The sequence below is a fragment of the Magnolia sinica genome, chromosome 11 (genome assembly GCF_029962835.1).
Source record: "Magnolia sinica isolate HGM2019 chromosome 11, MsV1, whole genome shotgun sequence".
NCBI classification, from domain to species: Eukaryota; Viridiplantae; Streptophyta; class Magnoliopsida; order Magnoliales; family Magnoliaceae; genus Magnolia; species Magnolia sinica.
In genome coordinates, this window is record NC_080583.1 from 76,273,934 (window position 1) to 76,335,568 (window position 61,635).

General features: G+C 38.4%; 3 long non-coding RNA genes across 3 annotated transcripts; 1 reads left to right on the forward strand and 2 right to left on the reverse strand.

Annotated features, from left to right (window-relative positions):
* Positions 1 to 21,965: 21,965 nt before the first annotated feature.
* Positions 21,966 to 22,725, forward strand: LOC131218452 (uncharacterized). Its single transcript, XR_009157742.1, has 3 exons — positions 21,966 to 22,144; positions 22,232 to 22,307; positions 22,574 to 22,725. It is a non-coding gene; the product is annotated as an uncharacterized LOC131218452 (long non-coding RNA).
* Positions 22,726 to 25,460: 2,735 nt separating this feature from the next.
* LOC131218453 (uncharacterized) lies at positions 25,461 to 26,336 on the reverse strand. Its single transcript, XR_009157743.1, has 2 exons — positions 26,109 to 26,336; positions 25,461 to 25,993 (listed from the first exon to the last, which is right to left on the reverse strand). It is a non-coding gene; the product is annotated as an uncharacterized LOC131218453 (long non-coding RNA).
* Positions 26,337 to 55,148: 28,812 nt separating this feature from the next.
* Positions 55,149 to 60,695, reverse strand: LOC131219395 (uncharacterized). Its single transcript, XR_009158165.1, has 8 exons — positions 60,582 to 60,695; positions 60,122 to 60,491; positions 59,640 to 59,708; positions 57,866 to 58,612; positions 57,485 to 57,702; positions 57,301 to 57,402; positions 56,611 to 56,711; positions 55,149 to 55,867 (listed from the first exon to the last, which is right to left on the reverse strand). It is a non-coding gene; the product is annotated as an uncharacterized LOC131219395 (long non-coding RNA).
* Positions 60,696 to 61,635: the final 940 nt, after the last annotated feature.

Consider the following 61,635-nt stretch of genomic DNA (forward strand, 5'->3'; position numbering starts at 1 on the left):
GGAAGATAGAGAAATTTGTACTTACATTCAGAATATACCAGCGACTGCCCATAATGACTTATACAAACTAATGTCTCTATATTAACAAATACAAGAATTGCACAATTTACACATGAGAAATAATAAATGCATATAACTTGAGTTGCAAGATCGTGCAGCTTCTCTTTACAGATACAGCCATGTATCCCTAATAATTGTACCCTGCTCTTTATCAATCTGGACATGAATATCTTTTAAGCCACCTGTACTACATGTACAGTATATATTCGATGAATGAGTGGCCAAATCAGTGTGAATTCCTCTTGAGATTACACACCACCTCTTTAGCTAAACATAGTTAAAAACAACCGGGCATTCAAAACAATACATGATGCAGTCTTGTTTAAATGCATGGATGCGTGAATGCACATTGACCTGGGGATCCTCATCCAGTCAGACTTAGGCTCGTCACCCATGTATATGACTGGTCACCAGCATAGCACAACACGTGCGTACATCACGTATGTGAGTCGATAGTCAATGGTCTGGGAGCTAACGAAATAACACCCTACTAAGCATCCAGAATTATCCACTCATCATCACCCAAATGCTATGTATACATGATTAGCCAAACTATTATTATTCCAATCACAACCAGCCAATTTAAGTAAACTCAAAGGTCACTATGAGGGGCTCATCACCCAACATAAGCCAACAGCTTGGGCATAGTATCCCATTCCCACCATGCCCAACTCATGAGATTTTCAGCCTTAGGATGTCTAATGGATGCCCATCGACTAGTGGCCAATCAAATTCAATACATAAGAATTATCATCACATAGTTGTATGAGAATGAACCATCGAAGCCATGGAGGGAAAATATCAAAACTTAGAACAGAAACAAGTCTGAGCGTTAAAAGGTCGTACAAAGTATATACAAAATCGAAATGGTAGGACAACGTTAAATCAGTGCAGTAAAGAATTCATCCCCAAGGCCATATAGGCGAAACAACCCATGGATAGTAAACCCACATTAGCATTTCACCACCAAAGATAACTTCTAAGTCGAGGGTCCATTTCTAACACATTCCGTCTCGTTACACCCTAAGTGTGGGCTCACATACATAAGTCGAGTTTTTCCACTAGTTGATGTAGTGAATTGAATTTTATAAGCGACGTACAAACAATGCATTAGCATGTGAAGGTCTATGGATACAACATGTACGATATATGTCTACATTAAGTTCATAAATAGATCATAAACAAACACACAAGTTATCAATTGGAATTTGGATGGAAACCAATGCACAAGTGACTATTACATATGAGTATGATGTACAAACTATCAATTATAATTTCAAATGTAAACAATCTCTTAGGAATTGATAAGAGATGTAAGTGATCATAAGTTATAAGATAATATTGTATTTCTAATGAAAATTATACCTTAGGCTAACTTGGTAATGGAAAGCTTAAGGGGAAGAAGTCATCACCTTAGGAGTCGGCTATTTCTTATCTTTCCTATGAGTTATTTAACACCTATTTGTTTGCCTTGGTGAGTCAACCCGGTGTAACTAGGTACGATAGTCCAAACCTGACAATAACAAGTTAGAACTACAAGCTGACTATAGGCAATATTAAATCCTTCCCTTATCAGAAAATGACTCTGGTCGATTTAGACTGGGTTGGAAGGATTTACCTGACGGATTAAGTCAGGAGCTTGATGGATGTCGTTGGTCTATTGACTGGCCATGGTCCTGCACTGACAAAGATTTGAGTCAGCCCTGTAACTCAGAGGAAGTCGACTCGGTTTGGGCCAAACAACCCTGTGCTTCTCCTCTCCCTCCTTCACTTTCTCCTTGCAGAAACCCCAACTAGGCCTGGACCAGTCCCAAGCTCAGCTCAACCCAGCTGGACGTGGTGGGGTTTCAGCCACATTGACTCGGCAGCAACCGACAACCCAACGCTCTCTCTTTCTCTCTCTCATTCCTCATCTTCCCTTTTCTCTCAAACTTCTAAAACCCACCATCTGTGATATTCAGACACCCTGGACTCAACAAAACTCACCTAAACTTGAACCAAACTCGGTTCAAGTTTGAACCGAGTTAGCAACTTGGTGGGTGAACAATAACACGGTGCAGTTGCGCCATCTCAACTTCCTCTCTCTTGATTCCCTCTCTCTCTCTCTCTCTCTCTCTCTCTTTTTCTCCTTTCTCCTTCTTCTCCTCACCTCTTCCTATGGACCAGCGGTGCCTGGACTGAACTAGTCCCGCATGTAACTCGATCTGGACTCGGTCCAGACTTGGTTCGGTTCGAGTTGGTGCAGCAACAGCACCTCTCTCCACCATCGTTACTTCTCTTTTCTCTCTTTCTTCCATCTACTTCTTTCCTTCTCTCTTTCCATCTGCTCGACGTCCATCAACACCCCTGGACGACTAGCCTCGAACTCATCAGCGAGTCGAGCGCCCTGGCTCACCCATACACTTCCCTTCCTCTTTATCACTTTCTGTTCATGGAAACCCAGCTGCATTTGACCAACTTACTGAAATATAACCCTCAGGCCTTCCATATGAATGTGTTGGATGTGGAAAAGGCGTCTGAATCGAGACCAATGCCTACATTACTCGCCGAGGAAGAAGGCCGAGCTCCCATGGCAATCTCTCCACCGATGGTTGTTTGTCCATTTCGGTGTTGCTAGTTGATGTGAAGGGGCTCAACAGAGCTTGCTGAAGCAAGCTTTCAAAGTTTAGCCATAGATTTTCCGGTGGGTTCGAGCTTGGAAGCTCTCGGACATTTTTTTTTCTCAGGCGGCTGCAAGGGATGGAGAAAGACATGATCCCATGCGATCCTTTCTCGTTTTAAGCATACCCTAACCTATCCTAAAGCCGTTGGATGAAAATGAACAGCCTGGATTTAATCTTCTTTGCAACAGCTCTTACGTACAATCGTCAGAGCCGAAAACTGGCCGTTGGTTTTTCCTCTGGTATTGAGGAAACCCTAAACTGCGTTGCCTTAAATAGAGGGCTAAGATTCTCCACTAGATGGACGGCTAGGATGGGCGGATTCAGCCTCACGCGAATCGCCAGCGAGGTTATGACAGTTTCCATTTTTGGAAAAATCATCGGCACTTAGCCAATTTGAGCCCTCGATTGTGTACACGTACATGTCTAGTACTTGCAATTTTTTTTTGGTTTTGGTCAAGGCAACGCCCTAAACATGATGGATGGTCCAGATCTGGCCAAAGGTCCCTGATGGTGGGCCTCATCTTAAGCAAACGAACGTCGTTCGTTCGAACCGTGCTCGGCGGGAAACAGAAAGAAGGAGAGGAGTATTCCTCTTCGGTTTTAATTGGGTCAAATCCTGGTTTGACCAACTCATGGGTCTGGTGCATTACGAGAGCGCGCACACACTGTAACTGTGGGGCCCACATCGATGCCCTAAGAAATCCACTCCGTTCATGAGACTCCACTACTCCTACCAAGTCATCATACAAACTTCCAACCGATCCAACGGCCAAATGGGCCATAAACTTGGATTTTCATCCTTACTATAAGTTTTCATCGATCCATTGGCCAGATTGCATTCAATCTGATCATCTACGGTTATAAGGGTCTTAGGGTCTATCTAGATAAGATTCAATGGTTGAGGTGGTGGTCTGATAGCCTAGGTGCGATGATCAGGTGGCAGGACCTTAAATGTTGAGTTACGTCAATAGATGGTTGAGATGAGAGATGAAGGGGTGGGAAAGGTGGGCCACACAAGTAGCTTGGGAGAAATGGGAGAGGGTCTCACGTATGGGTTTTTTTTTTTTTTGCTTGAAAAAAATTATGAAGGAATAAAGGAGAGAGAGGGAGAGATAAGAGAGAGGGAGAGTAGCTTAGGTAGGTAATAATGAGTTGTAAGAGAGGGTGGCTAGCATTAAATGCTTGTAAGAGGGGTAGGGGTAGGTAGGGTGGCTATAGCTAGGGTAGGGTGGCTATAGCTAGGGTAGGGTGGCTATAGCTAGGGTACTAGGGTAGGGTGATGTCATCATTCTCATAATTTCCTAGAGATTAGTGCCACATGGAATAGGTGGGCCCCGCAATACGCGGTTCACGGTCATTATAATGCATAGTCCCCAACTTATGATCTAAGCGTCGGTTTCATGCACAAGACGCGGCGTTGGAACCGCAGCGACGGAGCGGTCGCTATAGTGCAGCTTCTCTTGGCAGATACAACCATGCATCCCTAATAATTGTACCCTGCTCTTTATCAATCTGGACATGAATATCTTTTAGGCCACCTGTACTACATGTAAAGTTATATATTCAATGAATGAATGGCCAAATCAGTGTGAATTCCTCTTAAGATTACACACCACCTCCTTAGCTAAACATAGTTAAAAACAACCGGACATTCAAAACAATACATGATGCAGTCTTATTTAAATGTATGGATGCGTGAATGTACATTGACCTGGAGATGCTCATCCAGTCGGACTTGGGCTCGTCACCCATGCATATGACTGGTCACCAGCATAGCACAACACGTGCGTACATCACGTATAGCATAATGACCAAGCCATCGTACATCACGTACGTGGGTCGATAGTCGATGGTCTAGGAGCTAACGAAATGACACCCTACTAAGCATACAGAATTATCCACTCATCATTGCCCGAATGCTATGTATACATGATTAGCCAAACCATTATTATTCCAATTACAACCAGCTAATTTAAGTAAACTCAAAGGTCACTATGGGGGGCTCATCACCCAACGTAAGCCAACAGCTTGGGCATAGTGTCCCATTCCCACCATGCCCGACTCATGAGATTTTCAGCCTTAGGATGTCTAATGGATGCCCATCGACTAGTGGCCAATCAAATTCAATACGTAAGAATTATCATTACATGGTTGTATGGGAATGAACCATCGAAGCCATGGAGGAAAAATATCAAAACTTAGAACAGAAACAAGTCTGAGCGTTAAAAGGTCGTACAAAGTATATACGAAATCGAAATGATAGGGCAACGTTAAATCAGGGCAGTAAAGAATTCATCCCCAAGGCCATATAGGCGAAACAACCCATGGATAGTAAACCCACATTAGCATTTCACCACCAAGGATAACCTCCAAGTCGAGGGTCCATTTCTAACATATTCTATCTCGTTACACCCTAAGCGTGGGCTCACATACATAAGTCGAGTTTTTCCACTAGTTGATATAGTGAATTGGATTCTATAAGCGACTTACAAACAATTCATTGGCATGTGAAGGTCTATGGATACAACATGTAAGATATATGTCTACATTAAGTTCATAAATAGATCATAAACAAACACACAAGTTATCAATTGAAATTTGGATGGAAACCAATGCACAAGTGACTATTGCATATGAGTATGATGTACAAACTATCAATTATAATTTCAAATGTAAACAATCTCTTAGGAATTGATAAGAGATGTAAGTGATCATAAGTTATAAGATAACATTGTATTTCTATTGAAAACTATTCCTTAGGCTAACTTGATAATGGAAAGCTTAAGGGGAAGAATCGGCTATTTCTTATCTTTCCTATGAGCTATTTAACACCTATTTGTTTGCCTTGGTGAGTCAACCCGGTGTAACTAGGTACGACAGTCCAAACTTGACAATAACAAGTTAGAACTACAAGCTGACTATAGGCAATATTAAATCTTTCCCTTATTAGAAAATGACTCGGTCGATTTGGACTGGGTTGGAAGGATTTACCTGACGGATTAAGTCGGGAACTTGATGGATGTCGTTGGTCTATTGACTGGCCATGGTCCTACACTGACAAAGATTCGAGTCAGCACCGTAACTGAGAGCAAGTCGACTCGGTTTGGGCCAAACAACCCTTCTCCTCTCCCTCCTTCACTTTCTCCTTGCAGGAACCCCAACTAGGCCTGGACCAGTCCCAAGCCCAGCTCAACCCAGCTGGACGTGGTGGGGTTTCAGCCACGTTGACTCGGCAGCAACCGACAACCCAACGCCCTCTCTTTCTCTCTCTCATTCCTCATCTTCCCTTTTCTCTCAAACTTCTAGAACCCACCATCTGTGATGTTCAGACACCCTGGACTCAACAAAACTCACCTAAACTTGAACCAAACTCGGTTCAAGTTTGAACCGAGTTAGCAACTTGGTGGGTGAACAATAACACGGTGCAGTTGCGCCATCTCAACTTCCTCTCTCTCTCTCTCTCTCTCTCTCTCTCTCTCTCTCTCTCTCTCTCTCTTTTTCTCCTTTCTCCTTCTGCTCCTCACCTCTTCCTATGGACCAGCGGTGCCTGAACTGAACTAGTCCCGCATGTAACTCGATCTGGACTCGGTCCAGACTTGGTTCGGTTCGAGTTGGTGCAGCAACAACACCTCTCTCCACCATCGTTACTTCTCTTTTCTCTCTTTCTTCCTTCTACTTCTTTCCTTCTCTCTTTCCATCTGCTCGACGTCCATCAACACCCCTGGACGACTAGCCTCGAACTCATCAGCGAGTCGAGCGCCCTGGCTCACCCATACACTTCCCTTCCTCTTTATCACTTTCTGTTCATGGAAACCCAGCTGAATTTGACCAACTTGCTTCTATGGACTGAAAGATAACCCTCAGGCCTTCCATATGAATGTGTTGGATGTGGAAAAGGCGTCTGAATCGAGACCAATGCCTACATTACTCGCCGAGGAAGAAGGCCGAGCTCCCATGGCAATCTCTCCACCGATGGTTGTTTGTCCATTTCGGTGTTGCTAGTTGATGTGAAGGGGCCCAATAGAGCTTGCTGAAGCAAGCTTTCAAAGCTTAGCCATAGATTTTCCGGTGGGTTCGAGCTTGGAAGCTCTCGACCATTTTTTTTTCTCGGGCGGCTGCAAGGGATGGAGAAAGACATGATGCCATGCGATCCTTTCTCGTTTTAAGCATACCCTAACCTATCCTAAAGCCGTTGGATGAAAATGAACAGCCTGGATTTAATCTTCTTTGCAACAGCTCTTACGTACAATCGTCAGAGCCGAAAACTGGCCGTTGGTTTTTCCTCTGGTATTGAGGAAACCCTAAACTGCGTTGCCTTAAATGGAGGGCTAAGATTCTCCACTAGATGGACGGCTAGGATGGGCGGATTCAGCCTCACGCGAATGGCCAGCGAGGTTATGACAGTTTCCATTGTTGGAAAAATCATCGGCACTTAGCCAATTTGAGCCCTCGATTGTGTATACGTATATGTCTAGCAGTTGCTAATTTTTTTTGGGTTTTGGTCAAGGCCACGTTGTAAACATGATGGATGGTCCAAATCTGGCCAAAAGTCCCTGATGGTGGGCCTCATCTTAAGCAAACGAACGTCGTTCGTTCGAACCGTGCTCGGCGGGAAACAGAAAGAAGGAGAGGAGTATTCCTCTTCGGTTTTAATTGGGTCAAATCCTGGTTTGACCAACTCATGGGTCTGGTGCATTACGAGAGCACACACACTGTAACTGTGGGGCCCACATCGATGCCCTAAGAAATCCACTCCGTTCATGAGACTCCACTACTCCTACCAAGTCATCATACAAACTTCCAACCGATCCAACGACCAAATGGGCCATAAACTTGGATTTTCATCCTTACTATAAGTTTTCATAGATCCGTTGGCCAGATTGCATTCAATCTGATCATCTACGGTTATAAGGGTCTTAGGGTCTATCTAGATAAGATTCAATGGTTGAGGTGGTGGTCAGATAGCCTAGGTGCGATGATCAGGTGGCAGGACCTTAAATGTTGAGTTACGTCAATCTTACGGCTAGATTCTATCAATTTTGACCATCAATGGTTCCAGAAATTTCTGAATTAGGTGGTCACTTAGTGGATATCGTCTAATGATATGCTATGAGCCTAATAGACGGATCAGATCTTCTACTTGATCAATGAAAGTGTATTGTAGGTGTACACACATTGTCCTAGAGTGGGGTCCATAGATTTAATTTGTGGGACCTACACTGATCACCAGCTTCAACTGTCCAAGTTAGGACAGGAATCTATAGATGAGGCAAATCCATAATTTAGATGGGTCATATTAAGTGATTCCATGACCAATTTGTGATTCCCACCAGTCCATCATTCAAATGGATTTCCAAATTTGATCCACCCCGACCAATAGGTTCCCCATCTCAAGTTGGGTCCCTAGCAAAGGGATAAAGTAGATCCATAGTTTAGGTGGCTATGTGTTTTGATTAAGTGTCAAATCATCCCACAGGAAGGTGTGGACTTACGGAACAGTGGATCTCATAATTCAAGCTTTTAATTCTAAGATAGATGGTTGGATTTAACTATCAAGGGGATTGATATCCTAAAGTAAGTTACTATAATTACATGATTATCCATCTCAAGGATCGATTAACTGGAAAGCTCAATTTATGGGTGAATTCCACTCCCAACGGTCAGATGACTTAATATATGAATGAAGATTGTACTAGAGGGTCGAGATGGATAGATTGTGGGCCACTAGATGATGATGTGTAAAGTAATTCACATGTGTTCCCACACACATGTAAACTAATTTAGATATTCATGGTAACACCCGAGTACTGAAAAGTATAGGGTATTACAATATTGGTTCACCTTTTCTGAATCAAAAGGTGAAGAGAGGTTTCTTTTGTGCTCTTTTATATTTTGAATTAGATTTTTTAAACTTTCCTTATGTGAAGATTTGTATGCATTACCCAAGCCTTATAAAATTCACTGAGATGGGCAAAAAACTTAAATTTATTATTCTTCTTCTTTTTGTTGCTCGTGTTCGATTCTTCTTCAGCATCATGTTGTCTTGGAGGACATCATTGATATCTAGAAGCATCTTCCATACTATGTTTTATGGCAAGTTAGAATTGATCTTCTTTTAAAATTTTTAATATAGTTTCCCCATCTATCTCTTTCGTAGAAGTTCTTTGTGTTCCAAAAGGTTTAGATGGAGTGGAAGGTTTCTTATTTAAATGTAGGGGGGCTTGAAAAAGAATTTGCACATCCTTTGGGGCATTAGGGCATAATTTTGCATCACCACCTCGACATGCCAAATGTAACCAAAGCCAATTAGTTTTGTTAACAAACTTTGCCCTACACAAACCACACACAATCCTTGATCTTCCAAACCTTGGCAATTCGATTAGGGAACTGTAGTCCCAAATGTTGGTCGATGGGTTGAATGACGACATATCTACACTCATTTTTTTTAAAAAAATATGTTAACGATTTATAAAATAAATAGAAATTAGAAATGAATAACTTAATATAAGATCTAAATAGAAGAAATATGATAAACAAAAGAAAATAAACAATAATGAGTAAAAGTTACATTGCACCACTTTCAAGTTAAGAAACATTACATCGCATTCAAGTTTCAACAAAATAAAAATAATATATAACCGTCTTTATGTAATTATTGTTGTAGGTACAGTCTCATCTTGACTCTCAATCTCTTCCTCTTTCTCATCATGAATATTACCTCCTCCCCATATCGAACGCAACAAATCTTATGTTTAAATTAATACTTCAACTGTTTTTAGTGAAAGTGAGCTTCGTGCTTTAGTAAAAGTAGATTCTAATGCCACTGTTGAAATTGGTATTGATAATATGTCTCGTGCCATCACAAATAATGAAGGGTATGTTGATTCACTGAGACCATTCCAAAATATCAAAGTCCAAGCGCTTTACGATTGACTCTTTTAAATACAATTCTAGCTTTGATTCTATTGTCTGAACTTTTATTTATTCGTATGCTAAGTAAGACATGTATTCATTGAGCGCATCGTCATCACTTATAAAAATATTTGTATCTCTAATTTCTTTAATACGAATTGCATAAATCTTCGAGTGCTTGACGAACCTTGGAGGTGTCCGTTACTGATCTTTTAACAGAAGAAACCTTCATAAAAATAAACTTCACTAAGCTCATATTACAATGAGGGTTAAGAACAACCGTTAAAGTCATCAACAAATGATATTCGTTCAAGTACTTTTCAAACTTCATTTGCATACCAATTGTCATCTTTGGTATAAAATTCAGACCCACACTAGCATTTTTTGTAAAGCATAATCTTCCAAAAGAGACGGAAGAAACAGATTTGCGATTGGATACTTATTTCTAGAAAAAAAAATCTGTGCAATCAGAAAGAACTTTTTAAAAGTTATGAACTTGTTTTGCTATGCTCCGATCATCTACACTCAACAACCAAGAATATGTTCTACCACCTGCCGCATATTCAGAAAATGCAAGGTCTAATTCCATGATCATATCTAACATTTCATAAGTTGAGTTCCAATGTGTACATACATCAATTCCAAAGTGTACATACATCTAACTTCAACATTTTTTGAGATGGCACATTCAAATGTTGGATGATGTCAGTCCATATACTCAATCTTGAAGGCGGCCCCCTTATATATTTCACACTTTCTCTTATGTTCTTTATAGTGTGGTCAATTATTTTTAGCCCTTCTTGTACAATCAAATTTATAATGTGGGCACAATACTTGAACTAATTTTTTCATTAAAAAATAAATTTTCGATAGCCCTAAACTAGTTACGTAGACATGAAATTATACTGTTATTTGGTAAAGCATTATCTAAAGTTATTGTAGAAATTTTCTTTTCAATGCCCAGTCTTGATTTACAGAAGTTCAAATTTTTTTTAGAAAGTTTCCAATCCTTTCTTTTATTAGACGTCATCTATAAATCAGACGTAAAACTTATTCTGGAGATTGATGTCAAAACTTTTTTCATTTTCATCTTCTCATTTGTATACATCTTCATACACTCTCTCTTCACAGTGACACGGGGGACCTTCTCGGCTCGAGGGTTAAGGAATCGAAAGAAAGACATGAATACTTTGATTTTTATCATTCTGAAAAAATTTTCTTCAATGATCACTAATCTAACATACCACTCTTTCAGCTTCTCTTTCTTAAACTTATGAGTGGAAACTATTTCTTAGGAGTCGTCCCCTTTCAACTTAATAAATGGAAGCAACTATTATCTTGGTGGTGGGAATTTTGGTTTCTTAGAATAATTTTGCTTGTCTATTTAAATGTGTTATTGACCCCCCAGGATTCATACTGTATAATGACTCACAATGAATACATTTGATCTTCAACACACTATTAACCATGACCTTTTCAAAGTTATCCCACATTAGTGATCTTCTCTTTCCTCTTACTGTATTTAAAAACATGTCTCCCTACACATTAAGAGATGTGGCTGACGCACCCACACCAGGGCTATTTAGAGCCTCCTCACTAGTCATCTATTAGACAATTTTGACAAGTTATAATTTTCACCACACAACTCTATAGAATTGCAGGATATAATGCTTACCTAGACGGTTATAGTTGCCTTACTGTCTAAATCAGTCACTCATTCAAGGTTGGATAGATTGTAATATTTTCATTTTCTAATTTAAATGTCACGCCAAAATTCTGGCAATATCTCCCCTTATCTCTCCAGATATATTTATCATGTATTTGATTCACATGTCAAGCATCAACAAAAAGTGTAGATATTTGACGACGAAAATAAATGCAAAAAATATATCCAGAAAGAAAAATGATAGACAAACCGAGACAGGCTTATGCATTCAAATTGAAAAAATGAAAACATTATGATCTATTTAACCATAAACTATCTAAAAATGGGACTATTTGAGAATTTTTATATCTAAGAACACATTGTATCTATGTCTGGCAACATAGAAATCCTTAGACGGCTAACTGATTATCTATCATTATTCCTTACAATCTATTTTTAAAAAAAATAAATCCAACAAAAATAATCTCACAAATCACAATCTAACAATAACAAATAAAAAACAACTTAACAATCTAACAAATTAACAAATTAACAATCTAACAAATTTAAGACAATCTAACAAATAAAAACAGTTTAACAAACTAATAGTTACATCTATCCATCCACCCGACTATCTCATACATCAATCCATCAATATATTTAGTGTAATGTGAAGTTATTTGATGCTCTGGTAGACTATGGTGCTTGATACGCAAGCAGTCAAAAACTTTACAAGGTACATATGGGGTATATTTAATCAAACTAAAGCGACAAAATTGTATAGCCCACTTTTGCTAAATAACATGCCAAAATCATATTTTTTTGTGAAATTCTAACCTTTGATTTGTGGACACTTGTTTGTTGAAATAAGACAGTTGGATATTTTTCATTTTAAATCATTCAATAAACGTCCACCATTCTAATATTTAGATAATTAAATAAGAAATTAAGCATAATTTTTTATTCATGATATATAATAAATTTGTACAGATTTATTATGTATTCTACACACACACACACACACACACACACACATTTACATATATAATGGGCCACAGCCACCAGGCCAATGGTCGGGTGGGGTCGGACGAATATTGCTCGCCACAGCCACATGTGACAATGGTCGGTTGCCCAACCGGGCAAGGGGAGGGATATATATATATATATATATATATATATATATATATATATATATATATATATATATATATATAAAGAGAGAGAGAGAGAGAGAGAGAGAGATGAGGAGGAGAGTACCTATTCGATTGAAAGCTGAAGACTGGAGAGAGGGGAGAGGAGAGAGGGCACTACATAGTGGTCAGGCGGGGCCGGTCGAACATATGAGAATGGAGAGAGGAGAGGAGAGGGCAATGGTCACGTGGGGTTAGACGGTCATTGGAGACTGGAGAGAGTGGAGAGAAGAGAGGGCAATGGTCGCCGTCAGGTGAGGTCAAACGCTAGAGACTTGAAATAGATTTAGGATTTTATTTTTTTAAAACCTTTTTAGACAACCATGTATTTATATACCCAGTCAACCGTGTTTCGATCCAAGTCAGTTTCGAGCCCAAGACCAATTCAATTCAAGCTCAATCCAGCTAGGACTTGAATTTTTTTGAGCATAAAAAAATAGCTCGACTTGTCTCGAACCTAGTTTCGATCCGAGTTGAGTTGAGTCAATCGAGTTAACCGAGCTAACTCGGTTCGTGTACAGCTCTAGGTGCAGAGGGGGATCTCCACCAACACCCTGGTCCTCTGTCACTCTCTGTGTGTCTTCCAATGTTTAATTGGTTACAATATTTGTCATTTGATATGTAGATAGAAGTATCAGTGCAATAGTTGATAATAGAATCTCTCTCTCTCTCTCTCTCTCTCTCTCTCTCTCTCTCTCTGAAGATTCAAGCCAATCATGAGTTAGGTATATTGTAAATAAGGTATGACTTCATAATCAAGGTTTTTGATGTAGGATATACCATATATACGTTCTTTGCAAGGCTGGACCAAAAGAAGCCCGAATGAAAGCGGAAGTACTCCATCAGATATAGGCCCAATCTTATGTAGGGCATGACGTAAATAGGCCCCAAGCATGTCCGGTTCAAAGAAATTCATTCCGAATAGGGAGATATTGTCGTTTGGAGTATGGCCCATAAATCAATCGTAACTTTTGATACAAGCATCATCATGAAACGCATAACCTATCGATCTTTATATAACAATAGTTTTGGGGTCAACCGACCTGCATGGCATAGGGTAGTTCCATTTCGCAAGAAAGCGCACACTTCCAACCTATAATTGAGATTTTAAAGTAATTTTATTATTTTTAGTAATTCTAATTTATTTGGACTTTATATTTTTAACAAATTAGTCTTTAGATAAGTTTTACTATTTTTGGTAACTTTTGAATTAGCGTTAGAATTTTATTATTAATTTTATCATTTCAAATTAGGGTTTTATTTTTCTTTATTAGCAGTATAATCGAGAAATCACACCCTGAAGTCTAGTAGGAATCATGACCATATAAATATAAGTTTACTATTTATAATAAGTCGTGTTTTTAAGGAGATCATTGAGTCGGAGTTTGAGTCAAACTTTTTCCTAGGTTTGAGTTCACTATTTAAAGGATTCTGATTTCATTTTTTATCCTCAATCAATTTATTTTGAATTATTATAAATTATTTCTAATTTTCATCCCTCTTAGATTTGAGGAATCTCTACGAATTGTGAGAAACTCCAAGAATTCGGAGTTGTTACCCTTGAGAAAGCCTGTGATTGAACTCATCACGTACTTCCCTACATCATAATGCTTGCTGGGGGTCTTATTTGTGGTGGGATTTGTGAAAGGAGTAAGCCAGTTGCACCATGCAATGACGCCCTTGCACAGTGCTAGAAAGAGTACGTGGAAATGTGCATGGACTCTGAAATCAGTCCAAGGTCAGGCACAGCTCGGGGAAGAGGTTATACTAATCGGGGATGCAAGAAGCATTATCAGTGCAGGGATATTGGTTGATAATAGAATCTATCTCTCTATTTCTCTCTTAGATCCTTAGTTCAACCAAGCATGTGTGAGATCCGATCCAACCGTTAGGTGGGTCTGGTCAAATAGTAAGGTGGGTCTGCTGTGAACATATGGCTTGACTAAATATCAGCATGTATCTCACCAAGTGATGGACCACACATGTGGGAAGTTTCATTTCTCAGCTGTAGTTCTTGAAATTGTCTCAAAAATCTATGTATTTTTGGTTTGGACATGGGCTTAATCTAATGTTTGGAATTTCTTGTATTGATCACCATCCGGAGTGTTCTGTTTCATAAGTTACGATCTAGTTATGCTTTTTCTATGTACGTGTCACATACATGTAGAATATCCAATGGTGAGCCACACCTGGTAGAAAAATCAGGGTCATTCACTCATTAGGTAGTCAACAACAATACACTACTTCATAACATCTAGATGTCCATTGATATTGTTGTCGTCCCTCTATGGGGACCGGCTAGATTTTCACTTCAAGTGATCATTATGGTGTGGCCCACCATTTGTATGGATAGGATATTCTACAAATGTTATATGTGGATGGGAAAACATGGTTGTATCATTACTTATGAGTTATGATATAAAGCCATTAATCTTATCATTTTTGCATTTGGTGGTGGTCTGGAGGGAGGTGGATTCCCTGGTGATCAGATCATCGGGACTATTCAAGTAACCCAACATGGTAAGATTTGATTGGACAACATGCTAAACATGCTGCTAAAAGAGATGGACCTGGTTGATGAATACATACTTAACTGAACAACTTTCAAACATACTTTGTTTGGATACATCTCTCAAAGTAGCATGTTGATGTAGAGCGGGTCGCGGACAATTTTATGACCAAGATGGATCAAAAAAGGCTCAATCGGAAGCGGAGGTGATCTAGACAATCAGACTTAAAATGGATATATCTCGCAAGTAGGAATGAGCTATCGGATGTACCATATATGATTTTGGGGCAGGATGAGCTACTTTAACCACCCAACCCAGCATACGCATGCTAAATTTACAAAATACCATCAGATCAACGGTGGAATCCCTATTTTAATTTCGTTTTTATTATTTATAGTAAGTTTTAGTTTGAATAACTCTCCATCCATAGAGCCCGAAGAGTTGCACCCAACATGAAAAGTGCTTAGAATAATTAGGAGAACATCATGGTTCGGCCAAATAGGATACTTACTATTTTTGGCCAAAAACCATGCACACTAGGAGTAATCACGACCGTCTTGTAGTAAGTTGCGAAATCTAGGAGTTTTAGTTATAGTTTAATTCTAAAACTTCTTCCATGGCTGATTAGTGTCCTTATTTAAATGGGTGTAAGCTCATTTATTCAATCAGTCAAATTACAAATTTTATAGAATTTATTTTCTATTTTCCTTGCTTTTTACTCTTGAATTCGAGAAGTCTCTATGAAGAGTCCAAAACAGATCTGTCAATTTAGAGTAGTTATCCTTGGAGGAAGATTGTGATGGACCTCATCACAGTCATCCCTATGTCACATGTGGCCCAATCAAATCCCACCACATGGGATGAGGAGACAATTAGCTTAGATTTGGAGGAGGAATGCTAAAGATAGAAAAGAGGACATTGCATTGCATTGCATTGCATGCATTAAGGGGACAGTCTAAAGACTCGCTTACTCAACTTGAAACTCATATCAGTCAACTCGGCTCAGTGAGATTAAGCTGAGTCTTTGGGAAGTCCGTGCTGGTCCTACATCAGCTCGGACTTAAAAGAGAGTCGTCGAGTCGACCCACGGCTCAATCCACTAGGATTCTTCTTATGTCTCTGTCCATTAAAATAAGAAGGCCCACCCAAGCTGTATTATTGTCCTTGAAAAGGCATCCGAACTAGTATTGACGAAAATGCCCTTGCTTTCTGTTAAAAAAAGTCGGCATTTTCTAATATTTATAAGGGTATTTCTGTCATCTAAATAAGTGAGCTCACATGGGATTTCGGAATAGTCAGTGCTTTCATGACATGACAAGGATGGGATTTCGGAATAGTCGGTGCTTTCATGACATGACAAGGATGGATGGACTCCCATGTTAGTTTCTCATCATCTGGAAAAATGGTGGTGACTCATTCTGCTCACACGTGGGACTGATTTACAGCAATCCTGACCATCCAAAATCATCGTGGATGATCCAATTAATGGCTGTCGAATGGATAGAAAAAATTAAAATATCACGTGATCCAAATTTTATGTGAAAAATCAGATGGTTAGTTCGATACTCTAAGTGAAATTTTGTTATCTTTTGCAAGTTTGCATATGAAATGGGAGATGAGAGAGAGAATTTGGACCATATAAGTCCCAGAATCGGAAGCCGATTGCGTGGTGTGTGAGGCACACAACCAACCTCGGAGGTGTGTTGACGTCACTAAGTTGCGTGGGACCCAGTAAGATGTATGTGTTATATCCACACCGTCTATTCATTTTTTAAAGATCATTTTAGGGCATGAACCCAGGAATTAGGCAGATCCAAAGCTCAAGTGTACTCCACCACAAAAGACAGTGGGGACAATGATTCCCACCGTCGAAACCTTACTATGGCCTACCATGATGTTTATTTGTCATCCAACCTGTTAATAAGGTCACACTGATCTAGATGAAGGGACAAAACTAACAACAGCTTGATCCAAAACTACCGTGACTCCATAACTTTTTAACGGTGGACTTTCAATCTCCATTTCTTTCGGTGGTGCGGTGAACTTAGCTTTGTATTTGTCTCATTTTTTTTTTTTGTCAAACCCTAAACCGATCACACCAGGTGGTCGGTGCTCTGTGGGACCCACCATGATGTATGTGTTTCATCCATGCCGTTCATTCATATTTACAGATCATTTTATGTCTTAATGCCAAAAATGAGAGAGATATAAGTCTCAGGTGGACCACACCACAGGAAAACAATGGTGATTGGATATCCATCAGTAAAACCCTCCTAAGGTCCACTGTACTGTTTATTTGACATCCAATATGTTGATTAGGTTATACATACCTAGATGAAAGGGAAAAACAAAAATCAGCTTGATCCAAAACTTTTATGGCCCCCAAAAAGTTTTTTATGGTTGACATCCATTCAACACTATTTCTTGTATTGTGGTCCACTTGAGATTGGCATATATCTAATTTTTGGTCTCATACCCTAAAATGATCTATAAAAATAGATGGACAGCATGGATGAAACACATACATCATGGTGGGGCCCACAGAGAACCGACATCAGCCATTGGCTGGCCGCGCGGAAGTAGCCAATCCGTTTCCTAATAACACATACATCGTGTGGCCATAGAAATTGGTGACGTCAACACACCTTGGAGGGTGTGTGGCACACCACGCAATCTGCTTCCCTAGAATCGTATGTAAAGCCGAGAGAGAGGATTTTGCATTATATAAGGTCTGTAAAGTGGAGAGAGAGAGAGAGAGAGAGAGAGAGAGAGAGAGAGAGAGAGATATACAATGGGAAAAGAGTTGAGAAGAAGAGTTCCTATCGTTGTAGGAATCCTTGTAATACTCTTTGGGAGTTTTATTGGTGCTGGGAGATGTGAATGGAGTGAGAAAGATAAAGTATGCAATGGGTCAATTGTAAAATGCTACGAAGAGGAAGAGTTCTTCATGGACTCTGAAATCAGCAGAAGGGTTTTATCAGTGACGAAAACGCTCACCTATCCCGCGCTCAACCCAAACAAACCTGGCAAGGGTGGTGCGCCACGGGGTAAACCATACAACCGAGGTTGTCAGAAGGGTAAGTACTGCAGGCCCTGACAACCAGCCAAAATATGAGGATACAGACAGTTGATGAAGGGAAACGTCAGTTAAATAAGGCCCTCTCACCCCAAGCGTAATTTCTCTGGTTCCAGCCTAAAACCAGCACCATGTCATACTAATGAAGGGTGCGTGGGTGCGTGCATCTTAGTTTGTATGGAGGTCATGTAAGCGTTATAAGTCTTCTATGTATTTTTGTGTAATGTTTTATTAGCTACAACAGCAATTTGATTCTTACCTTATGTACACGTGACAATGTAGCATGCATGTGTAAGATCCAAGCCATTCATCATATCACGTTGGCCCCCTATGAAGTGTGAACATGACTTCCCTTGATAGCTTGATGACAAACACCATCTTTGAAAAACTCAAGAATATTGCAATTCTGACAAGCCAATAATGCATCTTATGTCACCCGTATACATGTTATATCACCCTCACACACACCGACAACAGCTTTTCAACCGTTGCTTGCTGGCTGAAAAGCTTATTAGTAAAACACACCGGTGCGTGCAGACCTAACTAGTCAAAGGGGAAAAGATATAGAGGTGTAGGGCCCTGGCTTAGGCTGAGCGGTCCATCCATGCTCATATCCATAAAGCATGAGTCAGGGCATAATGCGCTATAGGAGATTCATAAACTGCATTGGAAGAGAGCACTGCAGGCTAATCCGAGATGAGATTGAGGGAGAGATGCGACGGTACCAGAGATCAAATAGATATCCCCCTCCAATGGCCTTCAAAACTCATCAATCCAACTGACGACAAGGAACTCACTCAAACCAACTGGAATGGTGTGTGTGTGTGTGTAGAGAGAGAGAGAGAGAGAGAGAGAGAGAGAGAGCTATGTCCAAGTAGTTGCCTAATTTAGTAGTATGATTGTAGGAATCCTTGTAATACTGAATGAGAGTCTAATTGGTGGTGGGAGTTGAAAAAGGAGCGAGGCAAGTGCACCATGCAATAATGACACCATTGTTACTGGGTACACTCATTAGGAAGTCTTGTGAATGAATGGTCAGATCTGGCATTAAGTTCTATTTTTCAGGGGGGGTATTTTTGAAATTGTTCTAAAAATATATGTACTTTTCTCTTGATTTCATGTTTCTGATCATGTGCACGGGCTTTATTTAATATAATAATATTTATTCATGTAATGATAACCTTAGAAAGTTTGTAGGAATCCTTGCTATACTATTTGAGAGTCTTATTTATAGTGGGAGTTGTGAATGGTGCTGAGAGAGAGAGAGAGACAGATTACAATGGGTAAGGAGTTGAGAAGAGTTTGTATTGTTGCAGGAATCCTTGTAATACTCTTTGGGAGTTTTATTGGTGATGGGAGTTGTGAAAGGAGTGAGAAAGATGCAGTAAGCAATGGATCAATTGCAGAATGCTACGAAGAGGAAGAGTTCTTCATGGACTCTGAAATCAGCAGAAGATCAGTTCTACAAGGAAACCATATTACCTACCCCGTGTTCGACACAAACAAGCCTGTCAACTTTGGTGCGCTACGGGGTCAACAATACAAGCGAAATTGTGAGAAGAGTTTGTACTGCAATCCTGGAAACCCCCCCAAAATATGAGGATACAGACAGTTGATAAAGGGAAACATCAGTTAAATAACGCCCTCTCATTAATCCAAGCCTATTTTCTCTGGTTCAGCCTCAAACTGGAACCATGTTATACTAATGGAGGGTGCGTGAATGGAGGTGTAAGCGTTACAAGTCTTCTCTTCTCTGTATGTTTTGTGTAATGTTTGTTTTATTAGCTATAACAGCAGTTTGATTCCTACCTTATGTATGTACACATGACAAGGTAACATGCATGTGCAAGATCCGAGCCATTCATGATGTTGGTCCCCTATCAATTGTGACTTCCCTTGATATCTTAATGATAAACACCGTCTTTGCAATTCCGGCAAGCCAATATATATATAGAGAGAGAGGCATGCTCACCTGTGCACGTTGCGCACCTTTGCACACGTGTCATGAGCGTCTACTCCGAACGGTCCATGTGATGCGGCATCCCATGCATGAAACCCCATGGGACTAATTTTCTCCCAGATATAAAACTCTAGTGGGCCATAGCAAAGAGAGATGCAAATCAATGGAGGAAACTGTTTTCTTTTATCATTGCCCCACCAAAGTTTTGAATCAAAATAAAAGGTGGGTCCTAGGGGTTTCATGGGGTGCTACATCACGTGGACTGTTTAGATTTTGGACTCAAATTATAACTGCTTACAAGATTGGCTTTGATACAACTTTATATATATATATATATATATATATATATATATATATATATATATATATATATATATATATATATATATATATATATATATATATATATATATATATATTTAAAAGCAGTATCTAGGCCCTGGGACGACCTGGATAATATATATATATATATTTAAAAAAAAATCATGTTTTCATCCACATGTAGTGCACCGCATGTGAAGATATATGATATTGAGTATTACATAAATATGATGAAAGTTATGCCTCATAGATCCAACCTATTCATCAAATATGGCCCAGTAATGAAATTTTATGTACTAAAAATTAGTAAATAATCATCATCACCAGAGCCACACATGTAAGTTGAATCTGGACTGTTGGAATAGATTTCTAACAGCTCACTTTTTTTTACAAATGATATCATATTATTGATGACAAATATATATATATATATGTGTGTGTGTGTGTGTGTGTGTGTGTGTGTGTGTGTGTGTGTGTGAAAAGGTACTGTACGCTTGACTGTATAGAACTAGGGGTGCACATTTAACCGGTAGAACCGTAGAACCGGACCGGAACCGGCCAAACGATCCGGTTTGGTCCGGTTCTAGAGTGCACCGGTTCCGGTTCCGGTTCCGGTTCCAAAAATCAAAGAACCGGTGACATCGGTTCGGTTCTCGGTTTGGATGTATGTAGAACCGAACCGAACCGTGAACCGATCCGTAAAACCAAACCGTGGATCCGATCCGTAGAACCGAACCATGGAACCGAACCTTGAACCGAACCGATTTATTTTTGCATATCTTATAATTATTTTTTCTAGAATAATTATTTTCGTAAATGCATTTTTGAACACCTTATACAACATCTAAACCATTCATCAAATGGACCACAACATGGATGGACATGGGCTTGCAATTGGGCTGGATTATAAAAATATACTCGGCCTTATAAACAGGGGATTTTACCCCCTTCCCCTGTTGAGATCCCGCACATGGCATACCTCTCTCCCTCAATCCCTACGACCACCGTCTCTCTCTCTCTCTCTCTCTCTCTCTCTCTCTCTCTCTCTCTCTCTCTCTCTCTCTCTCTCTCTCTCTCCATGGGCTGAAGGTCGTGTCGGTCCTCCCACAACCAGCCCGAGACCCCACACCGATCTCATTGCTGCCGTTTGGGCGGCTGAGGATTTTGGAGCTCAGAGGGTGCGATCTTTCAACATTGGCCACACAAGGGCTTCTTGAATTGCGGCACAATCTGGAGAAGATCATCTGTCACAATTCTATGGCAATTTCCTTTCTCTTGGAATTGATATTCACACCCTGCTGATTGATTTGAGGACTTTTTTTTTCATTTTGAGTGTACTCTTTCAAGTCCCATAAAGGTATGCAGATTGTTGGATTCATACAGTGGCTCTCTTTTTGATGATTCTTTTGCCATTTTACCTATGAGGAAATATACAATGCTTGATATGGCAATCAGCGTTGGTGGGACCCACCTTAGTTATTTAAATTTCTGCGCTTTGGTTTCTATGAACGATCGACCATAATGCTAATTTGTCAAAGAATTCTGGTCCTCCAGTTTGTGGGCTTTATCCTATTCCTATAGGGATAATTTCTATGAACGATCGACCATAATGCTAAAAGGCTTGAGTTATCAGCCCAAAAGGCCTGTAGTACTACAACAATCTCATCAATGGACATGTCCTCCATGGTAATATCACCGTAAAACAACAACTTGATTCATCATTACAAATGAATTTTGTTTTGCCTCGATTATAGATAGAAGAATCCTTGGAGGAGCTTGCACCAGCTTGTTGTTTATGCAGACTCAGGTATTTATCATGTTTGTATGTGTGAGTCATTTATGTTTCCACATCTTTAACAATGTTTATGTTTTTTGCGTTGTTGACATTCTTTAGAAATACCCTATGCCAGAATACGATATTTGGTTTATCAAGTTTTCATGCAATTTTCATTACAATGTGGCAGCAATAGGTAAAGGCAATTGAGATACAGTTTTTGTACTTGTTACACTCACAACTGCATTGGATCTGTTCTATAATTCAACCTTTTGAACTTGGTCTGATGATCGAGATTGAAGGATTGCAAACATAGGCTGTGTTTGGAAGCACATTCGAATTGAAAGATTGCAAAAATAGGCACATTTCAAATCTTTCAAAAAAAAAAGAGAGAAATTGTTAAAACTTAAGGTTTTCTAATATGCATTTTTTTTTTCTTTCTTTGTCCTGTAATGTGTGAAGTTTCTGTCAAGAGCACAGGATTTATTAGAATGACTTCCTAGATTCTGCAATCTTAAGCATTTGAAGCTGACTAAGCTCTTACATGTCTTGTTGTGAAACTGCAATATTATGGCCTGTTTGTATGGGGGTGAATTCTGTTTTTTTCTTCTTCTTCTTTTTGTTATCCATATGCATTTTTTTGTTATCCATAAGTTGTACCTGTTATACTCATTGTTTCCTATCATGTAATTTTGCAAAATTTTTTATTCCACATTTGGGGAAGAGAGAGTTTGCGGTCCCAAGCTTAGTATTCAGTAGAAGGTATTGAAGACAATGATCTGCTAGTCAAGTCCACCCGCATAGTTTTATAAAAGAGAAAAGGTTATATTATATGATAGGTGAGGCCCATTTCTTTTTTGTGGTGCCCACCCGAATCATTGTACAGTTTTTTGGCAGATTCAACAAAGATAGAAGTGGTGTGATCCCATCTTTCTTTAAAAAAGAAGAAGAAGCAAATCAATCATGATTTCTTTGTTTCCCTTGGTAACGTGGGCGGCACATAATAACTTCTTTTCTTTTCTTTTTATTACATGTTGTACATATAGGTCGAATCTGGAATGGATGTGAATTTTGTGTGTATGGAATGAATGTGGATGGTTTATGATATGGATTAAATGTGGAAGAATGTGGATTGTTTATGATATGGATTAAATGTGGATGTGAAAGAATGTGAATTATTTATGATATAGATTAAATTTGGAAGAATGTGAATTTTTTTCTTCTTTTCCTTTTTTTTTTTCCATATGGGTCGAATTTGGAATGGATGTGAATTTTTTGAATGTAGATTATTTATGTAAATGGGTTGAATGTGTAAGGATTTTGCTGGAATTATTATTTATTGGGCTGTGTCGAAGGCATCTGCAGGCGCTACTATTGATGCTACGGTCTTTTAGCTTGGTAAGGAGCTTCATTAGGTGTAGTTTGATTAGCGATTGCCATTGTTCAAGATTTTAGGCAAGGCCCAATGATGTGGAAATAGATGATAGGCAAGGGTTATTTGTTTTGGTTAGTAAGATAACCAACACCAAATCATAATATAAACCATAAACATTACCCAGCTGGGTGGGTGTATCCAAATAGACAGCATGGATGTAAGATTTGGATGGGGCTAATTTCCTAGCTATAGGTTTTCGTGAAGTGCTACATATGATGAAGGGGTTGTGAATGTGTTCTTAACACATTGAGATTTGCCAATAAATGTAAAATTCAATTCCTTACCTGGAGGGATTGTCATCATTCAATTGGAAAAGTCCAAAGGTTGGATGGTTATAATCTTCCAAAGAGTAGGAGAGCTTTTCCCATTCATAGTCACAACTATTTGGGATGTAATTTTCTTGAAATTGTTGTTTGATCTTCCTTGCATTCTCTAATTTGTAATGAAGATGATTGAGGTACTCTGTGGATTGCAATTTATTCATGCAAATACAGAGAAGCTACTTAAAGAGGCAGATGGTGCTGTCCTTGTTGGTTAACCATTGTTTTCCCCGCCATGATCAAGCTTGCGCGAGCTGCAACTTTAGATGTGTTATTGATGAAGATATTGGTTTTGTTTTGATGGTGGCATATGAAGGAGAGAGGGTGCATGAGTAGTGTGAAAATGAAGAATTCAAATCTTGATAATGTATTTCTAAGTATGATGTATTTCTTCATCAATCATAAGATAGAACTTTAAATAGACAACTATTTTGTTGGTAATGTGCTTTTGTGAATGGATTAAAATAAATGATTGTATTTGAATGAATGATTGATTGATTGTATTTGAATGAATCTTTATTTGTATTAGCTTAGATGAATGGCTATGGTCTGCTACGGACTAAAACGTTATTATTTTATATTAGCTACGGCTTTTATCCGTAGCCCTTGACCCTTTTTTTTTGTGGGCAGTGGTGGGTGTAGTTGTGGTTTCCAATTTTCCTTAGTCATGTATTTCAATTCCTTTCTCATGATGATACCAGGTAACATCAGTATAATTTGGAAATCATGGCTTTTATTAAAGTGAACCTTCAAATTACAATTCAATTCTGCATCCAAATCCTAGCTCGTTCTTTCTTCTTTTTTTTTTTTTCCTTTTTTCTTATTCCTTTTATTTCTTATTTCCTTTCTTTTCAAATAATGCGGTTTTTTTTTTTTTTTGTCTTTTGGCTTTTCCCTTTTCCTTTTTGTTTGGCGGTGGGGGCAAGGTTTGGGGAAGACAAATTGTCCACATGGAAAGAAACTTTCACCCCAGTATGTAGCTACATTAGTCTGTCTCATTTCTTGAAGGGATGACCTTAAAAAGGAGGCTGAAAATCTATCAGAATGGTTAAATATGCTTTTATTAATGTAAATACTATATCGTTTAAATTTATTTTTTGACCATAAAGCTCATGAGATTGGAAAGCATGTGAATCAATCCAAACTGACAGGCTAATAGTGGATGGACTTCAAGCGGCATGATTATTGGGTTAATAGGGATTCAGGAAGCAGTTTCTATCTGTAAACTGACAGGCTAATAGGGATTCAGGAAGCGGTTTCTATCTATAAAATGCTTCGTGATTCCCTGCTCTAAAATATGTTTCTCTCCGAAAATGTGCAATTGATTCGCTAGTCATGGACTTCAAGTGGCATGATTATTGGGTTAATGGCTCATTAATTAGGAGCTGCTCTAATTGCTAGGAGAAATGATAGGATAATGGTGATAAAGTTGAATTAGGTGGCCCCCTAATTGAATGTCCCAGATCCATCACACCATTCTGCACCAAAGCGACGATTTTGCGGGGTGGTACCATTTTCAGAATGTACAAGGCATGAATGAACTTGGGAACTAATAAGTTAAGCAAAATGGAAAGTGAGCCTGATAAGACCATGATTGCACAACACCTATAGTGACCATTGTAGAATAGATGAAAAGATCATACCATTGAATTTATCACACCACCTGAAATTTTATTAATTGAAAAATATACACATTCATTTGGGCGGGGCTTAAATAAATAAAAATCCAGGCCTCACCTATCAAATATGACAATTGAGTTACAACACTGGCACAAGAGACCAACAGCAGCTAACACAACAAAATTAGCAGCCCATTACATTTCATGCATCACAAACACATCCCACATTCAGATCCCAAAGAGGTTGATGCAAATGTAGAGCATTCTAAGTCATTGGGAGACAACCTCCTGCAGTTCTGCGTGAGGAGATGCCTCTTGCAGGTCCATCAAGGCTTGATCCAACAGCATCACCCCGTCTAGAAGACTCACCCCGCAGGTTTCTGGGGTACATGCCAAGAAGCATGCAGCTATGATATTGATGAGCAAACCTTTCATGTAACATATTTGCCTCCGCAACAAGGGCGGGTGTTAGATTGGCCAGAATAGCATCTGAAGATGTTAAGAGCACCTGAAAATTAAACCATTATAGGCATGAGAAACTGAAGAATCATGCATTCTGAAATATGAAGCAAATATTTCAATCAATTGAAAAAAAAAAAAAAAAACACTTGCTAGGAAGCTACCTCCTCCCGCAAATCAGCAGAAATGTCGCAATTGTTGAAACAGTGTCCATTTCAACTGGTTGGCCTTCCAATTCATGTGATTGATGTAGTCTTTGAGCTTGTTGTTGTGCCAGCACTTTTGCTCGAATATCTGGGGGGAGGGCAACAAGGAATTCAGGATCAATGTCTCCCGCAGATTGAGGTGGTTCACTTGATGGCTGGGCCACTTGACTCTGTTGAGCATTAAGAACTTCAACTTGTAACCCCTCTGGAAGAGCATCTAGGAATGCAAGATCAATTGAACCTGAGGCTGTGGCACCATTGATTTGTTGTTCCTCGGCTGGACCACTCTGATCACCTCCTCGGCCAGGATGTGGCAATACTTCATTAACACTTTGAAACCTAGAGCTAATATCCTTCAAAACAGAACACAACCAGCAGTGACTAAGATGTAATTGCAAGCAGCATTAATTGAAGCAAAGAAGATATAGAAGTGTATTGGAATTACACCATTATTTAGGGTTCAACCAACAATGATTTTGTGAATTGTGAATTGCCATTGCATTGTATGTTTAACTGATGATTTATATTTCTTATGGATTTCATTACAATACTCCTGCTAGGCCGTTGTTGGGATTTCATTGCGGTACCCTTGCTGGTGTGATCAATAAGAGAAGAGGACTCAAACCCGATCCATTTATCACATGGTTTGGGTTTGGGTCGGGCTTGAGTCAGGTCTTGGTTGAATATAGAAGTTACAACTGAGTTTTCACATAAGTAATGTTCCAAATGATCTAATTGTTGCTGACTATCAACTAACAATTACTACCCAGATATAGCTAATTCGTTCGCACTTGGATCTTGCAATAACCAAGCCGGCCAAATGGCATCAGCCTACTGCAGGTTCAAATTTGAAGCTTCAAATGATTGCTACAAGACCTTAGATGTGCTCGCCATGTTTCGTTCTCGAGGTTTGATCTGTTACTATTTCTCATCTTTTATACATTAGTGAAAAGTTTCTATAACTCAAAGCTGTGATTGTTGAAGTGGAAGATTGGTCCATTGGATGTGCCCCATATGGTTCGTGATCTGCAATCTGCTGCAACACTTGATTGAAGGCTTGGCGGGCCGCAAACGACAACAGCCACATCGACTTTCCTCTAATGCTCAGCAATGGAACTGAAAATGACTGAAAATAGAGCAAGAAAAGTATTCAGTAGTCCATTCGACACGAGACAAGCCAAAGCAATGGTGAAAGAAGGACAGTTGCAAGGGATCAGGTTGTATTTGGATACACTATCACATTGAATTACAATGAAGGCTAATGAAGCAGGAACAACCTAATTGTAGTTACCTTCCTCAACATTCATTTTGAGGAACCATGCTCCAAATTGCAATTGCATTACTTTCAAGTTGGATTTGAAAAGAATCTATATGTAATTTGAGGGGTACTTTCTCACCGTAGAGAGAGAGGGAGAGAGAGGTAGATGAGGGCGGGCGTGGCTGAAGAGAGAGAGAGAGAGAGAGAGAGAGAGAGAGAGAGATGGCGGTCGTAGGGATTGAGGGAGAGAGGTGTGCCGTGTGCGGGATCTCAATAGGGGAATGGGGTAAAATTCCCTGTTTATAGGGCCGAATATATACTCGATTATTATAATGCTTCATCCCTCACCGTAGAAGATCTCTCTTCCATCCAACGGCGTAGGTGGTGACAACGCTCGAACTTATGGGATGGTTCTATGCGGTCGAGCGTATAGTACCTTTTCCCTATATATATATATATATATATATATATATATATATATATATATATATATATATATATATATATATATATATATATATATATATATATATATATTGTCCTTTACATGCTTATAAAGAACCCTACCTAATTAACGGACTAGATTTTCAAGATACGGCATATCATCCAAATATGTCACATGTGTACAGCTTCTTTATGCATTCCATTTTCTTTATAAACAAGTCCTCCTTAGCTTAGAGAGGGTTATATGGGGCCCACCATGATCTTTGAATTTTATCCAAGCCGATCATTCATTTTGTTATATTATTTATTGCATGAACCCAAACTAGTCAAATCTAAGGCACAAGTGGATCACCATGATATATGGGCCTTATCCTCTTTTTCTTTTTTCTTTATCCTCTAGAATCAAGTCGATGTTTGTGTTTCCTTTCATCTAGGTTTGTGAGACCTAATTAGCAGGTCGGATGGAAAATAAACATTATAGTAAGCCTTATAAAGTTCTCAATGGTGTGAGAGTTCAGTCAATGTTATTTCTTATGGTGTGGTCCACTTGGAGTTTGGATCTGCCTCATTTTTAGGATCATGTCCCACTACGATATGGAAAAATGGATGGTCCACGTGGACAAAACACATGCATTATGATGGCCCGCAAAGCACCTCTAGACTCTAGTGCTGACTCATATTAAAGGATACCACCAAATTCGAGTCCCAAGCTCTTCTTTTTTTTCTTTTCTTTTTTTTTTTTTCCAGTTTCATGTCCAATGGTTTGGACTATTTATCAAGGTCCAACCACTAAGTAACTTCAAACATTTCATGTTTATATGACATCTAAACCCTCTAACAAGTCGAACGTCAAAAGAATTATCTTTTTTAATAACTTTTTAATATCTAGTTGTATGGTCATCATTTACCAATGTATACTTATTGTTTTACATGGTGTGGACCACTTGATAAGTAAATACTAACAATCACTGTAACGAATGATCCTCATGTTGGGGTTAAACTATTGGAAGGGTTGGATTTTATAAACAATTAATACTTTAAAAGTTATCATACGGTAAACACTAGCTTATAGCTAGATCGATTAAACTAAACGGCTATTTCTCTTGGAAAGGTATCACTTTTAGGGGAACTTAGGGAACTTATTGATATACCGGATGTACACTTACACTTGATTTTCTATGGGATATATATTGATATGTATGTGTGATCCACTCCGATCATTACATGTATAATCCCATTGTGGTCCAAGAACTAAGAAATCAAGCTGATCTTTGATTCAAGTGAGCTATATTAATGGAAATATTTTGGAGAGGGACATCCACCCTTAATTTTAATAAGGCCCACCATGATGATTATGTGAAATCCACTCCAGCCATTAAATACCACATAAAAATTTAGTCTTGACATCCAAAAATCAGGCCATATGTTGATTCAACGGTTCTATACCAAGGGAAACTGTTTGGAGGGTGAGCTTTCATTGTAAACTATTTTCAATTGTGTGGTCCACTAAATTACAGATGGAGTTTATTTCCAACCTCTAGATCTAACATGGTGTGACTCACATAATGATTGGAGTGGATTTCTCATTAATGCTATGGTCAGCCCACCCAAGCTCACAACTCTTTTCATCTTCAAAACAACTTTCTCTTGGGTGTTATTTATTAGTATTAATTAGCACTCAAATAGGCAACTAGTGGGACCGTCCAACTAGTTGCCGCATTTACGGAGAAATTAATGTCAGTAAATGTCCTGGGTGAATGTTATTTCAAGGAGGAAAGGAATTGTTGGCTTGGGTGGGCCCCACCATGCATTAATGTGAAATCCACCCAACCATCAGGTGCATCACCCCATGATAAACCCATGGTCTGAAAATCAGCCCCATCCATAGTTTAAGTGAATCACGCTATTGGAAATAATATACATAAAAATAACATTCTCTAAATTGTTTCCCTTGGTGTGGCCAGTTGAATCGTGCATGGGCCTGCTTTTTGGATCTTGGGCCAACGTCTTGGTGTGCCATCTAATGGCTCGAGTGGATTTCATGTATACATCACGGTGGTCCACTTAAAAATGAAGGGCAGCCAAAGCTAACCGAATGTTAGTTCACGTAGAAGAGTCACTTCCCGAGAATAATGGAGTGGATCAGGTTTCACTCGGGTAGCACCGTATTGAAATTTTCTCTGACTGTGAGGCCCACTTTGATGTATTTTCAGAATATCCAATCCGTTCATCAATTTTTACACATACTTTTACTATACGGTCCTAAAAATGAAGTAGATCCAAATTACAAGTAGACCACACCATAACAAACACTGGATATTAAACTCATATCATTAAAAACTTCTTAGGGCCCACAATAATTTTTACTTTCCATCCAACCTGCTGACAAGGTAACACGCACTTGGATAAAGGGAAAACAAAAATATCAGCTTGATCCAAAATTTTTGGCCCTAAGAAGTATTTAATGGTCAATCACCACTTCTTTCTGTGTTGTGGTCAACATGAGAATTGGATCTATGCCCTTTTTCACACCAGAAGCTAAACTGAGTCGGAAAAACCGATGCACGGCGTGGATAAAAAAACACATGCATCAAGGTGGTCCACAGTCAGGGAAAGACTGATTAGAGTGTTACCCAAGTTACACGTAAGCCTGATTCGGATTGCGTGGATTGCGTAGCATATAACCTTATGGGTAGTACGGTGTTAACGTTGTAAAGTTCTGTGATCTATATGTTATATCTACACCGTCCATCCGTTTTTACATATGAGTTCTGGGGAATAATCCAAAAAATGGGCAGCTTAATGCCGTAAAAACACATACTCATTTTTTAGCTCATGCCATAAAATCATCTGGCAAAATGAATAGACGGCGTGGATAAAAACACATCCATCATCGATGGACCTCCATACTGGAGGGGCCACTACCATGACTTAGAAAGCCCGCAGAGTATGAAAGTTTTTATCTCGATCCAAGCGTAAAGGAAACTATATGATCCGCGGAGTCAAAGACATGAATTGTATCCTCCAGCCTTGAAGACCTTAAACCGGTGATCCAGACCATTGAATGGATGGGGCCCAGTGTAAATAGGACAGATCCCAAATATCTCCAAGATAAGAAACTCATAATGGACCATCCTAATGTTTTTTTTTTTTTTTTTTATAACTACTGAATGTCCAGCTGTTATCTATCTTCCTAACCATCTATTTCGAGGATACAATTAAAGGGCTAGGTTTGTCCCAAATTTCTGTAAACGGTCAATTCACCTGATGATGATATTTGCTTCATTTGGATGCATTGAATCTGTAAAGTATGTACAGACAAACAAGTAGGTCTAATCTTACACGTGTGTGATTCATTTCCATGTGTGAGGCTAGTACACTTTTGTCCACACTGTCCATCCATTTTGTCAGCTTATTGTAGGGAAAGATCTCAAAATAGAAGCATATCCAAGTCTCAAGTGGACCACACCACAGGAAACATTATGGATAATGATGTCCACTGTTGAAACCTTCCTTGGGTCCAAAATGACGTTTATTTATCGTCCAGGAAACCTGACCAAGGTAAAACACAAATATCAGTTTCGTCCAAAACTTCAGTGGCTACCAAGACATTTTGAACGGTATGGATTCAATCCCCACTGTTTCCTTAGTGTGGTCTACCTGAGCTTTTGATACGATATTACAGTTTAAACTGAGCGGGCAAAACGGATGGACGACATGGGTAAAACGCATACATAACGACAGAGGCGTATTTCCTGGGAAGGACGCGGATTGCGTCCTACCCCCGCCCGGACAGTAATCCGTCCGGGCAGGGCTCTGTGGGGCCCACCGTAATGTAATTTTTTTATCTACACCATTACTCGTTTTTATATGATCATTTTAACGTATAAGCCAAAATTTGAGGTAGTTCCAGGGCTTAATTGGACCACAAAGTGAGGATTAAACGTACACCATTAAAAACTTCTTGGGAGACGGAGAAGTGCCGGATCAAGCTGAAATTTGTGTTTTCACTTCATCCAAGTCTGCATGACCTTATTAATAGGTTGGGTGGTAAAAAAAACATCACAGTGGCCGTTAGAAAGGTTTCAATGGTGGATGTCATTATCACTGCAGCTTCCTTTGATGTGGTCCACTGGAGCTGAATATCTTCTTCAATTTTTGGCTCACATATTAAAATGATCATATAAAAACGATTAATGGTGTGGATAAAATATTTACATAATAGTGGGCCCCACAGAGCCCTGCCCGGACGAGGGTAGGACGCAATCCGCGTCCTCCCGGGAAAGCCTTCAGCGAGAAGTTTCTGTGCTGAAAACTTACGTGGGTCCACTGTGATGTTTTTTTTAAGGAATCGAATCAAACCATCCATCCGCTTTTTAGCTCGTTTTAGGGTAAGGTGCCAAAAAGAGGGCTCAAAACGTGAGGATCGAAATATTATTGGAGCCACATGAGTTTTGAATCAGTATAACATTTGTGTTTTTCCTTCGTCCCAGTAGGAATGACGTTATGAACGGTATGGATAGAATGTAAACATCACTATCGACCCCACCCAGGGAGGTTTCAATGGTAAGAATTTCCCTACCCAATTTTTCCTTTAGTGTGGTCCACTTAAGTCTTTGGATCCTGCTCACTTTTGATTCCCAAGCCCTAAAATAAGCTCACTAAACAGATGGACGGGATAGATTTCTCACAAACATCACAGTGGGACCCATATAAGTTTCCAACGCAGAAACTTCCTTTTGCAGAAAATTGGCGTCCCATGACCACGGGCCACATAGTCCTGCCACCACAGACGTTAGTGGTGGCAGATTGACCACGCAATCCACGTCCATGGTTCACGGACGTGGATTGCTTGTGCATTGCGTGCCTGTCTTTAGTTGGTAACAGGCAAGAGCTTTGAGTGGTCACCGTTATGTATGGGTCTTATCCACACCGTCCATCCATTTTTTTTCCTATCATTTTAGTAAATAAGACTAAAACTGAGGCAGATCCAAAACAGATGTAGAATCCACAATGGGGATTAAACTCTTACCGTTGAAAATTTCTCGAGGGCCACATAAGTTTTGGATGGAGCTGATATTTGTATTTTCTCTTCATCTTGTGTATGTAACTTTATGAATAGGTTGGATGGAAAATAAACATCATGGTGGGCCCTAGAAAATTTACAACGGTGAGAATTATTATCACCGGCTGCTTCCTGTGGTGTGGTCTGCTTGAGCCTTTGGTCTTCCTAATTTTTGGACTTATATCCTAAAATGATACGGACAACGTAGATGGCCAGTGTGGATAAAACCCATACATTGCAGTCGATACTCGGAGCCCATGCCCAGCATGCAGATAGTGATTATCTGAGCATTCATTCACCTGATCAACGAACCATCCAAATTTACAGGTTGGTACATGTTCGTAATTTGACCAAGTCCCGTGACACAGGCTTGTTTGTTCACTTCTTCAACCCTTGGATTCTTTTTTATTTTTTGTTATTATTGTAAGATTGGGATGACGAATAGCAGTAGAATCTGTTGTGCATTGGATATGAAGGATAGATGAAAAGCTGGCTTACCTTGTTGTGCCGCCATTGTTGTGAAATTGGATTGGCCAGATCTTCCTCTCCTTAAAAGGCTCCACACGAATTGGTAATCTCAATTCTATCAAAACATTATGTGAGTATCACAATACTAGCACACCACCTCTTACACGAATTTTAGATGTATCACAACTTAGTAAGGCCCACTGGTGCACCTAATCATATTATCCAACCCTTAGAACAATTCAGACCGTTGACCAATAAGGCCCACCTTATAGGGCTCTTATATATATATAGTCATGGTATCATCATTCAAGAAGTGTAATCAGAGAGGGAGCAAAAGGAAGTAGCAATGGAAATTGCATTGAAGAGACGTGTTTGTTTGTTTGTAGGAATCTTTGTAATGCTTTTTGGGAGTTTTATTTATGGTGGGAGTTGTGAAAGGAATGATACAATTGCACTCATACAATAACAGTGTTGATGCAATTTCCTGGTAGACCCTCCTTGGTTAACCTTTCAGGACCTACAAGGATGAAAGAAACAGACAAATGAGACCCTGGCTTGGGCTTGTACATGGGACCCTTTGATGCCTAAGTCAGGCTATTGGGTCTTTTGTAGGTTAGAATCTTAAGGGAAGATTCACCAATCTAGTACTAGGGTATGTATGTGTACCTTACATTGGCTGGGGGTACCTCTATTTATAGGAGAAGGGAGACAATGTCGTAAGGAGTCTCTCCTGATATGCTGAAGATCATTCTACACGAGTATCCGGATAGGCCTAGGATCCTCTCGAGATTATCGTCATCCTAGGTTATCGGGATCTGATTTGATCCCCCGAAGATCTTATGAGAGATCTTCAGCCCTTTGGAGAGATTCCCGGACTGTTGGTTCGAGAGAAGGTTGTGTCAGATATAGTAGACGCAAGCAATATTCAGTTTTCTATTGGATCATCATTTATCTTGTGTTAGAGGTTATACTGAGCTATTGCCAAGCTACAACCGAGCTATGATCGAGCTATGGTCGAGCTATGGCCAACCTATAGCTAAGCTATGGTTGACCTATAGGTTAGGTTGGCAATTGGCCATTTGAGTGAACTTACAGTTGTATCCTCTTTGAGTGTCCTTATAGCCGCATCAACCTCCTTGAAGGTCAACCTGTCTTCGGATGTAGATGCCCCTTAAGGCTCAAATCACATTAGGTATGCGCGGGTTTGTAGAGTTGGTCCATACCATAAGTCGACCTATCGTCTCATTTATTTTTTCTCCCAACAAACACCATTGTACAATGCTCCAAAGAGAAAGTGGAAATATACATGGACTCTACATTCAGTGCAAGGTTTCTTGCTGAAGGGGGGAAGATCACGAATCGTGCATTAGACAAAAACAGAGCTGCAGCAAGCATAGCTCGGGGAAGAGGTAATACTGGTCGAGGATGCAAGAAGTAGTATCAATGCAGGGGTTCTCTCTCTCTCTCTCTCTCTCTCTCTCTCTCTCTCTCTCTCTCTCTCTCTCTCTCTCTCTCTCTCTCTATGATAGATCGTCAGTTCAACCAAGCATGTGTGAGATTCGAGCCAATCGTGAGGTGAGTCTGCTCAATTGCGAGGTGGGTCTATTGTGAATATGGGTTGACTAAATAATCTGCTTGTATCTCACCAAGTGGACCACACATGCAGGGCAGGCTTGATTTTTGTGACTGGGTACATTCAACAGGAGCCCCTCTTGACTAATGGCCAAATCGTGCTCACAAGTTTCATTTCTCAAGTGTAGTTCTTGAAATTGTCTCCAAAATCTATGTATTTTTAGATTTGGACATGTGCTTAATCTAATGTTTGGAATTTCTTGTATTAATTTGGAGTGTTTTGTTTCATGAGTTATGAACTAGTTATACTTTTTCTATGTATGTGTCACATACGGAATATCCGATCAGTGCAAACGGAGAGCCACACCTGGTAGAAAAATCAAGGCCATTCACTCATTGGATAGTCAGCGACAATACACTACTTGATAAAATCTGGATGTCCATTGATGTTGTTGTCGTCCCACTATGAGGACCGGCCATATGTTCACTTCAAGTGATCATTATGGTGTGGCCCACTTTTTGTATGGATAGTATATTCTACAAATCTGATATGTGGATAGGAAAACATGGTTGTATCTGTTGGTACTTGATTTTTGGTGGTTGGAATGTGAGCGTATCATGATTGAATTTGTAGCCGAGATAATCAGACACGTAGTGTATGACCGAGATCTGATTAGATCGGTCGCTTATTCAACCACTCACTCAATTTGTAAATATGATCAAGCAATATTCAGAAGATAGGGTTTGTCCTCTAACGACGAGTTACACCATTGCGTTTCATATGAAATGATTTTTCAATACATATAAAGAGAAATGAGATAGGGATTCTTATGGTCGGTCATGAATAAAAGCTGTAAAACACCTCTTTCCTTATGCAGAACTGAATCAAGAGTGCGAGCGTAAATTCAAAATAAAGTTAAGATTATTAGCTACTTGATTAATGCTACAAATTACACTAATGAATGTAATGTACTTGGTAAAAAAGTAGAACGATTGCACTAAGGAGTGCAATTGACTGATAATCGAAGGATAATTGAAAGATAATATTTGATTTTGATTGGGTTGGTATGAGACGAAATCTTCCTATTGAACCCATTTGTTATTTATAACCTAAATCAGGCCATCTAGATCATTCCCACGTTCTAACGGTTACTATAACCACTGGACACTACTTAGCTTTCTCTGTTTCTTTTTTTGTCATCTATTCTGTAACCGCTTCTTCACGATCGCTCTTTCATCCACCATTTAAACAACAACATGGCATTATTTAATTTGCTCTAGTTATGTTGCTAAAAAAATCTCTTCATACATCTGTGCATATCTTCAAACATACCACGAGTATCCATCTAGATCACACGTAACTTACTTTAATTGATTCTCACGATGAATGACGATAATAGGGATGGACAGTATTACTTATGATATAAAGCCATTGCATTTTATCATTTTTGCATTTAGTGACCAGATCACCGGGACTATTCAAGTGACCCACCATGACGGAATTTGATTGGGAAATATGCCACCATCAAAGATGGACCTGTTTAAATGGGTACTTAGATGAACAACTTTTGAACATGCTTTGTGTGGGTCCATCTCTCATAGCAGCATGTGACTCGATCAAATCACACCACATGAGATTACTAGGCAATCCACTTTGAATTTGGAAGAAAAAGGGTAAAGATGGAAAGGGAGCATTGCATTGCATACATTGAGGGGACAGTTCTAAAGACTTACTGACTTAAGTTGAAACTTAGATGAGTCAACTGATCTGGCTCAGTGAAATTTAAAGCTGAGTTTATGAGAAGTCCAAGCTGGTCCTACCTCAGCCCGGACTTAGAGAGATTCATCAAGTTGACCCAATGGCTCAATAGACCGAGACCATTCTGAACTGGTTCTTGTCACGTCTCGAAATTCGAGTACTCGAATAAGGTCTTCGGGACCCGAATCCCAAGGTTCATGAGTTATCATATAATGACATTTATTACAATCCAATTGATTCAATCAAAATTTAATAAATATTCACCGTCATCTAAAAGAAAATACGGCTGAAATGTTTATTAAATTCAACTCTTTTGATAGTTTTCCCTTTGTACATCGAAATTTGAACATAGACTAAACCTAAATAACAAAAAAAAAACTGAATTGAATTAAAATTAAAGCTAATTTTCTAGAAAATAAAGCTAATAGTAGAGGCCCGCCTGCTCATAGTATTCCAGATCTGCACCTGTATATTTTTTTAGTAGGATGAACATAACAACCTAGCAGGGTCATTTCTTACCCAAAAATTAACATGTTCAGATAATATCAATTTTATAACAATGAAGGAAAATAGAATACAGATAATGAAATTTAACAACAGAATTGTGAAAATGTGATGCATGTGATATTTCCATGAATACTCTTAACATTTATATCATTTCTTACAACACCGTACCCAAGTGGATGGTCACGTTACATTAACGACCACGCACTGGTACCTCATGGTGATGGACTCATTTATACGTTAGCTGGTCAGACTACTACTCCAGTTATACCTTTGACATATGTCCGCACACACAATTGTACTCATACGCCGTACACAAAAGAGACTACAAAGGTTTAGTGGGTTCCAAGGTCTTTTACCCAAGGGACACGATTGCCCTACTTGCTGGCTTTAGCGTCTCTCACCTGAGGGATATGATTGCCCTACTTGCTAGCTTTAGAGTCTTTCACCCAAGGGACACGATCGCCCTACTTGCTGACACAACTATATATTTTTCTCATAATTAAATAATCAATAGAGAAGCATGAATAACATGAACAATTCTAAAATCAACAAAAATAAATAGATAATAGTTCAATAAATCAAATTTCTACACTATAATGCAGGTTCTATACGAGGTCCATAAATTTGATGTTATTAAAATTTAGTTTCTGAAATTGTTGATTTCTTTAATAATGCTGAAAATTTTACAAGAACTCCTAAAAATGCTAAAATACCAATTTTTGTCTCAAAATTTGAATTTTGAATTTAGAGACTTATTTGCAATGTAAATAATTTATTTTATTCAAAATTTAAATTCTTATTTATTAATTTATAAAAGTTTAGTTGTTCCTTATGTTTAAATTATTATTATTACTATTATTATTTTATTTTTATAACTTAAACTAGAGTTTAAATTAAAATAATAGTTAGAAGTTTGAATTAATATCATATTAAAGTTTGACTTAATTAATTTAAGAAATCATACAAGTCAGAGTTCATAATACTCACCAAATAATTAAAATTTTGAATTATAATTAATTATTTTTAAAGCCTTCAAAGTCACCTTAAATTTAGATTTACATTAATTTAATTCTTACAATAAAAAAAATAATAATAATAATAATTTTTAATTTTCAATTAGTATAATTAATATTAATTCTCAAACTCTAAAAATTAAAATTTTAATTTAACTGCTTGTTAACAATTTAATTGTAACCGCTTTACTTTAAATTAAATTAATAAATCATTTTAATATTTAAAATTTCACTCGATCTAGATTAATTTAATTTAATTAATTATTACTTATGAAATTAAATACATATATTAAACAAGGCTTAAAATTTATAAATTAATTTAAGTTATTAATTCTATTTTTTTTACTAAAAATAATTCTGAGTAAAATTCAACAATTCTAATATAAAATAACAAAATCTATCTGCATATACTATATTACATCTGACTTAAAAATTCAAACTTAATTTGAACATATTCTATTTTTAATAATTTACCTTTATATAAATGAATTTTAAAATTTAAGAATAACTCATTTTAATTTTAATATTAATAAATATTTTTTATATATAGAATTTCTAAATTAAAATATAAACTTAGATAAATTGTTATTTTATTCTGTAAATTTATTTTATTTATTTACATATATATATATATAATTTATTTCAACATTAAATATCAGAAATATATAAAATAGATATTCAGAAATGAATAAGATTTCCTACATAATAATCAACTGACAATAATATTCCTATCAAAATTTTGGAATAAATAAATATAATAATTAACTGAAAATGGTAAACCTCAAGATAAGATCACCTACCTTAAAAGTCTGATGATCCGGTCCCACTTTAATCTCTCGCTCTTGATCTACAGAGCTCTCTCCCCCTCTTTATTTTTGATTTCATTATTTCCTTCGTTTCTTTCTCTTCTTTTTTTTTTTTTATAAAGGGGTGCGTAATGGAATGGAAGAGATGGGATTATGGGACGGTTTCATTTAGTGGGAGGGTTCGGCGCCCATTACCGTACGAAAAGGAAGGAAGAATGGAGAAAGTCGTTTAGTCGGCGTGCGGAAGATATAATTTTTGTTTTTATTTTATTATTATTATTTTAAGATATGGTGGGTCCCACTAACAACAATATAAATCTACTCCGTCCATCATCTCAACCTGGCCAAGAGAAGATGTAAGGCCAAAAATGATGCTGATCCAAAACTCAGGTGGGCCACATATAAGCGGACAATGGGGTTAGTTCCCACAAAAAAAAATGAGTTGTTACATTCTACCCCCCTTAACAAAAATTTTGTCCCCGAAATTTAACATACCTATTATATGAAGAGATGCTGGTACTTCTCTCGGATTTCATCCTCTCGCTCCCACGAAGCTTCGTCCTCGCCATAATGGCCCCACTGAACCTTCACAAGTGGTATAGATCTTGTTTGAAGTACTTGCTCCTTCCTGTCGAGGATGCGAATCGGTTGCTCTATGTATGAAACGTCCTCCCGAATTTCCAGCAGTTAATGATATGCGATGCACCTCTCTCGTACTTCCGAAGCATAGATACATGAAATACGTCGTGGACGTCAAAAAGTTGAGGAGGTAAGGCTAGTCTGTAGGCTACGAGGCCTATTCTCTGCAAGATCTCGAATGGTCCTATGTAGCGTGGTGCCAATTTTCCTCTCTTCCCAAATCGCATAACTCCTTTCATCGAGGATATCTTCAGGAACACATGGTCTCCAATGGCGAACTCCAAGTTCTTTCTACGATTGTCAGCATAGCTCTTCTGGTGACTCTGAGCGGTACATATACATTCTTTGATGACGGCAATCTTCTCAGATGTCTTTTGCACTAGTTCCGGTCCCAACAATGTTCTTTCACCCACTTCGGTCCAACAACTTGGTGATCTGCAGGTTCTTCCATATAAAGTTTCGAATGGCGTCATGCCAATACTGGACTGAAAACTATTATTGTAGGTGAATTCTACTAAATAAAGGTGGTCGTCCCAATTTTTCTTGAAGTCAAGAATGCAGCTGCGAAGCATGTCTTCGAGAATTTAATTTACCTGATCCGTTTGTTTGTCAGTCTGCGGATGAAAAGTCTTGCTGTAGTTTAGTGTCGTTCCCAATGCCTTCTAAAGACTCTTCTAAAAGCGTGATTGTAAGGCCCGTATCCTAGCTTGTACTGTTCCGTAGGCTTCCGCTGTCCTTCCAGTCGAATTCCGGTAACCTGCGACTTATAATCAATGATTGCACATGACCTTAAGTCATATCTCGTAGATCTAAGTCGGCTTAATACGAGACTTATACCCTAGCGACCGCACCATCACCGCGGTTCCAATGTTGTGACTCGCGCACCGATCCGATACCCAGGTCAGAAGATGTGGGCCCGCATTCAGTTTGAGGAAAATGTCGTGCATTTGCAATCCAAGGAGAATTTCTACAACATGTCAAATCAATTCAATCAATCACCTCACATGTCAAGTATATGTCCCATCCCCAAAGTCAACTCTCTCTCTCCCTCTCTCTCTCTCTCACACACACACACACTCATACATGTCAAGTACATGCCCATCACCCCATCACTCACTTCCCATCACTCCATCACGCATCATCTCTCTTACAACCACCCTCTCTCCCTCTCTCTCTTCGCACTTTCCAGGCAACAAAGAAGTGTGGACGTCCAAGCACTTCCAAAGGAAAGAAAAGTGAGTGTTGTGTGTGGCCCACTTCCCATCCCAAAATCCATCATCCTAGCCCTTCATTTCTCATCATCTTCCATCGAACTAAGAAGATCTAATGGTGGGTGTTTCTATAGGCCTAGATTTCTTATTTTGATGATGGGTCAAGTGAGGCCTACCGATCGATGGTATGGATCTCATTTTGGACCCTAGATGTGACCGATGGCCCACTATGATTCTCATGATCATCTCATGATGGGGCCATTCTCCATGGACCCCATCATGATGTTTATTTTCCTTGCATGGATAGGGTCATCTAGACCTTTCATTTCGGTGGAGAAAAGATCTCCACCGTTGATTTTGATCGGTGGGCCCATATGTAATGGGACCCACTTGATTTATGTTGTGATGTATGGAAGGGATGGCCCATAATGTCGGGGTCCCTCCATCACACACGTGCCTCTTTCTCTCTCTCTCTTTTTCATTTTGTGTGATGATGTAGCCGTGTGGCCCACCCGGATGTACCCTACCTTAATGTATGTCTTATCCACACCATCAAGCCATTTAACGGCCCACCTGAGCAGGGCCCACCTCAAATATGCATTGTGCCCAGACCGTCCAGCGTCCAAGGATGTTGGACGTGAACTGAAAACCAAAAATATTAGCTTGGTTCAAAGCTTAGGGGTAGGCTGTTCATGTAGGCCCCACCTTGATGTATGGGTCCAATCCACGCCGTCTATCCCGTTCCACAGCTCATTTTAGGCATTGAGCTGAAAAATGAAGCTAATCCGACTTTCTGGTGGGCCATAGCATAGAGAACAGTATTCTTACCATTGAAATCCATCCTAATGTTTCTGTACCCCAAAATATCTCGAATATTGGGCTTGATGGGTTTGTCTTGGGCCATAAAAACCAATGACTGGGTCGGATTCTCCGGATGCGGGCCCCACCTGTGAAAAACCGCAGAAAAACTCATTTAAAAATAAAAAATAAAAAAATAAACAAACAGCAGCAGGCGCTGCTGCTCGTTCAGAGGACACTACAGCAGCACGGTGGGCAGGGACATGGGTCCCATACGTGGGCCCCACCGTGATGTGTGTTGAATATACACACCGTACATTTAATGCCCCTTCTAAGCAGTGGGCCCCCCTCCCAAAATCAATCATACCTGTAACTCATGTGACCCACATCACTGGAAATAGTGGGATTGAAATGTCTGCCATTGAAATCCTTTTGGATTCATAGAAGTTTTGGATAATTATGAAATTTGTTTTTCTTCTTTGTTTAGGTCTCTATGACCCTATGAATAGATTGAATGGAAAATAAACGTTATGGTGGGCCCCACGTGGGACCCACCTCTGTTAACAGATTGGCTGGTGTACTTTATAGCAGCTACTTAGTTGCTGTAAAGATGCCAGCAAGTATATGGGTCTAATCGTGAGGTATATGTTATACCCAGACTGTCCGTCCCTTTGTTGGACAGTGGGGCCTACCTTGAGTGTATGTATTGTATAATCCCGCCATCCGTCTGTTTTTCTGCATGTGGGACTCTATGATGTATTGGTCTTATCCGCACCATCCGTAGGATTGAACCCACGTGATGTATGTGATTTATATCCTGGCCGTCTGTCCATTTCTATGACGTGAGGCCAGCCATGATGCACGTGTTATATATCCTCACCGTCTAGGGACTCCATGATGTATGCGCTGTAAATCCACACCGTTTAGTCATGGATGCAGGGCCCACCTGCTATGTGAACACAGGGCCCACCATGTTGTATGTGTTTCATCTATGTCGCCCATTGATGCAACTCACTTGATGGGTATGAGGCTCATTAGTGCGGCCCATTGATGCAACCCACTTGATATGTATGAGGCCCATGTGTAGGGCCCACCTGTGATGTATATTAGGACCATCTATAAGGCCCACCTATTGTGTATTTGAAGCCCATGAGTTGTGGCTCATTATGATGTATTCGAGGCCCATTGTGATGTATTCAAGGCCCGTGGGCGAGGCCCATTGTGATGTATTCGAGGCCCGTGTGCGAGGCCCAATTTGATGTATTCAAGGCCTGTGGGCGAGACCATTGTAATATATTTTCGGCCCATTGTGATGTATTAAGGCCCATGGGTTGAGGCCCATTGTGATGTATTTAGGGCCCATGGGTTGAGGCTCATTGTGATGTATTAGGGCCCGTGAGTTGAGGCCCATTGTGATGTATTCAAGGCCCATGGTTGAGGCCCAGTGCAATGTATGTATGGCCCATTAAGTTACGTATGAATTCCTTGTATGGGCCACTCCTTGGGAGAAATGTTGGTTAAATGGCCACATTGTTGGGTAATGATGGTTTAATGTCCACATTGTGACCTTCCCTTAGGCCTTGTTCAGCCGATTTCGATTGTCGAGGCCGATTATCAATGCCGATTATTAATACTGATTATGAGTATGTGACAGCATAGCATCATGATACCTACACCTTAGAGCCACCTTGTGTATATATTGGGCCCATATGAAAGTCCAGTTTATTGTGCGATAGAGAGGGTAAGGAAGCCCACTTATTGCACTTAGACTCGGATCTGCCCTCGGTGGGGGATATTGTGACGCTCCATCACTGTGATCACATGTGAGCGGGGGCACGTGGGCGGACACTGATGTGGGCGGGGCCTGAAGAGCCTGGGCGAGCTACCAGTGATTGGCAGGCTACTGTGCACACAGTGAAGGAAAAACTTTGTCCCACAACGAAAGCATCGTCTGATGTTGCGATGGCCATAGGTTGGATTCTTTCCTTAACTATCGTGACGCATTTTAAAACAGTGAGCTTATCTTGATATTTGGACTAGATCCGCTGTCCTTCTGTGGACCCCCATCATTTGTATACATGTTGTGATGGATGATTGATTAGAGCATATGTCATTAGGCTGAGATGTTTATGAGACTCCTTGTGAGATGGAGTTATCCCCACATGATCGCGCGATACGCGCAGGCTTCATGTATGGCCTAGATGAGTTGATGGTATTCGTGGCTCGTCAAGATTTGCATATTGCATCGCATCCTCGGCATTTGTTATTGTCCTATTATGTTTTACATTGCATAGCCTTAATATGGCCGTTAACATTCATGCCTTGCATCGCATAGTCTTAGTACGGCTAATAGCACTCATGGACTTGCCAGTATATTTCCGCTTACTCTGATATCGTATGATTCATGATCTTGCCAGTATTTCTGATATTGTATGACTACGGCATTGTATTTGTGTGCTTGGCACTTATCTTGCACACACACTTTCACCACCCTCTAAGCTTTCTATAAGCTTATGCACGATAGATGCGTACAGGTGGCGTTAGGTCGCAGCAACGTTAAACTTGGAGCGTACATCGGACTTCTGGAGCTTTGATTTCGATATATGTATTTTCCTTTTAGTATTGTATTCAAATGATTATATTAGTGGATATGTGATGATGATGTTGCCTTTATGATTTGGGTATACTTGTAGTTATGCTTCTTACGAGACAAATGTACGTTGAAAAATCCTCCTCGTAGGATTCGGCACTAGATTCGGTAATCGGAAATTTTATGAGCTCGATTTTCGAGTTTGGGGCATGACAGTGATGTAAACCTGGGATCTTGATCGAATACTATGGACAAAGGAGCCTAACGATCTTCTTGATATACTATTTGCTTAACTCGTCTAGGGATGAAGAAATATGTATAGGAAGGAAGTGTGCTAACTTTGTTAGCCTATCCACGACCACCCATATCGCATCATGATATGGCTTATTTTCGGTAGTCCGACAATAAATCCATCGATATGTGCTCCCATTTCCACTCTGTGACCTGTAACGGTTGTAAAAGTCTCAACGGCTTCTGATGCTCCGCTTTAACCTGCTGACAATTAAGACACCTTGCAATGTAGTTGGATATTTCCCTCTTCATATTCCTCCACCAATATTGACGTCGTATATCACGATACATCTTGGTTCCTCCTGGCTGGATGGCAAATTTTGTGCGGTGCGCCTCATCTAAGACTTCCTGCTTCAATTCAAATATATCTGGGACATCTTGCTTCAATTCAAATATATCTGGGACACATAACCTCCCTTGAAATCTGACCCCACCATCAGAGCCTACTCGTCACTCCGAGTTGTCCTTTCCCGCTTATTCTATTATTTTCTCTTATAGCCATGCATCATTCTTCTGTGCTTCTATTATTCGTCGCACCTATAAAAAATCATGAATAACTACAACCTAATATAATAATTAAAGGGCTAATCTAAATGGATAATTAAGAAATTACTAACCAGAGTGGGTTGCACCACTAAATTACCAATATAAGCCTGAAGTTCATCGATAAGAAGTCTGACTTCAAAATCTTTAACTATATCAAGCAACTCTCATTCTTTAATCATTAAACTCACCACCAGCTTGCGCGTCTTCCTACTTAACGCGTTAGCTACGACATTCGCCTTACCTGGATGATAGCAGATGTCGAAATGATAATTCTTTAAGAATTTCATTAATCTCCTCTGCCGCATATTTAGGTCCTTTTGATCAAAAAGATACTTTAAACTCTTGTGATCCGAGTATAGTTCAAATTACTCACCATAAAGATAATGCCTCCAAATTCTTAAGGCAAACACTACAGCTGCAAGCTCTAAGTAGTGAGTGGGATAATTCTGCTCATGAGGTTTCAACTGCCTTGACGCGGATGCTATTGCTTTACCACTTTGCATCAGTACGCATCCCAACACTTGATAAGATGCATTAGTATATATTACAAATCTTTCCCCTTCTGCTGGTAAAGAAAGTACTGGGGCTTCCGTTAATCGCTTCTTCAATTCAGAGAAAGTCTACTCGCAATTTTCATTCAATTTAAAAGTACCCATCTTGGTCAAATTAGTCAATGACCTTGCTATCTTAGAGAATCCCTCAATGAACCTTCTATAATAACCAGCTAATCCGAGAACACTGCGCACTTCTGTCACATTGGTGGGCTACTTCCAATTTAACATTTCTTCGACTTTTGATGGATCTACCGATACTCCTTTTTCCGATACCACGTGCTCCAAAAACTTTACTTCATTCTTCCAAAAGTCACATTTTAAAGCGTTAGCATATTTGTCCTTTAGAGTTTGAAGAGCTATTCGAAGGTGTTCAGCATGATCCTCTTGTGTCTTGGAGTAAATTAAAATATTATCTATGAACACTATCACGAATTAGTCCAAATACGGTTTGAAGTCCCTGTTCATGAGGTCCATAAATACTACTAGAGAGTTCGTTAGTCCGAAGGGCATCACTAAAAATTCATAATGGCCGTACCGAGTCATAAAGGCAGTCTTGGGTACATCTTCATCTCTAATCCTCAACTGATGATATCCAAACCGTATATCTATCTTTGAAAAATATTTAGCTCCCTTCAACTGATCGAATAAATCATTTATCTTCGGCAGCAGGTACTTGTTCTTGATAGTCGCCTTATTAAGTTGACGGTAATCGATGCATAGCCTCAAAGACTCATCCTTCTTTCTTACAAATAATACTAGTGCACCCCACGGCGACGTACTAGCCCTAATGAAGCCTTGGTCTTAGAGCTGCTGAAGTTACATCCTTAATTTTCTTAATTTAACAGGTATCATATGGTATGATGCTCTGGAGATTGGTGCAATCCCAGGTACTAGATCGATTGTGAAATCAACATCTCTCTTTGGCGGTAATCCAGGAATATCTTGAAATACTTCTGAAAATTCATTAACAATCAAAATTTGTTCTACTCCTTGAGGTTCAACTTCCGAGATGGCTGACAAATTAACTGATGCTCCCTTCCTTCGAGTCTCATAGAATTATAACGGTGCTCGCCCATCGATATTTAATATGACCATCTTTCTAAAACAATCAATTTTTGCCCGATATAAAGATAAAAAATCCATCCCTAATATAATATCGTATTCTCGCATCGGCATAACTATAAGATTAGCTGGTAAATTTACGTTCTCGATCATGATCGGACAGGATTTACAAATCTGACTTAGATCCACTGAATTACCAAGAGAGTTTGTTACCGTTAACTTTTTATCTAAAGGAGTAGGAGATAACCCAAGTGAGCATAAAAGGCAGTAAAAAATAAATGAATGCGATGCTCCAAAGTCAAATAACGCTCTGGCTAAGGATGAATAAATGACGATGGTACCTTCGACAACATCGCTGCTAGCCTTGATGTCAGGTCAAATAATGTCATTTGTTGGCGGTGTTGGATCCTCATATAAGGGTACGGCATTATCATAAGTCTGGGTCGCTCCATCCTCAGACTGTGTTGGAACATCATAACTTTGAATTGAGCCCTCATCTTATGGCGTCAAGTTCTTGTACGGTTGCACTGTGTCGTCTCCTTACTGTTCTAGGGAGTAGACTCGGGCTTGAGCTTGTGGTCATGGTGCCTAAACTCCCTGCCTCGACTGCTGGTACTGCTGAGGTCTAACCTGTGGTGGCAGCTGCTGAGGTGGTCTCTGATATACCGATGAAGGTCCTTGCTGTGGTGGTCTTGGGTACGACTGTAACGACCTTTGTGGATATGGCTGAAGTAGTCTTGAGGATGGCAATGAGGTGGAAGGATGTAGTGGAGGTCATTGTGACATAGACGGCAACGCCTGTTGCTGGGGAGGCCTAAAAGACTGATGTGAAGGTCCTGACCTTTGTCGATATTGAGTGCGCTGTAGTCTGGAACAAAAACAAGAAGTGTGGCCCTTGAGTCCACAATTATAGCAAAATTTCAAAAATCGTGGTGCAGGAAGTGTTGTCGTCGATCTGGCCATCGATGTCAATGTTGTTCTCTGTCTCTTAGCTACATCTTGCTGGGCTGGAGATATATGTGTAGCGGTTCTAGCACCACTTTTTACGTCCTTCCTTTGATCACAATTCTTTCAATATTCGTTGATGTCTTTCTCCACTGTTAAGGAACGCTCCAACACTTCGGCATAGGTCTTTTATACGAAAGGGGCTAATCGGCTACGAATAGAGGCACTCAAACCTTCCTCAAATTTGTGTGCCTTACGGGTTTCATCGGACACCAGAAAAGTTACAAATCGCGATAGCTCCGTGAACTTAGCATCATACTGGCGCACTGTCATATCACCCTGCTCTAATTTCATGAATTCTACGGCCTTTTGATTTTTCACATACAAAGAAAAGTATTTATCATCAAACTTCTCACAAAAGTAGGCCCAAGTCCAGGCTTTAACTCTCGGGTTCATCCTAATGACTGAGTCCCACCAATGATCTACCTCCCCTTCTAGCATGTAAATAACTAATTCTGCTTTCTGGTATTCATCGCACTTCATAACTGTGAATATCTTATCAATCTGTTTCTTCCACACCTCAACCTCAGATAGGTCAGGCCCACGCTTAAATATAGGTAGCCTCTGTCTTTTTAACCTTTCCAATAAAGTTCTTATCCCTTCGTTAGCTACATGAACGGTTTGAGTTTGACCTTGCGCTTGAGTTTGTCTTATCTGATAACCCACAAGAGCCATAAGATCTCCTATGGCCCTAATAATTCCACCCATAAGTGACCCGTTTTCAGTGGTATTGGGACCAATAGCTCTTAATGTGGCTCCGACATCAATGTTTTGATCCGCCATAATCTACGACTAATTAAACATGTAAGCTTAGTATGTGACAACCAAGGTAGGTTGTAGTAACTAAATTGAATTCTAAGTATCATTAATGGGGTGCATACTATTTAAGGTCTCTAGGAGCATGGAAAATTTATTGGATTGTAAGAAAGATTTGATGATCTAAAAGACTAACATATGAAGACTAAGAGAATTCAGACAGTGACATGTATTGAGGTTATAGTGTAGAAAATTCAGATTCTTAGGATACTATTCTCGCTAATGTTTTTGATACTTATAAGTGTTGGATTGATTTAAAAATTTTTATGAGAATATATATATAAGTCTACTATAATTCTATAAAATTTCATCCTAAATACAAAGTCTACAGAAAATTCTAAATTTTGGATAATTAAGTCTGTCCAGAAACAAACGATTTCTAACTAGTGTACACATAACTTAATATTGGTAAAGGATAAACCTAGATTTACATTTTTCAATTATTTTTTACTGAAACTACACTTGTTAATCTACGACTGGGATTTTGAATCAACTTAAAAGAAGTTTTAATTAATTAGTTATGACTTTTGTAAGTTAAGTATTTTCTACTTATTATTGCTGTCCAATTTACTGTAGTGTGCAAATGCAAAAAAAAAAAAAAAAAAAAAAAAAAAAAAAAAAAAATCTAAAAACTCCTTAGGGTCCAGATTTGGGTTATTAGTTCAATGTCAAGTCTAAATAAGATTATAAATGATGTCAAGATAATGTAATAATCCCTAAATTTATATTTCTATTTTTCCTATAATAAAAGTAAAGGAATTTATGTCTGAGTCACTAATTCTAAAGACAACCCTAGGTCCACAATTTTTAATCTAACCTGGCTCTGATACCAAACTATTACACCTCGAAATTCGAGTACCCGAATAAGGTCTTCGAGACCCGAATCCCAAGGTTCATGAGTTATAATATAATGATATCTATTACAATCCAATTGATTCAATCAAAATTCAATAAATATTCAACATCATGTAAAAGAAAATACAGCTGAAATGTTTATTAAATTAACTCTTCCGATAGTTTTCCCTTTCTACATCGAAATTTGAACATAAACTAAACCTAAATAACAAAAAAAAAACTGAATTGAATTAAAATTAAACCTAATTTTCTAGAAAATAAAGCTAATAGTGGAGGCCTGCCTGCTCGTAGTATTCCAGCTCTGCACCTGTGCTTTTTTTTAGTAGAATGAGCATAACAGCCCAGTAGGGTCATTTCTTACCCAAAATTTAACATATTCAGATAATATCAATTTTATAACAATGAAGGAAAATATAATACAGATAATGAAATTTAACAACAGAATTATGAAAATGTGATGCATGTGATATTTTCATGAATGCTCATAACATTTATATCATTTCTTACAACACCATACCCAAGTATATGGTCACGTTACATTAACGACCACGCACTGGTACTTCATGGTGATAGACCCATTTATACATTAGCTGGTCAACCTACTGCTCCAGTTGTACCTTTGATGTATGTCTGCGCACATAATTATACTTATATGTCGTACACAAAAGAGACTTTAAAGGATCCAGTGGGTTCTAGGGTCTTTTACCCAAAGGACACAATTGCCTATTTGTTGGCTTTAGGATCTCTCACCCAAGGGACACGATTATCCTACTTGCTAGCTTTAGGGTCTTTCACCTAAGGGTCACGATCGCCCTACTTGCTGATACAATTATATATTTTTCTCACAATTAAATAATCAATAGAGAAGCATGAATAACATGAACAATTCTAAAATCAATAAAAATAAATAGATAATAATTTGATAAATCAAATTTCTACACTATAATGCAGGTTCTATACGAGGTGCATAAATTCGATGTTATTAAAATTTAGTTTCTGAAATTGTTGATTCTATAATACTATTAGAAAATTTATAAGAACTCCTAAAAATGCTAAAATACCAATTTTTGTCTCAAAATTTGAATTTTGAATTTATTTACTTATTTGTAATGTAAATAATTTATTTTATTCGAAATTTAAATTCCTATTTATTAATTTATAAAAGTTTAGTTGTATCTTATATTCAAATTATTATTATTACTATTATTATTTTATTTTTATAACTTAAACTAGAGTTTAAATTAGAATAATAATTAGAAGTTTGAATTAATATCATATTAAATTTTAACTTAATTAATTTAAGAAATCATACAAGTCAGAGTTCATAATACTCACCAAATAATTAAAATTTTGAATTATAATTAATTATTTTTAAAGTCTTCAAAGTCACCTTAAATTTAAATTTACATTAATTTAATTCTTACAACAAAAATAATAATAATAATAATAATTTTTAATTCCCAATTAGTATAATTAATATTAATTCTCAAACTCTAAAAATTAAAATTTTAATTTAACTGCTTGTTAACAATTTAATTGTAACCGCTTTACTTTAAATTAAATTAATAAATCATTTTAATATTTGAAATTTCACTCGATCTAGATTAATTTAATTTAATTAATTATTACTTATGAAATTAAATACATATATTAAATAAGGCTTAAAATTTACAAATTAATTTAAGTTATTAATTCTATTTTTTTACTAAAAATAATTCTGAATTAAATTCAACAATTCTGATATAAAATAATAAAATCTATCTGCATGTACTATATTACATCTGACTTAAAATTCATAACTTAATTTGAACATATTCAATTTTTAATAATTTACCTTTATATAAATGAATTTTAAAATTTAGGAATAACTCATTTTAATTTTAATATTAATAAATATTTTTTATATATAGAATTTCTAAATTAAAATATAAACTTAGATAAATTGTTATTTTATTCTGTAAATTTTTTATTATTATTATTATTATATAATTTATTTCAACATTAAATATCAGAAATATATAAAATAAAAATTCATAAATGAGTAAGATTTCCTGCATAATAATCAATTGACAATAGCATTCTTATCAAAATTTTGGAATAAGTAAGCATAATAATTAACTGAAAATGATAAACCTCAAGATAAGATCACTTACCTTAAAAGTCTGATGATCCGACCCCAGTTTAATCTCTCTCTCTTGATCTACAAAGTTCTCTCTCTCCCCCTTCTCTATTTTTGATTTGATTGTTTCTTTCGTTTATTTCTCTTTTTCTTCTTCTTCTTCTTCTTTTATTTTAAAAAGGTGCATAATGGAATGGATGATATGAGATTATGGAATGGTTTCATTCAGTGAGAGGGTTTGCCGCCTATTCCCGTACGAAAAGGAAGGAAGAATGGAGAAAGTGGTTTAGTCAGCGTACGGAAGATATAATTTTTATTTTTATTTATTATTATTTTTTAATATATGGTGAGTCTCACTAACGATAATATAAATCTACTCCGTCCATCATCTCGGCCTGGCCAAGAGAAGATGTAAGGCCAAAAATGAGGCCGATTTAAAACTCAGGTAGGCCACATGCAAGCGAATGGTGGGGTTAGTTCCCAAAAAAAAAAAAGGGGGGTTTGTTGCAATTCTTCTTATGTATGTCCATAAAAAATTGGGAAAGGCCCACCCAGGATGTATTATTGTATTTGAAAAGGCATTCGAACTTGACGAAATTGCCCTTGCTTTTATATTAAAAAACTCTGTATTTTCTAATAATTACGAAGGTATTTCTGTCATCTAAAATAAGTGAGTTCACGGGGGAATAGTTGCTGCTTCCATAACATGACAACAAACAATAGCTCCCATGTTAGTTTCTCATCTGGAAAAATGGTGGTGACTCATTCTGCTCACACGTGGGACTGATTTACAGCAATCCTGACCATCCAAAATCATCGCGGATGAAACATATTTCTAAAGTCACTCTGATCCAATGAATGGCTGTCAAATGGATGACAAAAAGTAAAATATTACGTGATCCAAATTTGATTTGAAAAATCAGAGATTTAGATCTGTATTCTAAGTTCCAAGTGTGACGCACACGACGGACAACTGTGATCTGTTTACGTCACCAAGTTGTGTGGGCCCCACCAAGATGTATGTGTTATATCCCCACCGTCCATCCATTTTTTGAGATAATTTTAAGATATGAACCCAAAAATTAAGCAGATCCAAAGCTCAAAGTGTAGTCCACCACAAAAAGTAGTGGGGACAATAATTCCCACCGTTGAAACTTTCATAGGGCCCACCATAATGCTTATTTGCCATGTAGCTTGTTTATAAGGTCACACAGAGACTTTGATGAAGGGACAAAATCAATACCAAATTGATCCTGAACTCACTGTAACTCCAAAAGTTTTTAATGGTAGACTTTCAATTCTCACGAGGTATGTGTTATATCCAAACCGTCCATCCATTTCGTGACCTCATCGTAAGGCTTGAGACTAAAAATAAGACAGATCTAACAATCATGTCGACCACAGTGAAATAAGTGGGGGATTGAATGTCTACAATTGAAACCCTTTTGTGGCTCACATAAGTTTTGGATCAATATGAAATTTTTTTTTCCTCTTCAGACAGGTCTTTTTGGCCTTATGAACAGATTGGATGGAAAATAAACGTTATGGTGGCCCTACAAAATTTTTAACGGTGAAAATCATTATCTTCACTGTTATTTATGGTGTGGTCCATTTGATCTTTGGATATGATTCATTTTTAGGATAGTACTCGAAAACGATCTAGAAAAATGGATGAACGGTGTGGATATAATAAATACATCATTATGGGGCCCATGTAATTTTGATCTCCTTTGAACGGTTCGTACAAGTCGGAGTTCGCGGAGCGTCAGCGCTCGTCTTCGAACGACACGTACCTACACCAGCTATATAGCTGGTGTGTGGTACACCAGCTAATTCGCTTCCTATTTAAGGTCCTAGAATCAGATGCAAAGCGAAGAGAGAGAGGCCACAATGGAAAAAGAGATGAGAAGAGGGGTTCTTATCATTGTAGGAATCCTTGTAATACTCTTTTGGAGTTTTATGGGTGGTGGGAGTTGTGAAAAGAGTGAGAAAGATGCAGTATGCAATGGATCAATTTCAGAATGCTACCAAGAGGAAGAATTCTTCATGGACACTGAAATCAGTAGAAGGGTTCTATCAGGGAACTATATTACCTACCCCGCGTTAGACAAAAACAAGCCTGGCAGCGGTGGTGCGCCACGGGGTCAAGGCTACACGCGACCTTGTCAGAAGATTTTCCAGTGCAGGAAATGACCAGCCATAGCATGAGGATACAGACCCCTCTCAAACTCAAGCCTATCTTCTCTGGTTCAACCTCAAACTGGCACCACGTTATACTAAGGGAGGGTTTGTGGGTGCATCTAGCTTGTATGGAGGTTATGGAGGTGTAAACTTTCCAACTCTTCTTCTCTGTATGTTTTGTGTAATGTTTTATTTGCTACAACAGCAGTTTGATTCCTACCTTACTTATATACACGTGATAATGTAACATGCATGTGTAAGATCCGAGCCGTTCATCATGTTGGTCCCCTATCAAGTGTGAATTCCCTTGATAGCTTAATGATAAACACCATCTTTGCAATTCCGACAAGCCAATTATGCATCTTTTATATAGAGACAGAAGGGAGAGGAATGCTCATCTGGGCACTCGAGAGAACTTTTTGAGAACTCATTTCCGGTGTTATGAGCTCAAAATCTGAACCGTCCACCTGATGCAAGACCCTATGAGACCCTAGGGTCTTGCTTTTACTCTGATCCAAAACTTTTGCAGGCCGTAACGAAAGAGAGGAAAATCAAGGGAGGAATCTATTTCCTTTTGCCATGGCCACTAGATTTTTGGATTAGGTTAAAAGTTAGGCCCTATGGGTTTCATGGGATCTTGGATTGGGTGAATGCTTCAAATTTTAGGCTCTTGTCATGGGAAATGAGTTCTCAAAAAGTTCTCACGAGAATTGGTGAGAACTGGGGAGTTTGGTGAGAACTTTTTAAGAGCTCATTTCTGGTGATATGAGCTCGAAATCTAAACCGTTCACCTGATGCATAACCCCCATGAAATCCCTAATACCTAGCTTTTACCCCGATCCAAAACTTTTGTGGGCCATAACGAAAGAGAGAAAAATCATGGGAGAAAGCTATTTCCGTGCATGAGCAGGAAAAAAAAGAGTAAAAGCTACGGATATAAACCGTAGCTAAATATCTCTAGCCACACTCGCCGTCCGTAGCAAGAGCTAGTGTAGGTGCCGTAATAAAGGTCTGAAAGATACAACTACGAATTTAATCCGTAGCTATAGGTATTGTATTAATAGCTACAGATATATCAGCAGCACACTTTCGTTAGCAAAAAGTACATACAACTATGGATAATATTTGTAGCTAAAACTATAGTAGATCAGTAGCTATATGTCGAAGTTAGCAACAGGCATGGTTTTCAATCTAGGGCTGCCTTTAAAAAAAAAAAAAAAACTTGAGGAAACAATAATGGCGTCTCTTACCATTGCTAGTACACGCCCTGATAGATCAATTCATATAAAAATTCCAGATTCAACAATAAAAGAAACCAGTGCATATGCACAAAAAATATGATTTGGTTTTTGTTTCCTCTTCTCATTAACCATTGTTTGGATGATCAGATCTTACAATCTTGGGGATCTTTGAAGCATCCTCAGTATAACTTTAAGCCTGCATCATACCGATGGCTTGGATGACTGACCAGAATTTCACACATATAAAGAATGTTGCACCTCAGTCAGTGTGGCATGGGCCAAAACTCATGCTGGTGCATTCATACATCAAGAAATTACTTTTTTTTTCCTATGCCTAAATTCCAACTCTTGATTACCGTTGTCATTCCTCATCACAAAAATTTTAAAGGCGCATGAAGAGAATAAAGCATAATGTAATTAAAAAAAGGCTCCAGTACTTTGCATTTCATGAAACAATACAAAACAACAGTTGTACAATGAAACAAACACCCAAAACAACAATCTATGAATCTAAGAACCCTATCGTAGTTTAACTGAAATGAACCATAGAAATCTCGAATTGAGGAAATGTGATCCCGATGGGAGTGTTTCCACTTACCGGTCAGCGATGAAAGAGAAGACGACGTCGTTGGGGAGGCCGAAGATGGAGAGCCGATGACCGAAACTACAGCTTCTGGTGACAAGCATCTGAAGCATTTGATCCAGTTGCTCTGGCTTACGCTGGAGGCTCCATTCCTCAATGTCTGTATCTTACCAGCAGTAAGGCCCTGAAACTGCTATAGCCCAAGACTTGCAGACCGTTGGAACAACGGTCAAGATCTCTTGAAGAGAGAGATGGCTAAAGATCAGGCCAAGAGCATCTGGTATCAGGTCTTCCCAGCAACGGAATTCGCCAGCACCTGCCATATTATTTTCTTCTGCAAAGAAAAAGAAACAGAACCAACTTTCTATCAGTTGCTGAGAAAAGACCAAATGGAACAGAAGAAGAGAGATCAAGCAGGGGAAATAAAAGAAAATGCAGAAAATTTGAAAAACACCTGTCCAATTTCTAGCCACCCAGATGAAAATGCAAAGAAACCAAGATCCAATTACAAGAAAATGAAAGAAGACAAAAGATTAGAAAAAAAAAAAAATAGAAAGCAATTTCTTTAAATTGTATGGTGTGATTCTTCTCCTATTTCTTCTTCCTTCTATAACTTCTTTTTTTTTCTTTTCCTTCTATAACTTCTTTCTTTTTCTTTTCCTTCTATAAGTTCTTTTGCCATGCATCACACCTTTTATACATTTGAAAATAGATAAGTTGTGATATGGAAGGGTAGGAGGCATAATAATATGTTTGCTACTAAGAGAGGACCAACTTTTCAGCAATTTTCCAGTTCAATGATTATCCAGCACAGAGGAATACAGTGGCCTTTTGTAGAACTCAACAAAGATTTTCAAATATCATGCACCCATATATTGATCTAACAGCTTCTATGTCACACCTGTAATACTTGCCAATCAAGCTAAGGTGTCAATATCATAAGCATATTTTCTATTTCCAGTAGTTTATGTTGATAACACAAGGGCAAATTTGGAGCAAAAATTAAAAAAGAAGAGAAAATAAGATACACACACAGACACACAGACACACACACACACCACTGAAGGGAAATCTCACCAGTGAGTGATTGAGAAGCAAAGTTGTAAGTCACAAGTGAGTTAGCTAGAAGCGCAGCTGCAATTCACAGCTTTTCAGCAATTTTACTTACCTGTAAACAACTTACACATGAAACTCACTTTCAAGTGATGCGTTTACAAATCGAAAAAGTTATAGGCATCCAAACAGATGGTGGGTCAGGCTCGGCTTAGAATGGCTCATTTAAGTAAATGGTTTGGACTTGGGTTGAACTCTGCTTGACTTGAGCCACCCATATAGCTCATCAATGGGTTGAGCCAGATGACCTGAACCGGCCCAGAAGATCTGAGAATATACATCTGTGGGTAATAACAATTACCCCTTCATTATGCTCATTCATAACTGTCCACTATGCACATGGCCTGCTATGACTAGTTTATGATACCATGGTTTAAGTGCTGGCATGCATTTTATGAGGAAACCCAAACATATCAAATAGAAATTAAGAAAATCTCCATGATACTGGAAAAGCTCTATTTTATGAGGAACTCAAACAGAAATTACAGTAAGTGCTAAATTCTGTAGTGGAAATCTTTTTTGAGATAACATATCTTTGATTGATGAAACAGCCAAAGAACAACTGTGAGATCCAAGTCGATGGGAAGCACACCATCAACAAATTGAAGAAAGAAATTTTCTAAAATTGAAACAAGAGTCTCAAATCTCATTTACCTGTTTCTGAAAGCATAGGACATACGAAATATCTACAACGTCGATTTCATCAATTCCTCATTAAATGGAACAAAATTGGGCTTTCCCTGTGTAGTACCAGAACTGCAAGAAACAAATATTTTGCCTCAGTTCGCTGATCATATGTTCAAAGTACAGGAAGCAAAAGCAGAATCAGAATCAAGACCTTAATGATATGGTTGTTATGGGTCTCCCAGTAAGTATAGGTGACAAGTCTCCATCTGCAATTCTTTGAAAATATGGATCCAAATCTGGATGAGTAGCCAATGGTACACCAGAAATATGAAACAGCTTGCTGTTCGGACATAAATTGCATACTGGCATTGTTAGTAGCAAGTCGCTACTAGACGATGCTCTGTGGGCCATTCACTTGTACTTTTCTGTCTGGAGATCCAAGGATGCAGGTTATAGAAACATATATAATCAATCAGTTTCTTACTTCAAATGCTACAGAATGTTACACAAAACATAAAATGCAGATTTGAAAGCAATGAATAACTTGAAAGAAAAAATAATAATAATCTGATAGTATAGTTAATGATCTAACATTTTCCTGTTCCTTGGTTAATGTGTTCTGCTCCATTGATGAAGTCAATGTACAGCTGCTGTCTCCAACAAGAACAAGGGGCTGAGAACAAGTGGCCAATGGAAATGGTGTACAACCTGTATCTGTTAAGGAATCCACCATTAGTTGAAATGATTGGATAGACCATCAATGTCAGACCACGATCAAACAGAAACAAAGAAGCAATCCTTGGAATCAAACCTATCTGATCCGCAACAGATGAGATGTCATTGCCCTCCAAATACTCTACCCCTTCTGAATTTTCAGCATCATAACTGTTTGCAGTAAAGCTGTCAAGAATCTAAGTCACGGACTGATAGGTAGTTTCACAGTGAACTCATTAAAGATGTAGTCTAATGAGGAATTGTAGATGAACAATGCCAATAGAGTTTGGTTAACTTTCCTTTTTTCTTAGTTTACTTCAAGTGTAATCCATTATTACTGGATTTACCTGATTGCTCTGTGTTCTGAAGTCCTCTATAGACAATCTTGAATCAAGAACCACTATATCATAACTTTCCATCTGGGGAAAATATAGGCCCCTCCTTTTAGTATGCAAGGAAAATTGGTGGCAATGGTAAATACCAGCTGTCAAAAGATAGCTACCTGCAAAGAAAACTTCCAATTCTACCCTACAGAGGTGTGAGGTACCTTCACGTTAATGTGGCATTTAGAAGCCTTTAGGTTTGGACAACAAGCATCCACACCAAACAAATATGCTGCTCTTACCTCTAATGAAAGAAAAAGAAAAGGAAAAGATAAGTTCTAAGTCTTGAACATTTCAAATGGGTGGCTAAGCATTTATTATTGGCAAAAGATAATCAAAACTAGAACCATAACCTCCTGACTAAAACAAATTGATAATTTATTGCAAACTAATCACTAGTTGCCCTGTTTGTATGATCACCTGAGTTCAGATTATTTCACAACAGATCTGAGTTAAGGTTTAGAGAAGAAGCCTATCAAACGAACATCACACATATAGTCACTTAGGAATTGTCATTTTCTTTCTTTTTTCCCATTTTCTTTATTCTAAGCTTGTTAACAAGATAAAGGCTGTTTTGATGCACGGAGTTCTAAATCCAACAGAGTCATATTCAGTTTTTATGTTTTTGTTTCAAGATCAAGCATCTAGAAGCTTCATTAAATAAAATAAAATAAAATTCAACTTTGTCACATATATCAAATGCTTTATGGCATCATTCCAAAGAGTTTATTAGGTCCAATTACATCAGGAAATCAACAGCATTCAAGAAAAATTAAAGAGTTCTTGGAATGGGGGATTTCTCTACTATAATTCCCTATTTACAATGGATTTGTTGGTGGAATGAATTTCAAGTGAGAATCTTGCTTTAAGAAAATAACAACAATAATAATCAAAATCACAAGTGTTTCTTGCAACACAAAAAAGCATGCTGAATTGTTGAAAAGATTAAAATAGTCTATGATCATTCTAAGACCCTTCACTACATAAATCACATGTTACATGGAAATTGATCAACACTTCATTCTCTAGTTCTCGAGGAACTGTTGAAAGGTTCTGTCATTTTTTAATCGTTTCCATGTGCTAACAAAGTTGGTTAGCCGTGCTAGCCTTTTCTTTTGCAAACAAACACAAACCCATGTAACTTAAGTACATAATCAAGTAATAAATAGAAAATATGGGAAAAGAAATATTTCAACTCCAATATTCTGATAAAAGTTGGGGGAAAAAAATCACATATCAAAAGGAATGCTTAAAGCACCACAAACATACACTGCTCAGAAACTGAAAAGTCTATTGCCTTCCACGGTTCTCCTCAACAGAAAGGAAAAGACGTATGATCTGCAAAATGGTGGCACACAATCTGAATGTAAAAACTTGATGTATAAATGAGGCGTAAGTATTGATGTATAAAATCAGGATCTGAATGTAAAAACTTGCTGCTTTAGTGGCACAAAATTTATCTTTGAAGGTGACAAAAGCTGGAAATATATAAATGGTTGCCATTTCCATCCGAACTGTCCCTCGGAGTGTGGCCCACATGAGTTTTAGATCTAGCTCATCTTTTTTTATCACGGAAAAATTCATGCTCAATGCCACAAGCATCTGCACAAACCCCTAATCTCTGAACCCCCTCAAACCCCCAATCAATCTAATCAATACCCCCTCAAACCCCCAATCCAATTCCACAAAACAAAAAAGAGAGAAATCTGAACATTCTAAAGAGAAAAAAGAAGATAAGCGGCCTTGCATACCTAAACGAGACACGATCGAGCAGCAGGGATGCGGATGATGGCATGAGAGAGGGGAGGCTTCGTGAGATTGAGAGAGGGGATGGTTAGGGTGAAAAGAGGGGTTTGTAAAAGCAATCATGACATAAAGAATTTATAAAGTAGGATAAACTACTCTGCATTATGCAAAACATATGCTCTTCATAAAGAATAAAATCATGTAGGATTATTGGAATGGCTCTTACCTCTCTGACATCAGAACTGTATCTCCTCCACTTTCTCTTCTTTCTTGGCCTCAGCAGCAAGTGCTTCAGGAGCACCAGCTCCACCACCGGCACTTGCAGCCACAGCAAAGCCACCACCACCACCAAAAGGCACTGAAGCAAACTTCTCCCTATATAATGATAATACAAATTAACAATAACATCTATCTATCACATTATGATAATCCAAACAATAGCAGGGAACTACAATTACAACTCACATAGTTAATGTTCTCATTCTAAAGCCCTTCTCCCTCCTCCTTTACCAGGGCTTGGGACCGGCAATGCAACCATAGACAGTAGAGACCAATCCTCCTTAACGTGGCACACATACTGCTATTCTAACCATCCAAACTGTGGGGCACACTATGGTGGAGGATTTCTTGAAAATCACACTATTTGGCAATCCTAGCCATCTGATTGGTGGGTGGTTAAAAGAAACACAACAAGTATTACCAATTCAACAACATACGTCAAATAGTTATTAGCATCTGCTCAGTCTTACTCCATCCAAGATCAGCTCTGTAGTTTGGCTGGTCTGAATTTCAAGACATGTGTATGGTGGAAGAGATCATCATTTTTGAGATGGTAGTGAACTATAAAACAGGAGTCTAGCCCCTAGTAGTCACAGTAAGGAATCATAATCACCCTCATATTTGCCAAAAATGTCAGGAAAAAAAAAAAAGCAGTCCCGATTACATGAAATGTCGTAGATGAGAGGGGCCCCTCAAAGAATCTGCTAAGTGTAGAGCTGGACACAAGCCTAGCCAACTTATACAAGATCTAACTTGTAGAAATCAAAACATAGACTAAAAATAGATAAGTAGGACAGCTAGGACTGCTTAAGTTGCTCAAGAAGCAAATTGAAAACAGATAACTAAGATGCGAGATGCGAGGCTTCATACAATCCCAAGATGTCAAGAGAAGATCAGATTAATGTGTTTCAACAAATTCTAAATATAACAAATCATTGAAAATATTAAAATCAGAAAGGCACTTCCTCTTTTTTAAAGAGGCAAAAGGTACTTCTTTTTTTCTTAAGGGAGAAGTACTTTTCAATCAAAAGACTTAAACAATTAAGAATCCTTTATGAATTCATATGAACAGTAGGTCATTTTTTTTATTTTGAAGAACAATGTACAGTAGGTCAATTGTTTAAATGTATAATCATACAACTAAAGAATCATTACAGTGCATCCCAGCATTGTCATATAAACATCGATGATGCATGCAAATTAGAATTTAGCAAGTTCTAATGCCAAAGCAGAAAATCCA